The 72,089-nt window shown below is 34.7% G+C and overlaps 1 protein-coding gene across 1 annotated transcript; it reads left to right on the forward strand.

The window, feature by feature from the left end:
* Positions 1 to 40,311: 40,311 nt before the first annotated feature.
* Positions 40,312 to 41,747, forward strand: LOC149265244 (uncharacterized). The gene is made up of 3 exons (XM_089392466.1): positions 40,312 to 40,560; positions 40,667 to 40,796; positions 40,937 to 41,747. The coding sequence occupies exons 1-3, from the start codon at positions 40,428 to 40,430 to the stop codon at positions 41,745 to 41,747; spliced, it is 1,074 nt and encodes a 357-aa protein (XP_089248592.1). The 5' UTR covers positions 40,312 to 40,427.
* The last annotated feature ends 30,342 nt before the right edge of the window (positions 41,748 to 72,089 follow it).

The following is a 72,089-nucleotide window of genomic DNA, read 5'->3' on the forward strand; positions in this document are numbered from 1 at the left end:
ATGTAATTTGGTCTTCTCAAACTGATCCAACTCTTCATTCATTTCTTTAATCCAATGTTGATCTTCTCTAGCCTCATTGAAGCTTTTGAGCTATATTTGAGACAATATTGCAAAATGTGCTTGATTAAAGCTATCCAACAAATTCCTCCTTGTTTGCACTCCAAGCTCTTTGCTTCCAATAATTTGACTTTTTGGGTGCTTCTTTTGGATGTGACTTAGTGGTTCCTTCTTTATAGTAGAGGTATTTATCTCTTCTTCCTCTTCTTCATCTTTGTAGGATATTTCTTGGTCCTCATATTCTATGAAATCATGGTCAGTTGCAACATCTTCCAAATCATTAGATTTAGCAAAATATTCATCAAAGACAATATCAATGCCTTCAATTACCTTTTTGTTTCTCTTGTTTTAGCATTTGTATCCTTTCTCTTAAAGGAATAGCCAAGGGATATTCCCTCATCAACTCTTGGTTCGAATTTTCCAAGATTTTCTTCAGTCCTCTTGATCTAGCACTTGCTCCCAAATATTTTGAAGTGGTCAACTTTTGTTGGTATTCATTTCCATAACTCATATGGATTTTTATCACTACTAGGACTAATAAGAAATCAATTAGCCAAATATATTGTTGTTTGAGTTTCTTCTCCCCAAAAGGCATATGACACACCAACTTCATCTAACATAACTCACACCATATCTTGAACCAATATGTTTTTCCTCTCCTCTCCACTACACCATTTTATTGTGGTGTTCTAGTTATGGATTATTACCTCTTCATCCCATGATACTCACAAAAATCATAAAATTCCTTGGATATGAACGTACATCCTCTATCAAATCTAAGACTCTTTATCTTCAAATGAACTTCTTGTTCAACAAGTGCCTTAAAGTACTTAAATTTTCTGAAATCTTTGGGATTTTATTTCATAAGCATAATCCACGTGGCTCTAGTAAAGTCATCAACAAATAATATGAAAAATATGTCACTTCTTGGACTTCGCTTCATTGTAGAACCACGCACATCTTTATGCACTAGCTCCAATGGTCTACTTGTAGTGAACTCCTTGTATTTGAAATGCACTCTTGTTTGTTTCCCAAATTGGCATGACTTTCATATTGTGCCATCTGGTTTAGCCACCCTTGGTAATCCTCTAGCTGCTCCAATCTTGCTAATTTTGATTAGATTATCAAAATTAACATGACCCAATATTCTATTCCATAGCAAGGATTATTCTATTTTTCTCATGCAACAATTGTTTCTAGTGTCATAAAAAATATACATGTTGTTGTCACTTCTAATGGCCTTTGCAACCAACTTTCCTGATTTTGCATTTTTGATCTCACACTTTTTGGACATGAAATTCACATCATGCCCATTATTGCACATCTTACTCACACTAAGGAGATTTTGCTTCAATCCATCAATATAAAACGCACTATGAGATTTTGTATTCTTGTCCATCCTAATTGTCCCTTTCCCTTTGATGGGAATTGCTGCATTATTTCCAAAACTAACATTTCCTTTTTCGTACTCTTTTAGCTGCAAATTTTTTCTCTTATCACCGGTCATGTGCTTGGATGATCCACTATCAATCAACCATTGCTCATGCTGATCATGAGCTATCAAAGCAAGCTCACAATTTTATGAATTTTGGGCCTTCTTCTGCCATGTTCTCACAACTTTCTGCTTATTAGATTTCTCTTGTCTATTCCAAATGAAGGAGTTTGAAAATATAGATCTGCACTCACTAGATTTGTGACCAAAGTTGTTGAATCTTAAACAATCGATCTCATTCATTAGTGGAGCAAAAGAATTATTTGCATTAAAATGAAAAATATTTAGTACTTTAGAAACCCTTTATCTATCAAAATTTCTTCTACGAAACATCTTCAACCTACAATTTATGGCCTTCTTGTAGAAATTTTGAATAATATGACACTTATTCATAGAGATTATCTCGATTATACACTATTGCAGAATACATGCATAATACATAACCTCCTCTACGTTGATCATCAATTTAGCAGCATCCAAAACAATGAAACATCAATAGCATGCACACATTAACATAGTATGTAACCCGGGGAAAGCTTACGGCTGAAAACCCCACACTATCTGTATATTAATGATTGAGAACATGTAACAATACATAGTACAATACTCCTCACAAGTACTTAGTACTATCTCCACCTGTTACACACAAAACTAGCTCAGATCCGAACAAGTCACAGGTTCAAAGCTCCTCCGCTGCTTTGCCTACCTCTATTGCACAATACCAAGTGAAAATCACGTGAGCACAGGCTATTTCATTGGGAATATACTGCACAATCCTCATGGGCATACTCAATCCATTGATTGTGCAAGATCTCATCCACAACTATAGTCACATCTGATAGCAATCTCAACCTCTAACACCTGTCTCCACTGAACTGTACATGGACTGAGTTAACTCATGTATTCTTCAGTTGCATTATGAGTTAATAATTAGTGAATTAATTTAATCAATTAATTCACATCACTCATTACTAGTCTATTTGCAGTTAGACTAATTACAACTAGTTTAACCAAGTCAAACTGAACACAACTCCATCAACTCCACCAAACTCAACCACATGAGTTCTAACTGAAGTCCTGCATGCAATAGCTCAACTGACCCACAAGAAAAGCGTATTTCCTTCTGACATCTATATGTGCCACATCTGTAGCTCAAACTGAAGTGCTCCAAGAGGATAAGATAATGTTTATAGTCTAAATATTATTATGAGACAATAATATTTGACTTTTCTATTTTTGAACTGGCAGTCTAAAAATAGACTCTGATCACTCCACTTTGAACCAGAAATAGAAGTCCATCTATTTTTTCCCAACATGACCAATCATCCATAAACAGCATCCTGCAACTCATAGACCATGATCCATATGTCTAAAAATAGACATAGTCTAAAAATAGACTTTGTGCCAAAAATACCCTGTGGGCCCACTTAGTGAAGGCGACTTATTTCCACTAAACTCCATCATCTTGTTGCATTCTCAACACTTCTATCCAAAATTATTACATGCAAAACAATAACCATAAAATAGAGTAGGATACTTGAGTTTTTTCTGCCATGATGGAGGAGTGAAATTTGAGGATCTTGCTTGCTTCACTTGCTGATTTTTTGCTGATTTGATTTAAGGTTCATTATTTTTCACATTCTTGTTAGTTTTTGCAATATTTGATTTATCTTCCTTTTCTTTCCAAGCATATGCATAACTGGTACTTGGTTGATCTTTGACATTTTTTGGAAGATGCTTGAACCCCAATGTAGTTTTTTCCTCTCGTGACCTTTTCATTTTGAGAATATTTTGCAAGGTTTCAAATCTGTTGAAAAATTTCTAATTTAGACAAGCTTTAGTTTCTACTTTTGATAGATTGGCCCTTAATGCAAAAATTTCTTCCTCAAGTTTTTGACAATTTTCTTTCCATTATTCTAGGTGATTGGTGAGCAAGTTTTCTTTCAATTTTTCCTCTTCCATTTCTCTCTTTAAGAAAATGATCTCCTCCTCATGGGTGCATGCAATTGGAGCTCCACCAATATTCCGCTTCAAATAATCATTTTCTCTTTCCAACTTGGCTATATTATTTTGTTGAATCACAATTCGTTGCAACAAATTTTATTTGAATTTCTCAAGCTCATGCCACTGGGTCTTTGAAGAACTACCAACCAAATGGGGCTTATTGTCCTTTAGCTTGCGTATTTTTTCCTTAAGTAGCTTGTTTTTATTTCTAGCCTTGATTATCTTATTAAGTGCATTAATGAGCTCACCTTTAGAACCAATATTTCCATCCTCAAGATCATATTCATATGTAGACTCAAAATCCATAAGAACATTCATTGTGCTCTTCTTCTTTAGATGAATATTTCTCACTACTTTCTTTTGAGGTGCAAATTTCTTCTTTGGAATAGTATCTCCTTCTGTTTTGGGCTTTACCTTTTCGAAATTTCTGATTTTCATCCTTGCTCTTCATCTCCTTCTTCTTCTCCTCCTTTTCACTTCTTTTATGTGGACACTTTGGAGCAAGATGTCCAACTTCTCCACATTCAAAACACTTCAATGGAATCTTTCCTTTTTACTTTCCAAAACCTCTCTTTAATTTATTGGAAAATTGAGAATCTTCTTCATCAGATTCACTGCTAGAATACTCTTCCTCTTCCTTGATTTCTTTAGAAGTTTCTTGAGCTTTTTGGTAAGATCATTGTCATTCTTGGAGGCCTTGAATGCAACCTCACTAGACTCAAATTTCTCTTCTACAATGCACATATCATAAGCTGTAAGAATTCCAAACAAATTCTCCATAGTAAGAGTGCTCAAGTTAGACATCTCGTCAATATCAAAAACCTTGGGGTTAAATCTTGCTAGTAAAGGCCTCAAGATTCTGAATAATGATCTTATCTTCAATGTTTTAATCTATGCTATTGATCAGGTTTGTCATAGTTTCAACTCTTCAGAAATACTCTATAATAGTTTCATATTCCTTCATTTTCAAGCACTTGAATCTCATCCTATAGGCTTGGAGCTTTTCTTCCTTCACCTTTTTATCACCTTCATATCTATTCTCAAGTTTATCCCAAACTTCTTTGCTTGATTTAGAATGCATGACTTTTATCATCTCATTCTCACTAAGTGCTGCAATAATATCATTTATGGATTTGGAATTGTTTTGAAACCTATTCTTTTCATTAGTGTCTGATGGAAAAATATCAAGAACAATATACCTTGACACCACAGTAGAAAAAACATCAACAATGAGATGCCCCTCCATTCTCATCTTCCATAGAATGTAGTTCTTATCGCAAAAAATAGGAACCTTCACATCATGACTCGCCATTGTACCTTCTCAAAATTTCCCTTCAACAGTCAAGCTACAAAAAAGAAGCCAACTCTAATACTAATTATTAGATAAAAGTAATACTAAGGGGGGGGGGGGGGGGGGGGGGTGTTGCGGGTTGGGGTGAATCAGTATTACAAATTTTTTTAACAATTAATTATGAAAATAAAACTTATTCAGAAATTTGCTTCGGAAATAAATAACAAGATCATGCACATCCAAAACATTAACAATCATTACATGTAGACACTTGGATTTTAGATGGAAAACCTCGCCAAGGAAAAAAACTATCGACATGTTTGTTTCTTCTTCTTATTATTGATTGCTTCAATATATTCTGATTTACATTACATCACCTAGCCACCAGTAGTAATGGAGCACCCACCCCTTCATTGAAATGAGAAATGTTGACCACAACCAACTTGGAGCACCCGCTCCTACAATAGACAATCAACATGCACTTATCTTGATGCCCCTACTCCAAGTACAAACAATTCGGCTACAAGAAAATGTGATTCATGACTGAAAACACTATTGCATAAATAAAACTAGCAACAAATAAGCACACTCATGTAACCACAATTTCACACTCCAATTGAGATAACAAATCTCTCCACACAGACTCTCCAATCTGATCTTTAATCTCTGCCCAAAATTCTTAAACATTGATGATGATTAAATATTGAAACACGCTGCAATATTGAACCTCTGAACTCACTTCTATACTCACTGGTTGTGCACTTGCACTTCATTCACACTCACTCACTCACATAGCTAGAGAAACAACCAAATGAGCAACTTTTCTTCTCATATTTATAAAATATTGAAATGGTTAAGTCACTAAATTATTTAGATGATGGAGCTCACCCAAAACCTTTCCACATGCTTTGGATTTGATTGAGATAGGATTATTGACCAAATCAAACCACTTACTCCACTAGCCTTTTGTTATTTTCAATTTTGATCAACTTCTAGAGGCCCCACGACTTGTCTCGAACATTTTTATGGAAAATTCCAACCATAAGCTTCAACAAAAAAAAAAAAAAACTTTTTAATTGTGCATGTGAAATTCAGAGTAATTTTTTTGTTTTCTTTCATTCGCCCAAATAATACTGTGAAATTTCAATTGGTCTCAATGCTAACACTAACGTCCAACGATTGAGGCCTTACGGTCACACGCATAGCCCATCATCCATTCGTATGGGGCATAACATAATCTAAAACAAGAATTCTTTCCCTCAAACTTACATCAGAGCTTTAGAGGTTCATATCAAACTACAAAGTATCCTTCCAAGCCCATCAGGACATCAAGAAACCAACTACAGGACTCAAAACAACGCCACACACATCATCAACTAAACCTCTAGAAAAATTGTAGTTGAGCTTTAGATGAGGCCTTATTAACTCATGAAACCTATTCTATAGACCTTCTGAGACTATGACACCATTTTACATCAGCATGACAACCCTCAACAAGTATACAACAGACTAAAGATGATACATAGAGACTTATGAGTACGTAACTTCAACAGGTGGCATTAACAGAAACACAAACATGCCAACAATAATGACATTGAATGTCATCGTAGTGTAACATGACATCTTAGTAGAATCATCATGCTATGAGCCACTACTAGTTTTTGTTGTGGGAGGAGTTCAACCATATAAAAAAAATTTGGATATAAAGATACTTTGTACATTTATAGAAGAAATGAAATACACATGAAGAGGTTTATCACAAAATTTCTACAATATCCATCTCTCCAAACACTAGCAAGGTAAAATAATGAAAACCCTAGCCACCATCAAATATCCATAATAAGCTAGCATCAACACTAATAATTCATCCCTTGGCTTCAAAAATATTTTATCACATATGCTCTTCAGACGAGCATTGTTTTCTTCCTTAGGGTTTACGAACCCTTGATAGGTTGCTTCACACAAGTGCATGGAAAGGTAACTATAGTCCTTGTCTCCATATATAATTGTCAAACCTAAGGTTTATGTACTCAAATCCTTCACCTTCAACTCTTACATCAACATAAACAACAACACCTCCATGGAACATATAATACCCAACATGTCTTCTAACAAAGACATCACACCATGTTCAAGACTCATCAATTTCATCTCATGATGATATTTCTCTAGCCTCACATCCCATAAGAATAATGCTTTAAAAGCAATAAAGGTGTTAGATCCATTTTCAATGTCTTCTACTAGGTTAAAAAATCTACTAGTAGAACAATATCCATCATAGTCATCATCATGAACCGCACCAAGTCCATGTTAATATCTAAGGTCTACATGTATACCATAAACCATAGTGTCACATGTTTAAACCTAAATTCACACAAATGAAGTATCTCCATGAAATAAATAAGACATCTCTCTTCCCTTTTCTTTATGTAAGGTTTTCTCATGCACCCTAATGTCATACTACTAGGTTTTATTCATGAGCGTAACATCTTTCTACCTACAATACTTCTCTAATAAAATACAACAAAAAGAGTACAATGATGACAAAATACACAATGAATTTATCCTTCCTTATGTATACAATATGTGATGGAGGCTAACATAAGAAGGAAATAATTCCATACAAGTGAAACACCATCCAAGCATGATCCTCCTTGGATCAACAACCCTCCTCTAAGATATTGCACTATAGTCTATGTATTGCTTTTAACATTATCTTTGTGGTAGCTCTATCATGAATACTTTAATATGGTATATTTGGTACTAGGCTAGGGACCTAAAGGACTTCTTTCATGGGGGACCACCAAAAATTTTCTTTAAGCCCTACTAAATACTTTTTCTTAGGATTGTGTATCATCTCGCTAATCGATGAGGTTAACTTTCTTGTCATGTCCTTCAACAGATAGCCTCGGTATAACTCTTCTACTCCTTACCTATCTATAACAAGGTATTATGTATACTAATTCTACACGTCTACCATAAATACATAGGCATTTCAATATATATATATATATATATATATATATATATATATATATATATATATATATATATATATATATATATATATATATATATAGATATATATATAAATTTCATGTTTTATCAAAAACATTGTCTACTTTAACAGTGAACTCGATGTTTTCAAAACAAATGTATGTAAATTGCTTATTTCCTAGCATTATTCTACCTTAGCAACGTGTTCTTATTTATGTCCATACCCATTTTTTCATTGGTTTCCAAGGTTGGTCCCTGGTTAGGTTTCCTATTGAAAACCTTAGACAAAGCCTTCTATCACCATGCCTCTACCTTTCCTATAACAAATTAGTCCAAATCCACATACATATACAAACAAAAAATTTCATTACAGGAAATTTAGCAATATTCATCCATCCCCTTACTCAAGAAAATATAGGAAATAAGAAGAGTTACTATAGAATTTCCTACTTAGAACCTCTCATAGTTCTCAACTGCAAAATGAATATAGTTAACACAATTTTATTTCTTGGAAATCATATATACTTATCTATAAATCCCTAAAAATAAATTAAAGGCTTCCAAGTTACTCACAACCATGATCTAATCCTCCAAATAGTTCTCTCCAAGCTCTACTACTCCTTGTAAGGAAAACAATCACATGAATATTCTTTTTTTTCACCTACTTAACCCTTAGCAGTGGCCTACTAATTTATGGGTTTCGGTCCAACCTTTATCTCCCATTGAACTATATTTTAAAGCTAACTACCTTGATTTCCCACAACCCCTCTTACACAAGTTCAACCCATGACATTTATCTCTCGTCATGAAAATCTCCAGGGGTTAGTCTTTTCCAACATCTTTTCCTTGAATAGAAAAAAATGGGGATTTTGCTTCTTCTATTCCTGGCCCTTCTTAGTTGTGACTATTTCCAACTATTTTCCTGACAATTAGGAATTTCATCTCACATGATAGCCTTTAACTAATATTCACAAAAAATAACACACAAAAATAGTTTCTCTTTTTATTAGTCAAAATAAATATTTACATTATCACATTATCTTGCTTGTCCCACTTGAATTTTCAACCACAAATTTAATATAAAGTCATAAAAAATAAATTTACCAAGGGTATTATATCTCCCCTCTCCATAAAATGAAATGCTTCCCTCAGTGTTTTCAGGGTTCCATTTTCCTTGGAACAACATAGGAAATGCTTCTTCTAACTCATATTGCATCTCCCAAGTGGCCTCCTTACTCCCAAAGTGCTTCCATTACACATTAACCATGAAGATGGCTCAATTCTAGAGTGTATTTTCCCTCCTATCGAAAATTTGTAGAAGCTCGACCTAGAAATTGCAATTTGTTTCAACTTGTATAACATTCCAACTAGTTATATCAGTAGGATCATGAATATCCATTTTTGAAAGAGACACATGAAATAAATTATGAATTATGATGAGGGATAGTAGTGCTAGATGATAAGCCATTGGCCCTACCCTGGCTAGAATCTCAAATTTCCCACAATATAGAGGGGATAGTTTAAAACAATTCCCTAATTTTAAGGAACCATTTTTCGGTCACACTGTCATATGTACATGTTCACCCACTTGAAATTCTTTATGACCTCTTTAATTCTGCATATCTTTCTGGCCTTTCCTACGCTACATTCAAGTTTTGTTTAATATTTTTCACCATTTGTTCCATTTCCTATAATAGATATATCTCTAACATAAGCTTATATCTAGGTTGAATCCAACTTAAGGGAATATGACACTTCCTTCCATATAAGCCTCGAAAGGGCTCATATTGAAGGGAAGATGATACCTGTTGTTATAGGAAAACTCTACTAAATGGAGATAGTCCTCCCATTTTAGGGATGGTTCATTACCTATGTTAGGGTCAATAGGTTTATATTTGTTAAATGTGTACAAATTACTTAATGGTTAGCCTGAATAAATCGAACTTAATGCTGCTATCATTGTTTTAAGTTCGAATGTTATAGTCCAAAACATCACCATAGGTGTGGTAATCAAGAGGTCTGGCTGAAAACATGAAGTTGTTGTGAGTTATTGGGAAAATTTTGAAAGTCTGGAATAATCAAGTCATGAGCGTAAATAGTGGGTTTGTCATGAGATTTACATGAGTCAGACATAGTTGAAAATACCACTGCTCAAAGAAAGATAGTTGTTGAAAACATCACCTTTATTTTCCCCTTCTAGTCTATTCATTCTTTCCCAAAAGCACTATAACTTACATCCTATATTTTCCCATTTCCCATCATTCATGTATTAAACCCCCTACCCTACTCCCTTGCACATCTAATCATTCTTCACTCCTAAACATTAAATTATCACAACTCCATTTTTCATTTTCACCTTCAAGAGCTATGATTGCGCATTAAAAATAGCATTACCCATATAATCCTCCCACCACTCCAAATCCTATGCTAAATCAAATATGCTAATGATTATAAAGCCCAAATTATCATGTTTTGCAAAGGGAGGCGTTGTATGACATCACACGACAGGACAAAACAGTAACAATTTGAAATTAAACGGACAGACCACCATTTTTCTTCACACAAGTTGCCTACAACGTTGATTATCAGTGTAGTTGATTGAATGAAGTTTCAATTGCAAAGTTTTTGAGCTAGGAGTTGAAGGATACAATACACAAAGGTTTTTTTTTGCTAGAGTGGGTTGATACATAGAGTGTTGCACATAGGATGCTACACAAACTGTTGAACAACTTATTTCCAAAACCATCCAACGTCGTCATAACTCGTCCTTGGTTTTCAAAAGGTACGGTTATGCAACTCAGCATTTAGAACCCTTTTATTTTCTTTCTTGAATGTGGAGTTGTGTTTTTATTTTAATTTAAGCTTGTTCTGCATACTCTGTGCCATGCAGACCCTATTTTCCTTTTAAAAATATGAGTAAGGGTAATAGGTAAATAACAACTGCTATTGAACCCTGAGTTGGCCTAGGGTTGAAAATTGTGAAGTCTTGAAACTCATTAGTCACCTTTCAAGCTGTCAACTTACCATGTATTCATTGCACAACGTGTTGGCCTTATAAACCTATTTTTATTGCTATTAAAAAGTGCACTTGTTATTGCAGTTATAAGAGCCCATGTGTCTGCCAAAAACCTAGAAGTTTGCCTTGTGTATAAAAGTGACCAATGAATCCTACTATAAATAGAAAAGGAAAGGAAATTGTGTATACATAACCCAAAAATTTGGCTCTCATAAACTCTAGTCCAACAGTTAGAGTTGATTTCAAAAATGTTGGGTGCATCCCCTTCTGTGAAAAGATACAATCAATAGGTCATCATGTTCAGTTAGCTAGTATTTTTTCCTTGAGTTTCAAAGATGGAAAGGTAATGTTGGGAAATTTGGAGATAGCCATCACAAAATAACTCATTTATGATGCCACAACAATTCCTTCAGATGGGGAAAAAAGGTTTAAAGGATATGATCTAAATGCTTCATTTTTCAAGGAATTTGTGAAACCACAATTTAGAAATCAGTTGGACAAAACCTTCCCAAATGCATACCTCCAAGATCACTATAGCCAACTCTTGAAGGTCATACAAAGTTACTTTACTTGTGAGGGTAGATACAGTCGAGTTTATTAGTAGCACCCCAAGCTTTTGGTTCATTTTACATTCAAGAAAACCATGAACCTACCTTACTATCTGCTTAAGAGTTTGGGAAGGATGTCTGAGAAGGTAGAGCTCAAGAGAGACAACCACATGTCAAGTTTGTTTCATTTTTCTTTGATTAAAATTCTGGTTATGTTTGAAATCGAGAAAAGAAATGTTTCTTGGCCTAATTTTTTGACCTCAAGTAGATTCTTCACCAATGAAATTGTGTGATGAAAAAGAAGAGAAACATGATGAACTAGGACAAAAATAGTGGAAGCAATAAATGAAGATGAGCATATTAATAAGAAACCAAGAAATAAATCTAGCAAAAGGTTAAGCAAGAAGAAAAGTGAAAGAGGAAAGAAGAAGGACCAGGTGCCAGAGGTTTATGTAGCAGATTTTCATGTAGCAGAGGCCCATGAAGCAGAGCTCTAAGAAACCAAGGTTCAGTTGATAGCAGAGGAGACAGTGAAGGACAAAAATTTCTTGTTGAAGCCTAGAACTAGGTCAAAGGTGAAGAAGATGGTTGAGGAGTCAATTCCTCGAGCAGTTGTTGTTACCCCAGAGAACAAGCAAGAAGAAATTGTGAAAGAAACTGAAACATCCCAAGCAAAGGAAGATGATCCAAAGATAACTCAGATGAAATATGCATTGGCTAAGTCACAACTGGAAATAACATTTTTGAAAAGACAAAACCAAGAGCTTAGAGAGGCAGCTACAAGAGCAGCTCAGCAAAGCCCAAAAACTATTGTACAGGCTAAGGGGAAGTAGGTGGTGAAGGATTCATTTCTGAAATCAAGGGATGAAAATAGTGTAGGTTTTAGCCCTGTACAGAAATTACCTGCATACGAATTCTAAAACATAGAAAATAAACAATGCGAGAGCATAACACATAAAACACATATACACAGAGATTTCCCCTGGATCCCAAAACCAGGACTACCAACTTGATTTTTTTCATTATATTCCTTTCAATGTTACAATACATATTTATACATGCCGAAGCATCCAATACCATGGACCAAAAACCATCGCGTCCAAAACCATGGACTAACAACCATCGCGTCCAAAACCATGTGCAAAAATCATGCACAAAACCATAGGTAGGTCCACCCAACCTAATATAGGGTCCAAAAAATTTTTTCCCAGGGCGCTGCGCCAAACCCCATAGAGGGGGGCTACCCGCGCCCCTCAAACCCCCCAGACAGGGGGGGCGACCGCCCCCCCAATGACCCCCTCGCTACATAATCGATGCAACGAAGGGCGGGACTCTGCCCCCCCTCTAACCCCCAGTGCACTACATGGGCTAGTCGTGGAAAGAATATAACACAACCCAACATTCTCCCACTTGTTGTTTTCTTTCCACAGGGGGCCACAGGAGAGCTTACTCATTTATCCAACACTGAAACTCCCATTGTTTCTCTACAGCAAGAGAACTTCTCAGAGATCACAGATTTTGTCAATGCGTCTGAATTATTCTTCAAAGTGTCCACCTTTACCAGCAACACCTTTTTGTCTTCTATCATATCGCTCACAAAGTGATACTGAACATCAATGTGCTTTGTCTTTGAATGATAAGCAGGGTTCTTTGCCAAGAAAATTTCACTTTGGCTATCACCGTCTATCCTTATAGCTCCCTATACTAACCCCATACTTGAGCACAATCTCTGCAACCAAACTACTTCCTTGCTTGCATGAGTGGCTGCCATGTATTCTGCCTCTGTAGTTGATAGTGCCACTACAGATTGTTTCTTACTCATCCAACAAACTGCACCTCCAAATAGGTTAAACACATACCCACTTGTAGATCTTATCTGATCCAGATCTCAGCCCAGTCCGCATCAACAAAGCCACAAATATCCAACATTGTGTCCAATCCTAGTCTTCCTTGGTAGCACAAACCATAATCATTAGTGCCATGCAAATACCTGAAAACCTGCTTCACTGTTGTCCAGTGCTCCTTCCCTAGTTTTGACATAAACTTGCTCAATACTCCCACTACATGTGTAATTTCTAGTCTAGTACATACCATCGCATACATCAGGCTACTGACTGCACTTGCATATGGAACACGGGACATGCCCTCTTCCTCTTCTTGTGTCTTGGGCACTGTTCAATAGATAACTTTACACCTACATGAATAGGAACCTTCACTGGTTTACTATCCTGCCTATTAAACCTCTGCAATATTGTCTCGACATACTTCCTCTGATTTAACCAGAGCTTCCTTTTTGTTCGATCTCTTTTAATTTCCATCCCCAAAATATAGTTTGTAGCACCAAGATCTTTCATGTTGAATTTGGAGGACAAATGGGTCTTCAAATCCTAGATAATTTCTTTATCATTTCCAACCAGCAACATATCATCCACATATAAGACCAGATAAATAACACGGTCACCAATTAATTTAAAATACACACAGTGATCTGCTTTGCTTCTGTTGAAGCCAAGTCCCCGTATAAATGTATCAAATTTCTGATACCACATCCTTGGTGATTGTTTTAACCCATACAGGGACTTCTTTAACTTGCATACCAGTTCTTTCTTAGCCTTCACCGCAAATCCTTTAGGTTGCTTCATGTAGATCTCCTCTTCCAGGTCTCTGTGAAGAAATGTTGTCTTCACATACATCTATTCTTCCTTAAAATCAAAAGCAGCATCAACAGATAAAAGTAATCTAATAGAAGCTACCTTGGAAACAGGAGAAAAAAATATCGCCAAAATCAATTCCAGCACCTGGGAATAACCATTTTCTACCAACCCAGCTTTGTATTTCTCCACCTTTCCTTCTGCATTTGCCTTTTTCTTGAACACCCATTTGTTGCCAATGGGTTTCCTTCCAGCCAGCAACTCCACTAGATCCCAAGCCTCATTTTTGTGCAAAGATGCCATTTCATCAACCATGGTCTCTTTCCAGAGTTTTCCATCCTCGGAATCTACTTCTTCCTTTACAGTTCTAGGATCATCATCAGTAATAGATAAAGAAAATTTTGAACAGAAAGCAAATGGACTATACCTTTCTGGCTACCTTCTTTCTCAAACTGATCTTCTCACACCCGGAGTTTGTGGCTCTTCATCTTCTGATTCCTCCTCTGTTGTAGAGTCTGATTCTTCCTCCTTTAGCTCAAACTATATCTTCTCAGGTTCCTTTGGTTGGACTTCATGTTTAATAACATATTTCACCTCTCTGAACACCACATCTCGGTTGTACACAACCTTCCTTGTTACTAGGTTCCAAAGCTTATAACCCTTTAAACCATCCTTATACCCATAAAGATGCACTTTTCAGATTTTCTATCCAACTTGGTTCGTTTCTCCTTTGGAACATGTACATATGCATCACATCCAAATACTCTCAGATGTGAAAGAAAGGGTTTCTTACCAGTCCATACCTCTTGTGGAGTCTTATCCTCCAACACTAATGAAGGTGATCTGTTGACCAGGTAACATGTTGTCTTCACCGCCTCTGCCCAGAATTCTTGTCCTAACTTGTCACTAATGAGTATGCTTCTTGCCCTTTCCATCAACGTCTTGTTCATTCTTTCTGCAACTCCATTTTGCTGAGGTGTATATGAGGTAGTCTTCTGCCATGCTATACCACACTTCTTACAAAATTCTTCAATTCCTTACTGCAAAACTCTCCACCATTTTCTGTCCTCGGTACCTTTATCTTCTTCTTTGTCTGGTTTTCCACCAGAGCCTTAAATTATGTAAACCTGTCAAAGACTTGAGATTTCTTCTTAAGGAAATATATCCATGTATTCCTTGAGAAGTCATCTATAAATGATACATAGTACACAGACTTACCCAGTGATGGAACCTTCACAGGTCCAAACACATCACTGTGCACAAGCTCTAATATCTGTTTCACCCTCTTACCACCAGTGGGGAAACTCACCCAATTCTGCTTCTCATATACACAATTTTCACAGAAATCAAAATCCAGAGAGCTATTACTCATACCTTTACCATGAAGTATTCGAAGGCCCTTCTCTCCAATATGTCCAAGCCTTTGATGCCACAACATGGTCTTCTCTCCAGAGACCACTATATTTTCTGCTCCACTTTCAGGAACCATAGAACAGTTGCACCCATCAACAACAGTGCTACCTTACAGCTTGTACATAGTTCCAATCTGAACTCCCCGCATCAATTCCAGTGATCCCCAAACCATCTTGCAGGTATCCTTCTCGAACATTGTTTTTACACCTGCATCATCCAACTTGCATACAAAAATCAGATTTCTAGCCAATGCAGGAATATGTAGAACACCTAGAAGTGTTCTAACCCTTCCACCTTGCAATTTCAACTTTACTTTTCTGCAACCAACAATTCTAGCCTTCCTATCATCCCCTAAGAAGACATCACAACCATCATATTTCTCATACTCGCAGAACCACTCTCTATGGGGAGTGAAGTGAAAGGATGCACCTGAGTCAATAAATCTTGCCTCATGATCTACATGTGTACTTGAAGAAGCCAGGTACACATACCCACCTTCATCTAAGGTGGCTTTCGCTTCTGCAAAAGGAGCATCATCAGATCCATTTCCTTTGCCAGGAGCTTTAGATTTACAATCCCTTTTGTAGTGCCCTTCTTTTCCACATTTCTAGCACACCACCTTTGCAGGTTTTGCCTGGAGATTTAGATCTGCCTCTAGATTTAGATTTCCCACTCGATGACTTATTTTTGTTTCTGTTTTAGGACCGTCCTCGTACAGACAAGGCATCACCATTCTGGCTCTCAAAATTTTTCTGTCTCATCTCCTCCGTCAGCAAGGATGAAACTATTTCATTAAACTGCAAGGCAATTGCATTGCTACCTATTGCAATATCCAGACTATCCCAAAAATCTGGTAGAGAATACAACAAACTAATGCACTTATCTTCATCTGAAATTTTGATATCAACAGATGATAACTGACTTACCACAGTGTTAAACACATTCATATGCTCTGTCACTGAGTCTCCATTTTTCATCCTCAAGTTAAACATCTTTTTCCGCAGGAACAGTTTATTCACTAGAGACTTAGATTGGTACAAAGTCCCTAACTTGTCCCACAAAGCCTTCACTGTAGCTTCCCCTCATACATTAAGCAATAATGAATCTGAGACACACAATCGTATTGTGCTCTTTGCCTTCTGATCCAACTTCTTCCATTCTTCATCGGTCACTCCCGTTGGTTTAGTACCCAGATCTACCGCAATCCACTGATCTTTATCCACCAACAGATCCTCCATCTTGAGTTTCCACAACTCAAAACTCTGACCATTAAATTTATCGATCTCTATCTTTCCACTACTCGCCATCTTCTTTTACCACTAGAATCAATCTCACAGATCTCCCATTGAACAGGGTCTACCACAAGCTCGGGCAAAACCCCTCAGCAACAAAGGCATCCCAGTGAAGCCAAAAATAGCTTTGATACAAAATGTAGGTTTTAACCTCGTAAAGAAATTACATGCATACGAATTCTAAAACACAGAAAATAAACAATGCGAGAGCATAACACATAAAACACATATACACAAAGATTTTCCCCTGGATCCCAAAACCGGGACTACCAGCTTGATTTTTTCATTATATTCCTTTCAATGTTATAATACATATTTATACATGCCGAAGCATCCAAAACCATGGACCGAAAACCATCGCGTCCAAAACTATGGACCGAAAACCATCGCATCCAAAACCATGTGCGAAAATCATGCACAAAACCATAGGTAGGTCCGCCAAACCTAATATAGGGTCCAAAAAAAAAAATTCTCGGGGCGCTGCTCGGACCCCGTAGAGGGGGGCTACCCGCCCCCCTCAAACCCCCCCTGTGCAATCGACACAACAAAGCGGGGACTCCGCCCCCCTTCTAACCCCCTGGTTCACTATGTCGGCTAGTCGTGGAAAGAATATAACACAAATCAATACTAAGTTTGTGTCAAGACCTAGAACCAAGTCAAATTCCAAACAAAGTATTAGGAAAGTAGTGGAAGTTGATGATGTCTTAGAAAACAAACAAGAACAAAATTTCAAGGAAGAAATAGATTTTCAAATGAAGGAAGTAGATGATGAGGTTGACAGGTTGAATGATGCCCTCACAAAAGTACAACTGAAGATGGATTTTATAAAGAATCGAGATAAAGAGTTTCAATATATTGTTGCATAGTCAACTAAGGTAAAAGAAAAACCAAAGAAACCTCTTAATCCCATTACGCTAGATAAAGGAAAGCAAGTGATTGATGTAGAGAAAGAGGAGGAGCCAAAGTTAAAACCTAGAAGACCCTTTACTAGAGCATCAAGAATCAAGTAAGGATGGGTGTAAAAGATGAAAAAAATAGCTCAATCTCCTGATAAAGTAGACTTTGATCAGTGGAGAGAATATCACAGGTACCTAGAAGAGCTTGAGGAATGCCAGATGCAGGGGTTGCAAATTTCATAGGACAATGAGGGATTTAAGAAGGATGTTAATCAGTAGATTATAGATGCTGACAAGGAAGTGCTTCAAGCCAGTAAAGCACTTGATAGAGCAAAATATTTTGTTAAATGGACAATTCCTATGAGAAAGAAATTCAAACAGTATTATATAAGAAATATGGTTCTGAAGCAAAGGGTAAGGATAATGAAGAAAAAGTTATCAAAGGCATGGATATTGATTAAGAAATACAAGGAAGCTTTTGGAGTACCTCCACCTGGCAATGTTCCTAAACCAAGGGCTAAAGCTCAACCACAGTCAAAGCCTTCTCAACCAGTATCAGTTGAAGAAAAATATCCTTCACTCAAAAGCACTGGAGTCAAAGCATCCACTAGAAAACCTTCATCCAATAAAAGAAAGAGGAGGTAACATGTTGTTCGTTAAGTTTTGAAATTTTGATGATGGCTAAAGACGACTAGTGTTGCGTTGCAGAGATTCTTTTTGTTTTGTAGAAGTTATGAATATCAAGCTATTGATCCTGGTATTTTGAAAGCATTCGTACATGGCCAGTTTATTGTATAAAGTTCTAACGGCGAGAAAGAGGCATAGTAGTGGGTTTAAAAGTCAGTTTAAACAAACGCTACGCATATGTTGCATAAAGGTTTTTGTGTCTTATTCCAATGATGTTATGTATAGGTTCAACATGTTTATGAGTCAGAGGATGAATCACCATTGAGTCATTAGCTAGGTGTTCAATTATGCTTAAATTTATGCCAACAAGACATGCTACCTAGATTGTTGTGCAGTGCTGATATGAAGGCTTTATGATGTTTCTTATTTTTATGTTGAAAAGTATGGTTCGATGTTTCAAAGAACTGTTAAGAATTTAGATAGATTTTATTATAAGATAATGTGATAGTATTTTATCAAGTTTTTCTATCAAACAAAAAGACTGCAAAATATGTTAAAGTTTCCTATTTTGTCTTTAATCTGATCCACTTCATGGATAAGAGATGCTCTACATCTAGACATGGCACTTGAAATGTTGTATGGCTATTTAATGCCAAAGGCTTGAAGAAAGAAAGGGTTGGAAAGTATTGTGAACTAGTTTTCAGAGACTTGTATTATGATTTAGCTTTTCATGAATAAAGGTGTCTTATGCTCAGTGTTCTAGTGGATATTCACAAAGATACTTGTGGTACTGTGCTTCAGATTCGTTCCTTCTTGTGATAATTATATTTTTATATTTCTTTTACAATATTTCATCTTATGGGGATGTTGATGCAGCTGTGTTAGAATTCTGTCTTACATTGCTCTAATTAAGTTGTGTCAAATATTTCAATTGCAAATGGAATATAGTATACCTTTGTTTTCTGTCCTTTCCTGTTAATACTTAGTCTCAAATATGCAACATCAGAGCTTAAGATTTTTCTGTTATGTGTGAATGAGTATTTTTCATGTTCATCTTCCAATATACGATAATTTGTTTCATTTAGCTCAATTATATGCCAGACAAGCCTATGTGTGTGTTATTGGTTGTTAAATGCATAAACATCTTTGGACAACAGCATTCAGATCAGATATTTTTACTTCTTTGTAATCTTCGTTTACTTCCAGCAAGCATTTTTTCACAAAATCCTTTCAGATCTGGTCTTTGTCTCTCATGTGTTGTCAAAATCTCCATTTTTAGGTTTTTTTGAGTGAGGAATCCCCCTCTGGTTAGAAAAGACCAGTTTCTAGCCAAAAGTGGTATGTGGTTACCTCCACAGTCCTTTTCCTTCAGCCTAAAAGGATTCATAGAGTGCTAACAACCTACATGGATACCATGTATTCAAGGACCATGTATTCATAAAGTGTTAACCCTTTCTATTTTCCCACCTTTTTGGATGGTACACGGTGCTAAAGATTAACTTCATACCCATTCCAATACACAATACCTTCGAGAAGTTGGAATTAAATTTTGTGTCTTCGTATGATATAATAGCCTTGGGTATTTTATGAAGTGTCAAGATTCCTTTCATGAAGAATTATGCCACCATTTCAATGATGTAAGGGGATTGAATAGATATGAAATGAGTATTTTCAGATAGATTGTCTATCACAACCATACTAAAATCATGTTGTCTTCAAGTCCTAGGTAATTTGGTAATAAAGCCTAATGAAATCACCTCCCATTTTGATTTTGATATAAGCAAGGGGTTCAATAATATTGTTTGGTGTTCATGTTCCACTTTCACCTACTAAAATTCTTTCCATATTTATAAGCATTCAACTATTTCCTTCTTCATGCTAAGAGAGAAAAAATATTTTTCTTAGCGGTAATCATTTTTTGATACCCCAAGTAAGTTGAGAAGGGTATTTTGTGATATTCATCTCGTATGAATAGTTTAATTTTGGTAATATCTGGAACATAAATTTTGTTTTTATATTTTCACAAACCCCTTTCATTTATTGCATAATCTGGTTGTTTATATTGATCAACTTTAATTTTATATTTTCACAAATATGATTATAATTGTTATCTTCTAATGTTTCCATTTTGATCTATTCCATGAAATATGTTTCAACTTTATTTAATATCACTTTGCAAATCTACATTAGAATTTGACATAGTGCATCCTCTACCTTGTTCCTTTTCATTTTATGTTCTTAATGTCGAAGTCGTATTCACTTAGGAAGGTCATCCATCTAGCTTGTCTAGCATTCAGGTCAGTTTGGTCAAAAAAGTATTTTAAACTCGCATGATTTGTAACTAGGGTAAACCTTATACCAATTACACAATGTCTCCAAATTTTAAGTGTGTGGATGATTTCTGCTAACTCAAGTATGTAAATTGCATAGTTTCTTTCATGTTCCTTTATTTTATGGGATTCATAACCCATCACATGATCTTCTTACATGAGCACACCTCCTAGACCTTCCAAACAAGATTTAGCACAATATGAAATTCTTATCAGGGTCTCTTACTTTTAGGAAAGGTGAAAAAGTAAGTAAATGCTTTAATTTCTGAAAACATTCCTGAAAATTTTGCGTCCAATTGAACTTTACTTCTTTATTTTGCATAGATATTATGGGATATGCTAATTTAAAAAATCCCTCTACGAATATTTGATAGTATCTGATGATACCCCTAAATCACCTCACATTTTCCACATCCTTGGGAACTACCCAATCAAGAATGGCCTTTACCTTCTTTGGATCTATTGTTATCCCATCTTTACATATCACATGTCATAGGTATTGTATCTTGTCTTTGTAAAATTTTCATTGCTAAAATTAGCATATAGATGATGTTCATGTAAAGTTTCCATCATTATTTCTAAATGTTGTTTGTGTTCTTCTTGAGTCTTTGAATAAATCAAGATGTCATCTATGAAGATGAGTACAAAATTGTCCAAAAATTTACTAATTTAAGACAATATTCATTAAGCACATAAATGTAGCAAGTGCATTCATAAGCCCAAAATGAAGCACTATAAATTCATAGTTTCCATAACAAGTTTGAAAAGAAGTCTTTGGAATGTCTACTTCTTTAATCCTTAGTTGGTGATAACTAGATCTAAGATATATTTTAGAAAACATAGTTGCCCCTCTTACTTGCTTGAATAAATCTTCAATTCTTGGCAAAGTATACTTATTTTTAATTGTCAATTTATTTAAATGTTGGTAGTAAATACACAATTTGAATGTTACATCCTTCTTTTTGACAAATAGGACGGGTGCACCCCATGGAGAAACACTGATTTTGATGTCCATTTTATTTAGCAATTCATGTAACTGCATTTTTAGATCCATTAGTTTCAATACACTCATCTAATAAGGGGATTTCGATATCGATGTTGCTCCTAGTATTAGTTTTATATAAAATTATATCTCTCTCTTAGGTGATAAATTAGGAATCTTATTAGGAAATACATCTTGATAAAATCGTAAAAATTCTAAATCATTCAAATATTTGGTCAAATTATCCTATGAGTGGTCCTCCACTGGATGGATAACAACTTGCATCGCTTCCTTACAGTCTTCTTTAACTACAAAGAAAATATTTGATTCACAAATATGGGCCTATTTCTGTTTTTAATAAGTTTCTCCTTTTTGTAAAGTACAAGTAACCATTTTATCAAGGAAATTAACAATTTCTCCATGCCCCTCCGACTAGTCCATCATAACTAAAACATCATATAAACTCACTGGAAGAATGTTTAATTTCATGGTGGTATGATTTCCATTTAATATTAGTGGGAAAGTCTGCACCTAATTGGTAATCTTTATTTTTGTTCTAGTAAATAACTTAACCAACTATGAATCTTTGTATTTTTCATACTTTAATTTACATTTTTCTATAATCTTAGAACTAACGTAGGTCAAAATAGCATTAGGATATATCAATATAGGAACAAATTTGTTAAAAATAAACCTTCTATCTATATCATGGTGGATTAATGCTCTTCCTCGTGCTCTTCGAAGGATGCATTGATACATGCAATACTTCATGCAACATCATCAACAATTGAGGCATCTTGAATGTTTTGCAAGTTTTGTACATATCTAGTATTGTATGGATAATTTTGTGAAAGATGGGATTATACACATCTCCATTTTTTTTTTTCTAAATATGACTAAATCTATTAATGAAACAAAAAATAATAATACATGGAGGCACTGTCCTCTGCAGATCCTGTCTCAGATTTTACCATGTTTAAACCAACAGTAACTGAAAATGACTGCCCTCAAAGGGGAAACCAGTCCAAAATTCGAGGATTGAGCTGCCCACGCAGGGGAACCAGCCTTTAATAACATTGTAGTAGAGTTTTTTGACCAAAACAACAAAATTGACATCAAATTTAACAAAACTTCAAAACGGACCAGAAAAAGACCTTAGCCTGCTAGGTGTCAGTAGGTGGCAGAGGTTCCTCCACAATGAGACACCTGTAGGCATCCATATCTTCTTCATCGTGTTGTTGCCCACTCGTCGTGGCTTCCATCTTCGCATTGCCGCCTGGAGTGTTGTGTACCTGAGCTGCGTCCGTCTGGTTCAGAGCTTCACTATGAGTTCTGCGAGTCCCTGAGCTGCTACCAAGAGTTTTCCATTTGCTAGTGCTGGTCCTTTCCTGAATGATGCATTCCGGGATGACAGAGCTTTGTGGCTCCTCTCTGAAGGCAATAGAAATGGTAGCTATAATGCACGGGCGCTCCAACGTACAACAAAACTGGAACTGGGTAGAATGGCAGGGATGCATCGTCGGGTCAGAGTCATCAGGAGGTTGCTGGGCATCCGCAGCATGCCTATAGCCGGCCGTCTGGGCACGCCCCCTACCACTGCGGGTGGTGGGATACCGACCCGTGAAGTGAGCAGCTGTCGAGGGCGAGGAGGAATCCGCAGGAGTGGAAGCAGAGAGGGACAACGAGGGAGGCCGAGGTGCTCTGCCTCTGCTGCTACCCCTTCTACATCTCATCCTGTGCCACAAACGAGGCATAGTGGTCTGGTTGGAATTGGTTCGACGGGTGCTTGGAGGAGCAAGATGAGGGATGGAATGGCCAGTGGAGGCAGGAGAATGGGGAATTCGATTATCAGAAGCAGAATTCAAGGCCAAAGCAACAGTTCTGAAACAACAAATCAGGTTATGCGAGAAGTGGGCACCTTCAACCATTTCAATGCAACAGAGGATCTGGCACCTTCTCCCCATAGTCGTGCAAGAGCTTGGCTCTGCAGCAGCGGGGAGGCAGTTACAGGCCAAAGGAGGCAGGACGGGGGAAGGCGATCCGAAATTGCCATCTTATGGATCAGTGTGAGGTATCCTGCCTTCACACAACATTAATTTTTTTTGGCTTTCACACAGCATTAAAACACCATTAATTATGGTGGTGGGCTTCTGGGTGGAAGTGTGGGTGGCCATGTGGCCACACCACTTGCCAACATGGATTAGTTGCACTATACCAGCGTGGTTAATCACCCGCATCCCAGAATTATACACACCTCCATTACTTAAAGGGATCTTTATCATTTCCATTAAATCCATTGTTATTGAGTTTTTCCATGTGACACCCCTATGCTTTTCTTTTCGTAACATGTCTATTTTTATATTATTGAATTATTATTGAACCCAATGGCTTTGGGGGCTAAGATTGGAACTATTTGGTTAGGTTTTTAACTTTTATTTAATTAAATTAATAAATGAGTTGATTAGGAATATTTAGGAAAGATCACTTGAGTATTAAAGATTTCTTTCCATTTTATAAAAATATGTTTGTGGTTAAGCCACAAGGTGGACATTCCTAACATTTCTCCTAAAAATCCCAAGGAGGAATATAGAGAAAGATTGTTCTAAACACTTAGGTGGACATCAATGATAATTTGGGTGAAAAGTAAAATAAAGCATATGGGAGAGAAAGGCATGCTTTAAAGAAAAAGAAATACCTTTCTTAATTTAAAATAAAAATCCTAGGTAAATAAGGGATGTAGACCCTTGAAGAAGGACGTTGCTAAGGAATAATCTACTGGAAAAAATTTATAACAAAATCACTCAAGAACACAAGAAGGTTTTGATTCCCAGGGGAAGAAGTTCTGAGCTTGGGGAATTGTTGGAGACAATTCATGGTTGGGAGGAATGTCCTCAATTTTTCAATATTCCCTGAGCGATTGGTTATCATTAGATGTATGCTATTTTTCTTCTTACATATTGGTTTATATGATAGCTTAATTTCCTTACTAAAATGAGTTAGATTAAATGATAAATGGAAAAGTAAACTATAGAAGTGCTCAACTATGCATGCGTAGATAAAGTATTTTCATAAAATTTATCTACTTTATGTATATTGTTTAATATAGATGAGATTAATAAATTCAATATTTTTACCTCCCTCAATATTACTATAAGATAAAAACCATATCATTCCGTAGATTGGATGATAAGAATAACATACTTCTATAGTCGTATAAAGATGGGAAAATTATTCTTATGTATTAACTAATAGTAATTTTTTCTAAATACCATAGAAAAATAATATTTAAACTATATTCCAGATAGAATATTGTATAGGTGGATATATAATAAATATAAATTATACTAATCCTACAATTTAAAGAGTAATATATTTTGTTTGGAGTTTATCAAGAATTTTATTTAGAGGTCGTAGGAATTTCCTGTATATAGGGATTTAATGTACTCTTTATGTTATGGATATATTATTAAGACAAGGGACTATATTTATGATTATATAAGAAATCCTAAAACGTAATATACAAATAGCCATAGACAATTATTGATGGAAGCTGGAAGAAATACTTTGTGTATATGAATAACAATTAAAAGGATTGGTCACTAAGGGATTTTGACATGGAAAGAGGATACATGTAAGTATCTTTGGATAATCTATAAGGTTTCGCCGTAAATATAGAATAAAGTAGTGAAAGGTTCATCGCTAAAAAATTATTAGAGCAATATTACGTTATGAAAGAAAATCATAACATCCTCAATTATAACATATTGTTATGTAGCGAAAGGTTCATCGCTAAAAAATTATTAGAGCAATATTACTTTATGAAAGAAAATCATAACATCCTCAATTATAACATATTGTTATATAGATCATTCTGAATTAGTAAATAAATTATGTGATACTGGGTAGTATGAAAGTAGTTCGAAATAGATTGTATATACTTTATGAGATGGGATACGACCCATTGTTATAATAATATGAACTCATTATAAAGAAAGTTTACTATATAGTCTAAAAGTCTAGAGAAAAATCAAGAATTTCATGCAAACAGATACTATATATTTTAATACTCAATTTGTCTTAACAAGCCCTAAAGAATAAAATGAGAGAGAAAAGCATTACTATATATATGAAAACCATCAAATAAGGCTAGCCACAGAAATGGAGAATTCCACTTAATCAAAATAAGTAAATACAATTTCATACGCAAGTATAAGAGAGAACAATTACATTTAGGTGTAGAGTTCAGAGTCTACGAGAAAATAAATGAAATATTTTATATAGTCTACAAGCCCGAGGCCAGACCTCCATTATTTACATTGGACTATGACTATATTACAAAACCCTAACCCATGTAGGGTTATAAAAATAGTAAACAAATCTTACTTGGGTTCAATTATTAAAATAAAACATTCAGAAATAGAATCCATAGAATCTGATCAACTTGAGAGTAGCTGACTTGTGGTAAGAGGAAACAAATTCATTTTAGTCCTTGTGACCCTAGTTCGCTCTATAGTAGGTCCCAAATTAGAGGAATTTTCTCCTTGAGCCATACCAACAAAGGAAGCACAAATAAAAACTAAGTGAGAAATTGAAGGAGAAAGAATGAAAGGACGTTTTAGAAATTATTAAAGGGATCAAGAGATATACTTTTAAGGATTTGTGTGCCACTCTAACTTAAACCTACAGAAACCCAAATGTAAACAATGATTAAATACTAGGTTGCAATTCAAAATAAATAGTTCTTAGAAAAATAACTAGAAAACTTAACAATTGTGTTATAGTGATAGAAATTACCAAAACAAGTAGTTACACTAGGGTTTATTGACTATAATCCTAGGCACGAAAACTACTGGAAGAATGTATGAAGGAGAATTTCCTCAAAAGAGAATTTATACATGGAAGGAGGATACATGTATGAATAAAGTAACAAAATGTTCCTCACTAAAAACCTATTAGAGCGTTATTACTTTATGAAAGAAAAGCATAAATATCCTTAATTATAACATACTATTATATACATTGTTCATAGTTATTGAAAATATTATGTGATACTTGGTAGTATCCAAGTAGTTCGAAACCTATTGTGTATACTTTATGAGATGGGATAAGATCCATTGTTATAATAATACAAATTCAATATAAATAAATTATTATATAGCCTAAAAGTCTATAAAAAAATCCAAGAATCTCATGCAACCAAATAATATATATTTTAATCCTCAAATTTTCTTTAGAAGCCTTAAAGAATAAAATGAGAATGAAAAGCATTAATGTATATATATACGAATAAAAACCTGAGAATGAAAAGCATTAATGTATATATACGAATAAAAACCATTAAATAAGGCTAGTCATAGAAATGGAGAACTCTACTTAATCAAAATAAGATTAAGTAATATATTTTCATATGTAAGCATAAGAGAGAACAATTACATTAGATAAGACATAACTTAGGTGTAGAGTTCAGAGAATATGAGAATATAAACAAAGTATTTGATATAGTCTACAAGCCTAAGGCCAACCGTCCATTATTTATATTGGATTGCAATCAAATTACAAAAAACTAACTTTTTTAGGGTAATAAAAATAGTAAATAAATTTTACTTAGATTTAATAAATAAAAAACGACACTTAAAACTAGAATCTATAGATTCAGACAAATTTAAATGTATTCGACCTATGGCAAGAGGGGAAAAATTAATTTTAGTCCTTGGAACACTAACTCGCTCTGTAGTATGTCCCAAATCAAAGGAAGTGTCTTCTTGAGCCATACCTATAGGGTAAACACAAACAAAAAATAAATGAGAAATTGAAGTAGAAAAAATTAAAAGAAGTGTTAGAAATGAGTAATGAAATCAAGAGATTTACCTTTAATAATTTGTGTGCCACTCCAACTTCAACCTACAGAAACCCAAATGTAAGTAATGATTAAATATCAGGTTATGAACCAAAGCAATTAGTTCCTAGAAAAATAACCAAAAAAAATAACAATTGTGCTACAGTGAAAGAAATTACCAAAACTGGTAGATACATTAGGGTTTACTAACTTAGGTACAAAAATACTACAAGAATATATGAAGGAGAATTTTCTCAAATAAGAATTTATACTTTAAAAAATTGATAACAAACCCAATGATGGTATTACAAATCTTTGAGCAAAGGTCTTCATATCTTCGCTGAAAATAAAAATATTTTGCATGTTAATGCAAATAATTCTTTTTCTCCACTAATGAATGAGATCGATTTTTTCAGATGCAATAACTTTGGTCACAAAGCTAGTGAGTGCAGATCTATATTTTCAAAATCCTTCATTTGGAACAGACAAGAGAAATCTAATCAACAGAAAGTTATGAGAACGTGGAAGAAGAGGGCCCAAACTCAGAAAATTGTGAGCTTGCTTTGATAGCTCATGATCAACATGAGCAATGGTTGATTGATATTGGATGCTCCAAGCACATGATCGGTGATAAGAGAAAAGAATTGCAGCTAAAAGAGTACGAAAAAGAAAATATTAGTTTTGGAAATGATGCAGTAGTTCCCATCAAAGGGAAAGGAACAATTAAGATGGACAAGAATACCAAAGCTCATAATGTGTTTTATATTGATGGATTGAAGTGCAATCTCCTCAATGTGAGTAAGATGTGCAATAATAAGCATGAGGTGACTTTCATATGTAAAGAGTGTGAGATTGGAAATGAAAAATCAGGAAAGTTGGTTGCAAAGGCCATTAGAAGTGACAACAAAATGTATATTTTTTATGACACTAGAAACAATTGTTGCATGAGAAAAATAGAATAATCCTTGCTATGGAATAGAATATTAGGTGATGTTAATTTTGATAATCTAATCAAAATTAGCAATATTGGAGCAGCTAGAGGATTACCAAGGGTGTCTAAACCAGATAGCACAATATGAAAGTCATGCCAATTTGGGAAACAAACAAGAGTGCACTTCAAATCCAAGGAGTTCACTACAAGTAGACCATTGGAGCTAGTGCATAAATATGTGTGCGGTTCTACAAGGAAGCGAAGTCCAAGAAGTGACATATTTTTCATATTATTTGTTGATGACTTTACTAGAGCCACGTGGATTATGATTTTGAAAGAAAAATCCAAAGCTTTCAACAAATTTAAGTACTTTAAGGCACTTGTTGAAAATGAAGTTCATTTGAAGATAAAGAGTCTTAGATTTGATAAAGGAGGTGAGTTCATGTCCAAGGAATTTGATCATTTTTGTGAGGATCATGGGATGAAGAGGTGTAATACTCCATAGCTAGAACACCACAACAAAATGGTGTGAGTGGAGAGGAAAAATAGATTGGTCCAAGATATGGTGTGAGTTATGTTAGATGAAGTTGGTGTGTCATATACTTTTTATGGAGAAGCAACTCAAACAATAATATGTTTGGCCAATAGAGTTCTTCTTAGGCTTAATAGTGATAAAACTCCATATGAGTTGTGGAAATGAAGACCAACAAAAGTTGACCACTTCAAAATATTTGGGAGCAAGTGCAACATCAAGGGGACTGAAGAAAATCTTGGAAAATTCTAACCAAGAGTTGATGAGGGCATATTCCTTGGTTATTCCTTTAAGAGAAAGGGATACAAATGCTACAAAAGAGAAACAAAAAGGTAATTGAAGGTATTGATATTGTTTTTGATGAATATTTTCCTAAATCTAATGATTTGAAAGATGTTGCAGTTGATCATGATTTCATAGAATATGAGGACCAGGAAATTTCTGACAAGGATGAATATGAGGAAGAAGAGAGAAATACCTCCACTACAAAGAAGGCTCCACTAAGTCACATCCAAAGAAGTACCCAAAAAGTCAAATTATTGGAAGCAAAGAGTTTGGAGTGCAAACAAGGATGAAGTCGTTGGATAGCTTTAATCAAGCACATTTTGCACTATTGTCTCAAATGGAGCTCAAAAGCTTCAATGAGGCTAGAGAAGATCAACGTTGGGTTAAAGAAATGAAGAGTTGGATCAGGTTGAGAAGACCAATACACGGGAGCTTGTGCCAAGGCCAAAGGACAAAAAAATCACTGGAACCAAGTGGGTGTTCAAGAACAAGATAGATGAAGAAAGCAAAGTGGTAAGGAAAAAAGCAAGACTTGTGTGAAAGTTGTATACTCAAGTAGAAGGTATTGATTTTGATGAAGCTTTTGCACCTATAGCTAGATTATATGCAATAAGAATGTGTTTGGCCTTTTCATCCTACAAGAAAATTAAAGTTTATTAAATGGATGTAAAATCAGCTTTCTTGAATGGTGATCTAGAAGAGGAAGTTTATATAGAAAAACCTGAAGCTTTTTTATTGGGTGATGATGAGAATCAAGTGTGTAGGTTGAAAAGGGCCCTTTATGGCTTGAAGCAAGCTCCAAGGGCATGGTATGAAAATCTATACAAACATCTACAACATCAAGGCTTCGAAAAAGGATACACAAACAATTATTTATATATCAAATTTGAAGGTGATCATTTTCTAATAATTTCTATGTATGTAGATGATATTATCTTTGGGAGCGATTTGGAGGAGATGGACCAAAACTTCGCACAAGAAATGCAAAAATAATTTGAGATGTAAATATTTGGAGAGCTTGCATTCTTCCATGGTTTGCAAGTTATTCAAGATGATAAAGGAATTTTCATTTCTCAATCAAAGTATCTTAGAGAGAAATTAAAACAATTTAGCATGGAAGATTGCAAACTGGTATGCACTCCTACGGTGCTGGTTGTAAATTGAGTAAATATGATGAGTCACCAGACGTAAATCAGTCTATGTATTGTTGCATTATTGGCAGGTTATTGTATCTAATCACTTCTAGGCCTGATATTATGCAAGTTGTAGGATTGGTCTCAATATTTCAAGCTAATCCTAAGGAGACTCATCTTAATGTTGTAAAGAGGATATTCAAGTACCTTCAAGGCACTCTTGACTATGGATTATGGTATCCCAAAGGTAAACACTTCGATTTGATTACTTTTACTGATGCTGATTGGGCTAGTAGTATTGATGGTAGGAAAAGTACTTCAGGAGCAACCCACTTTTTGGGAGATTGTTTGGTCTCTTGGGCTAGCAAGAAAAAAAGTTCTATCTCTTTGTCCACTGTTGAAGCTGAATATATAGTAGCAACCACTTGTTGTACACACATTTTATGGATGAAGCAAACTCTTCAAGACATGCATGTTGAGTATGAAGAGCCTCTTACCATCATGGTAGGCAACAAAAGTGCAATAAGCATCTCAAAAAATCTAGTTCTTCATTCAAAGACCAAACACATACCAATCAAATATCATTTTCTAGGAGAACAAGTGGTCAACAAAGTTGTGAAGTTGGCATATATTTCTTCAAATGAACAAATTGCAAACATCTTAACTAAGCCACTTTCGAGGGAGAAATTTGAATATCTTAGAGAGAATATGAGTGTTGTCCCTTTTTGAAGCCATTAAGGAGATTTTCATGGAGTTAGTTGTTGTCATATGGCTGCCATCATGAGCACTTTCAGCTGCAAAATTTGGATAATGGGTGGTGATTGCTTGTTTGCATGATTTTCAAAGAATTATGAATTGTTCACTTACTTCTTCTTTCTTCATCTCGCGATGGATTTCTTATTCATGTGCATTGATTCTTCAATATGGTGTGGTGTCAAATATATTCAAGGGGAGAATGTTTAACAACTTAGGGGGAGTATTTTTTATAGCTCTTCAAGGGGAGTACTTCATCTTTGGCCATGTATTACATTGTTTCTATGTATTTCACTTTTCCATGTAAACCCCTTTCCATTGATGTCAAGGGGGGAGAGTGAGTGAGTTATTTATGTGCTCAGCTTCAAATTATTGTATGTAAATGTAGTATTTATTTTCAAAAGCTACAGGTTTACGTCATTGGAAAAAGGGGATATTGGTGGCATGTTTGTGTTTTCATTGATGTCACCGGTTGAAGTTACGTACTAATAATCCTATATGTATCACCTTGAGTTTGTTTTATACTCGTTGAGATTTTTCATTCTAATGTAAAATTTTGTCATAGTCTTAGAAGGTTTGTAGAAGAGGTGTCATGAGGTAATAAAGACTCGTCTAAAGTTGAGCTAAAATTATGCTAGAGGTCTAGTAGATTATGCCCCTGCCCCATTCCCATCAATAACGGGCTACACATGCGACTAAGGGGCCTCAATCGCTGGCTGTCAGTGTTATGCATGAGACTAGTCAAAATTTCATAGGTTCGTGCATGGGACCGAAAGAAAACACAAAAATTACTCCGCATTTCGCATCCAAAATTGAAATAAAAAAATTTTTGGCGAAGCTTATGGTCGACATTTTCCAGAAAAGGGTGGAGACAAGTTGTGGGGCCTCTAGACGTTGATCAAAGTTGAAAATATCAAGAAACTAGTGGAGTAAGTGGTTCAATTTGGTCAAGAATCCTATCTCAATCAAATCTAAAGGATGTGAAAAGGCTTTGGGTAAGCTCCATCATCTGAAGAATTTAGTGACTTAACCATTTCAATATTTTATAAATATGAGAATAAAAGTTTCTCATTTGGTTGGTTCTCTAGACATGTCAGTGAGTGAGTGTGCATAAAGTGCCAGTTCACAACAAATGAATGTAGCAATGAGTTGAGAGCTTCAAAATTGCAATGTGTTTCAGGATTTATTCAACAATAGTGTTTCACAATTTTGTGTAGAGATTGAAGATCAAATTGGAGAGTGTGTGTGGAGAGATTTGTTCTATCAAATAGAGTGTGAAATTGTGGTTGCGTGAGTGTGCTTATTTTTTTCTATTTTTGTTTATGTGGCAATGTTTTCAATTCTGAATCATGTTTTCTTATAGAAAAATTGTTTATACTTGGAGTGGGGGCTTCAAGCTAAGTGCATGTTGATTTTCTATTATAGGAGTGGGTGCTCCAAGTTGGTTGTGGCCAACATTTCTCATTTCAGTGAAGGGGTGGGTGCTCCATTTCTAGTGGTGGCTAGTTGATGTAATGTAAATGAGAATATTTTGAAGTAAATAAGAAGAAGCAACAAATAGTTCGGTGGTTTTTCGCCCTAAAGGGGGACTTTTCCACCTAAAATCAAAGTGTCTACATGCGATGATTGTTCCTGTTTTTCATGTGCATGATCTTGTTATATATTTTTGAAGTAAATTTCTAAATAAGTTTTATTTGCAGAATTAATTCTTAAATTTCCATAATACCGATTCACCCTTCCCCCACCACCCTCCCACACACCCCCTCTTCTCTCTTAGTATTACTTTTGTCTAACAACTATTACCATCTAGGTTCACAAAATGTTAACTATTACTTGAGGATGTTGGGCACGATGGTTATGCCTTAGTCTAGGTCGAAAAGGACCTAGTGCTAAGTTGTGCCTAACATTTTGTCTATTTCTTCCAAACCTACAAACTATTGCCTAAAATTATTCCATGTCAATATATTTGACATAGAGTCCTAGCTAAGAATATTTGAATAAATTACTCAGGAAATAGAGAGGCACCCTCCTATTATTACAGATCCAATTGTCTCGAAATGGTTGGTAAGTGCACCAGTCCATAAAAATGTGTTATTTGTTGACTAGTGAATGTTCATCATTTCTTTGGTGAAAAACAAAGACAACAAATATTTTTTAGTATTGTTGAGGTCTTGGATCCTTATTTAGACCATCTATAGTGTTCATATGTTCTATCCCTGTAATCAGAAAAAATGGTTAACTGGATGTGGGCATTGTAGATGGATGGCACACTAGGTTTAATGAACTTGCAAAAAATAATTGTGATGATACTTTATTAGATATCATGTTTCAGTGACCTCAATGTAGCCAAGGATGCATTAATTTCAACATTTAGATTTCTTGGCCCTTGGTTCAAGTTTCATAATTCTAAATTTTGGTTTAGTAATGGTTGGTTTGACCTCTGATTAGGTTCCACATTAAGAATTTTCCCTATAACTCAATATAGTGATTGTGTTTAAGGTGCCATTTTGTGTATTTTTTCCACTATTAAATCAAACTTTTTGAAGAACCAAAAAAATAAAAAAGCATGAGAATGCTTGCATTGACTCTAAAGAGGATGTATGGTGTTTATTTTCTAGTCGATATTGTTCAAGAATTTATTTTTTTTCTCAATATCTCCAAAAAATGTGTCATGCAGCCCCACAATGGTAAAAAATGGGGTCACGGGTGCATAAAATAGAAATATCATCAGGAATGCATGTGGGTTCCTAAGAATGCATGAATATTTGTTATCCATGTTGAGTTGGCAACTTGGCTACAATCTTGGTTAGCATCTTGGGTCTTTGCAAGCAAAGTCATGCATGAGCACATGAATGCTTATGTAGACACATTTTCATGATAGCCCCATTGCCACTTTTGGATCATCATCTTGTTGTGATCACCCATCAAAAAACTATTTATCTCAGTTATGGAAATGTTGACACTTTTTCACTTACATAACACTTTTAAAACCCAACCTTTCATGTTCAATTTTATTTCTTTGAATTAGTATTAGAAATGTGAAACATAATTCGTAATAATGGGTTTCAAATTAAACTAAGAAGAAACTAGATTATTGTAAATAATCAATACCTTAGTTGGGTTTGATTCTAGAATTAAATCATTATCTATTTAAACATCTACAAATGTATGACTTGATTTTGAGTCCAAAAATATATTAGAAATCCTGTAATTAATATTACAAGATACAATGATTGGTTATGTAAAAGAGACTTAAAATTCTTTAGGCCAAGTACTGTTGCCCCTAGAATAAAAGGTGACATAGGGAAGTGTTGGAATTTTTTCCAAAAGGTTATTATTTTGATCAAATATATTACATTAAGCTTTATAGAAAATAATTTTATGATCTTGGATGGATTACATACTTTGAAATAAAATTGAAATGACCCAACTAATTGCCAAAAATTGCAAATTCATTTAAAACAAGAAAAAAGCATCAAAATTGACAAATGTAACAATTGCATGATAGGTTGATATTATGATTAAAATGTTACGAAACTTGGAAAATCAAATACATTAGCAACAAAAAATCTTTTTCTCGAATCTAAAACAATGAAAACTAACACTATTTTAAATGTACTCCACCATGTTGTGATTATTTGTAAGTTATAATTATCTTTTCTCTAGTTAAGGTAAACTTGGGAATAATAACCACAATATGATTCTAATATTCTCACCATTTGAAATTGACTCAAAAATTAGTGCCACACATAATCTTTATGTTGTAAACAAATTTGGGAAAGACTAGTGGAAGGATCTCTTACTATTTTAGGTATATTTGTATAAAGTGAAAATGGGTGTATATAGAAGCTACATTTTTAGGGAGGGTGTAATGGGTTCAATGAAAATTATAACAAATATTGCAATGGGGTGAGAAAAAAATCATTAGAATGTGCATTTAAAAGCTAAGCTACACCCATAATTTTTTATCAATACCCCACCAAAAAAATATATACTTGTAAGTCACCATTTCCATCTGTGTTTTTTACTTCTTTTAATCTATCATTGAGCTCATTGGTATATGTTCCACTCTTGATGAATTGAAATGAGGCAGAATTGCATTACTGGATTCTAATAAGGGTAGTTAGAGAATGTGTGTTTTGATCAATACATAAGGAACCCCAAAAATATGTCGTTTGAAATCACCATTTCCATGGATGGCTTGTACTTCTTTGAACTCATTGGAATCTATCTCATTCCTTGTCAATCAAGATGAGGTGGAATTGCATCGTTGGATTACAATAAGTGTACCTAGAGAATGTGTAATTTGATCAATACACGGACAACATGAAAGGTGATTGACAAAGGGGATGTGTTGTCAAAAACACTGTAATCAATAGTCAATGTTGGAATAAATTTACTCGACAAAGTAAGATATGCTATAAAAAATAGGGCTACTAAGGAAATTTAGTCATTCACAAACCACATACATGACGTTATTTATCTAATCCCTCTAGGACTAAATAAATAAGCACACTCATGTTGATGAACAAATAAAAATTAAGGGTGAAACTCATGAATGTTAACATAGAGATGTAGCTTGTAGTCATTCAAAATTTCGAAAGAACTAATTTAACTAGATAAAATAAACAACCAATATTTTATTTTTTATTTATTAATTTATAGAGACATTATTGATGCATTTTTTTTAAGTTATATTTTAATGAAATATTAAATTTCATGTATACATTACAATTAAATAATTTAAATTAAAAATTGTATATCACGAAAAACAATAATTTTAATTATTTTTTTTTTAATTTGTGAGATCAGATATAAATAGTAAAATCCATTCAAACACTTACCTAATTATTAAACTTTATAATTCAATAATCTAAATAAACAAAAAATTATTTTTTAGTAAGTGATTACGCAATTAAACTTTATACACTCCTAGCAAATATTATTTCAAATATCGAAATGATAGATTACTTATTTAAAATGAAACATTTAAATGGCATGTTTCAAACAAGTTTGAAAGCTACTAACCTTCTAAACACCAAAGTTTACAACTATAAAGGACTTTAAACATAAACCCCACAAACCCTTTCACTCCCAGGTTGACTCGCAACCATATTACATGCAGGCAACAAAAAATTTCTATTTGGAGCATCCACTCATATTCTGGAAACCTTCTCACAGATAAAAAAAGACATAGAAGGGGAGGCATTTGGATACTTTAGCGAAATCTATCGTTCAAGGGTCGATGTCCCATTCAACAAACAGTTGGAACAATGTGAATTCTTCACAACATCAACTGATGCGGAGGCCTTTGAGCACATGGAACGTCTTGTGCATATCTTTGTGCAGAACCAACCAGAAATTAATATCCAAAACCATAGCCAACTGGCTTAAAATTTTCCTGTCCACGTACATCACTGCCGAACAATTTGGTTTCTTAAAACAACGCCAGATCCATGACGTTGTTTCTATAGCCCAAGAATGCATCCATTCCATTAAAACCCATAATCTGGATGCCTTCCTCATGAAGATCGATTTTCTTAAAGCCTTTGACCCCGTAGATTGGGAACTCTTATGGATGACCCTGTGAAAGATTAGCTTCGACTCCTCCATTATTCACTCGATTCAATCCTCATCACGGGATGTTTGATTGCAGACAGTGTCCGTATAAAACACTTACTTTTTGTGCATGATCTGTTGACTATGGGGAAGTTCGACCCTCATGAATGGCCCCGGAAACTCGAAATTGTACAGGATTTTGTGCTTGCTTATGGTCTTTGCATGAATCAGACCAAATCCATATTAATATTCAGCGACTAGAAAGTAGTTTTGACATTAGAAATTGCAAATTGGTTTGGTGTTTCAGTTGAGAATTTGGACATGGGATTCTCATAGCTTGGTTTTACCTTGAAGCTGCTTGGATACAAGAACAAGGATTGGGACTGGCTTATCGACAAAGTTTAAAAGAAACTCTCCCATTGGTCCCAAGTAGATATTTTTGGATGGACGTTTGATTCTTATCAAATATGTTCTCAACGATATTCTGATTTACTGGATGCACATTTATAAATTTCCCAAGGGTGTTACCCGCAAAATTAACACCATTGTAACTGGGTCCCTATGGGCTAGCCCGAATGCTACTCGAAAATTCCACTTGGCCAACTTGGATATGCTTTCCCCTCCTGTCAAAATTGGTGGCTAGAATCTTAAAGACACTGCCTCCTTCAACACGGCTCTGCTGTTAAAAATGTTTTGGAGGGTTGTCTGTCATGAGGGCTTAAGGCAGTGCATCATCTCAGTTGGCTTCGATCTGGTGCATTGGAACCTTCACAAATCTCCTTTTCCTGGCGCAGTCTTCTCACAACTAAGAATTGGTACTTTGGATACCTACGCTGGATCGTTGCCTCGGTATCTTTCCCTAAGATCGGATTGAATTATATTGTTGGTATGACAGGTTCACATCTCTTATCCCCTGCTCTCATTACATCATTGCATTATAGAGGTTTACATGTGCTCAAATATATTCCAGATGCAGAATATTCCTCACCTTTCTACACTCACCCTAATCCCAGAATGGAAAAATTACATCATTAATTTGAAGCTATCTGGGATTGTACTCTCATCAAGCTGAAGACGGCTTTGTATGGGTTAGAGGATCACAATTGGACAAAGCTATAGTGAAAGAGGCTTACCACCTTATTTCTCTGCCTCCTAGATTGAACCTGCTTCACTCTTGGTTTGCTAGGTCCTGGAAATGGAACTTCCCTCTCAAGTTGAAATGTTTTTCTTGGATGGCGGTTCACAATCATATCCTGACTTGGGAGAACTTTGTTAAGAGGGGATTCCGGAGACCGAGACGTCACTGGCTATGCAACTCCCATGGTGAGGACATTAACCACTTTTTCATCAACTGTCTTTTGGCTACTTCAGTTTGTACCCGGGTTCTACACTTGATTGATAATCCCTCTTCGTGGGATCATTATGACATTGTTTCCTGTCTTGGCAGCTAGATCGTGAAAAACCTACACAAAAGGACATTGGTTTTCTTCATCATCTGGAGCATTTTTTGTGCCCCTTCATCTCCCATCTATAAGCCTCCTCCACCTCGTTGTAACATCTAGGAGTCATTTCCTGTTGGTTTTTTTGATGGGCTTCTTCCTTCAACCTATGTGGATATGGCATAACAATCTACATTGAGGTTCCACATTCGTACCGTTTCCATTGGCATGGTGGGTCTAGAACCAACACTCGCGCTGAGCTCCTTGCCCTATGTGGCATTCTTTGTTATGCTATCTAGCTCGGACTATGGGATATTACCATTTTTGAAGATTTCAAAGTTGTAACTGATTGGGCTTACCAATTTTGGAGATTTCAAAGTCGTTGCCATGCGAGGCTCGTTGCACTCTCCATCCCTAGCTAACTGGAAATTCAACACTAAATCCTTGATTAAAAAGTTTCGTTCCATCTCCATTGCCCACATCTACAGTTGTCCAAATAGTGTTGTTGATCATCTATCTAAGGATGGCAGCTATTTGGATCCCAACCGAATCTACTTCCAATCTTTTCTGCATAACAGTCTACAGGAGTCGGGTCATCTCGACCTCTAAACAAATTTTCAGTGGGATTGTTGGCTCTCATGAAACTCTCCTCCACATTCTCACAGGACTCTTTTCCGACCATTTCATCTGATCCATTCTGCATCCAATATAGTAAGAATCCAATTCTGGTCACTCTGTCAGAAGTCACGAAATTTCTGATCCACAACCGAAGGAAGGTCTCATGTTCTGCACACTCCGTTTTCGTATTTGATTCTACATGTTATTGATTGTCTGAGATATCCTCTGTTTGGTGCCCACAAGAGGATGTCTAAAATTTTACAGGTCTCTAGCATATGTTTTCTCCACATTCTCTTGAATCCTGCTCTATCTTCATGAGGATGGACTCTTGTACTGCTTTCGCCAATTTTGCTCCTCAATTGCAACATCCTGTGAGCGTTCGAATACTTAATGATCTTGTTGAATGTTTTAAATTTCATCTACTGTAATGTCTCAAATGTTATTTTGAATCCACCTCATTCAAGTGATCAATGTATTTCCTTTACAGCAAAGTAATAGAAACGTTTTTTTTACTGATTGGAAAAAAATGCTGGTGTCCAGAGTCACCCTAACGGGGAGTTATATTTGAAACATAATACACTCCTTTTCAATCTTGGGAACCTTAGTTTGCAATGATCACATGAAGGTCCTTGAGCAGGACAATTTTTGGAGGTAACATAACCAAAAGAACTGTCGGGGTGCCTTCACAATATATTCCGGGGTCCCGCATCGTCTTATCAAAGGTATCATCTTAAACGGTATAAATTCCAGCATATTATTCAAGTTGGATACTCGATGATCAGTACTTTGCGACCTAAATTAGAAATATATCACCCGGTGTATCCATTTCTTGACGTGAAAACCAATAATGGCTGGCACACTTTGGTTTCTTTCCAGTCTCGAACTGATCAGAGGCATCGTCTTAATTGAGCGGTATAAATTTCAGCATATTATAAAAATTGGATACTGCATTATCCGTACTTTCCCCTCCATATTACAAATATGTCCCGGCTACCGCGTTACTTTTTCTGGCGAGACGATATCACTCTTCCGTTGTATCCATTTCTTGACGTGAAAAGCGATGGTGGGAGACCGCATAGTCTTTTATTTCCAATCTCCAACTATTACATCTTTGTCCCTAATGCCTGCAAGCTTCATGTTCGGCACTGTCAATTATTTCCAATCTCCGACTATTGCATCTTTGTCTCTAATGCCTGCAGGGTGCAGGCTTCATCTACCATTGGCCGTAAGACCAAGCACTACCCACCCATCAGTCTCAACACTATTAACCATGCACATTCGTTATCATTATTACTTGAAACTCGGGAGAGAGTGCAGTGCAGACTTTGCAGGCGCGCATTGTCCATTGAAACAAACTTTAATTGACTCTGCTCTGTTCACTGTAGCTAATTAGATTAGCCACTGTTAATCACCATCCAAGCTGTGAATCATTGATGCCCAGAAAAGCATAAATCTTATGCATACAATGCGTTATTTTTCAACGGGCCCACTTTCTGAGCGGACATCAGGAACATGGTTAAATACAATTTGATAGCCCTTAAATTTCGACCATTGAAAATCTGCATCAATATTCTTGAGGTCACATGTTTTTCATCAGTAACCAAATATTTACACAGTAACTAATTTGAGAAGGGATAATCAATTTTTTTCTATATATACTCAACGTTTGCAAAGGAGAAAAACAAGGTCTGTGCGCAGCAAGAAAATATCATCAGCCGTTGAGTTACTGACGAAGAGTATCCAAGATGGGTAGATCTCCTTGCTGCTCGAAAGAAGGGCTCAACCGCGGGGCGTGGACTTCCAAGGAGGATGTGATTTTGTCCGAGTACATTCGAATTCATGGCGATGGTGGATGGACAAATCTCCCCAAAAAAGCAGGTGAATCTCAGCAAATCTCTGAAAGTAGTAATGTATCAATAGTAAATACAGATACAAATGTTTACTGGGAAGCTAGATAAATTAGTGGAGAGAATTTGTTTTGCAGGACTTATTCGGTGTGGAAAGAGTTGCAGACTACGTTGGCTCAACTATCTTCGTCCCGACATTAAACGCGGAAACATTTCCCCTGATGAGGAGGACCTCATTATTCGCCTGCATCGTCTCCTCGGCAACCGGTAAGTTGAGATTGACTTAACATTTATTCACTCGACAGAATTCATCCAGTCCCCATATTGGAGTTAGGAATTATTAATGTCATAGTAAGAAGTTCATGCGATATACGTTAGATGTATGTTATTTTTATGTGTGCATGCAGGTGGTCGCTGATAGCAGGACGACTGCCTGGGCGAACAGACAATGAAATCAAGAACTACTGGAACAGTCATCTCTACAAGAAGATGCTATCAGTGACACAATCTCACCATAACAGTAGGAAAAATGAAAATCCGAAGACCGTGTCAAAATCTCCTCGCCCAAAAAGTCCTGTGTTCAAAACCATTCCCACAAGAATAAAACCGGTGGTGAGAAAGCCGGAAATAGAAAGATTAAAAGGATCCTACGGTCATAGCTGCAGTTATCTTAGTCCAGATAGAGCCCTTAAATCATGTAATGTTATAAAAACTATGAACTCTACCAAGTCATGTTGCGACCGACTAGTGAACGACTTCATCATAGTCGATGATTCGGACAACATTGTATTTGCAGCAGCTGATAAGCTGGTTGAAACAAATGCCAGAACCTGCACCTTTTCCTTGTCCAGTATAGCGTCTGAGAGATCCCCACATTCCGATTATTTTGCAGGATTGCCTGACAATTTATTGAGCTTGAACGGTCTATCTTCTCCTGACTGTAATGTGCTCTCGTGCCCATCAGATTCTGTATCAGAAGAGTTTTGCAGGGAACCAGCTACATTGGAGGTGGGGACGAATGAATTTGAAGTTGTGTATTTTGATCAAAGCAGTTTGCAGGGCATTGACAGTTTTACCGATGCTGCCCATCAAGGAAGTGAATATTTATTCAATAACGCACTACAGGTGGACTGGATTCATGAACTTCATTTACACAAGGGAAGCCCACCATTGCTCGGCTTGCTGCTGTCCGAATCCGAGGAGGAATGGAAGGGGTGAAATACAAGCCAGTTTGTGTTGGCAGGCCATAGATAGATCCCATAAGAAACGTAATGGATTTCATAATATTTCTTAAGAAATGTAATGCTTTAATTTACATATTGTTAATATTTGGTTGAAAGATTTCAATTATAGTCTATCTTATCATCACCAAACTGGAAATTCAATCCTCACACAATTTAAGCGATGCCTGATATGTTGGGTATTTTTAATTGGAGAAAATACCAAAAACCAAATAAATTCAAACACACAGAGGCAATGTTCTGTTTTACCTCCACAGGATCTTCTTGTGCACAGACAGCTTAATTTTTTTTTCTGAGGAACAGAGTATTTCACCATAAAAGATTTCTATTCATTAAAACAAAAAAAAATTCACTCTGTCTTCATATAAGAATTTACACTGTTGGAAAATTCCCAATAACTTTTACTGTTGTAAAACCTCCATTCACATTTACTGGTGTAAAACACTTTTACATACTGCTGTAAAAACAAAACTTACAGAGTTACAAAAAAGGAACACGCACCACCATTTTCTGTATGCACTGCTTGTGCAAAAACCACACATGGTTTTCTTACACTTTTGTTTTACAATACCTAACAAGAGCATTACAATCTGTTCCTTATGATTGTGCATACAACTCTCTGTTCTATTTCGCTGCTGCGAACACACACACACATTTTCTTCCCGTGTTTCATACATAGAAAAAATTAACACATAAAAACATGCCTATTAAAACATACAACTAACACACATAAAAAAAAAACTTTACGTGCCGTAAAAAAAAAAAAATATGAAACGTATACCATATGGGACATATGCCCATAATCAAAATTAAAGCCTCCACCTAATATCTACGAAGACACATTAAAGACCATTGATTCCACTACGGCGGTCAACGGAAAAATCATTCACTCCACGCAACAATCGATTTGACATGGGCCCGTGCACCTTCCGGAGATCAACGGCGGAGATTTCGTGCCCAGATCACTTGGCTGATCCAACGAGGTTCGCACACCAACCTCGGGCAAAACAAACGAACTTTACTGTCCGGGGAAAATGGTTTTGGGGGGTTCGTACAAGAGACGCGTGGCGGCAGGTGAGAGTGTTCGGAGGGCTCCAAGGAAAAACAGCCTTTGCCAAAAGGCGGTGCGAACAAGATAGGTGGTTTTGTTTGGTGGTTTTCGGCTGCGTTGAAATTACACATTTAACACTCCCCTTTAATTTCAACAGCTAGGCATTCTGTCATACCCAGACACTTCCTCAAAAATTCGAAACTCTTCTGAACCAGTGGCTTTGTCAAGATGTCTGCAACCTGTTCCTGGGTCCTGCAATGTTCTAAGACAATTTCTCCATTGCTCACCAATTCTCTGATGTAGTGAAACCTTGTATCAATGTGTTTCGTTCTCTTATGAAACACTGAATTCTTTGACAATGCAATAGCTGAGCTATTGTCACAAAAGACCACTGTCGCTTTTGCCTGCTCTTGGCCTAAGCTTCTCAACATCCTTCTCATCCATACTGCCTGACATGCTGCTGCTGTCGCTGCCACATATTCTGCCTCTGCTGTAGATAATGCTACAATGGATTGCTTCTTAGAAGCCCATGAGATGGCTCCTGAACCCATGTTAAAAACATAACCGGAAGTGCTTTTCCGATCATCTACACTTCCAGCCCAATCGTTATCTGTGTACCCAACCAAATCTGAATGTTCTGAGGCATGATATAAGATTCCAAACATTTTGGTGCCTTTGACATACCTCAAAATTCTCTTTGCTGCCTGCCAATGTGCCTCCTTTGGCCTCTCCATAAATCTGGAAATTAAGCTAACAGCATACATTAAATCAGGCCTAGTTGCTGTTAAATACATAAGGCTGCCCACAATGCTTTTATACAAGCTAGGATCAAAATCCTTGCTGCTGTCCTCTCTGCTGAGCTTTAATCCCATCACTGTGGGAGTGATTGCTGCCTTGCATTCTTCCATCTTAAATCTGCCCAAAACTTGATTTACATATCTTGCTTGAGATATAAAAATTCCTTTTTCATTTTGATCTACTTCTATGCCTAAGAAGTATCTCAACAAACCCATGTCAGTCATTTCAAATTCATTCTTCATGACTGATTTAAAATTTTCAATAAGATAATTATCATTTCCAGTGAAAATAACATCATCTACATACAAGACAACAATTAAAATTTTACCATCCTTTTCCTTGATGTAGACTGTGGGTTCTCCTTCACATTTGTCAAATTCATTATCCAAGAGATATGAATCTATCCTGCTGTACCATGCTCTTGGCGCTTGCTTCAGCCCATAAAGAGCTTTCTTCAATTTGCACACTTTGTGCTCTTCACCTTTCTTCTCATATCCGAGAGGCTGTTCCACATAGACCTCTTCCTTTAACACTCCATTTAGGAATGCTGATTTCACATCCATTTGGTAGACTTTCCATTTGTTTTGAGCTGCTATGGACAACACTGCTCTCACGGTTTCCATTCTTGCAACCGGGGCGAAAGTCTCCTCATAATCTCTCCCATACTGCTGCTTGTAGCCTTTGACAACCAGCCTTGCTTTATGCCTTTCAATCTTGCCTTCAGCATTGCTCTTGGTCTTGTAGATCCATTTCACACCAATGACTTCTTTGCCTTTTGGTAACTCAACCAAATCCCATGTTTTGTTTCTCCCTATGGCATTCATCTCCTCATCCATAGCTTCTATCCATTTTCTATCTTTAATAGCTTCTTCAAAATGAATAGGATCATCAACATGACAAAACAAGGCAAATAAGGAATTCATTCCTTCTTCATAAATTTCACTTAGATTTCTAAACTTCTTACCTCTTTCATTTGGTGTGCAAGTGCTTGAAGATGCACTTGAATTTCCTCCTTGTGGTGTGCTTGGAGAAGCACTTTCATTTATCCTCAATGGTGTACCTTGCTGTTCTTGTATTGGTGCTGCTGTTTGGGGATTCATTTCAGCCACCTCCTCTTCATCTTCATCATGAGACAAACAACTTTTAATGTTCACTGTTTTCTCTATGCTTCCATCCCAAGCTTCCTCTTCAATGAATTGAACATCTCTGCTAACAAAGAACTTCTTGGTAGATGGGATGTACAGCCTGTAGGCTTTGGATTCATCACTGTATCCAATGAAGATGCATTTCTCCCCTTTGCTGTCCATCTTCCTCCTTAGCTGATCTGGAATGTGTGCATAAGCCACACATCCAAAAACTCTCATGTGGGTGACTCCTTGCTTTCTCCCACTCCATGCCTCTTCTGGCACTTTGTTCATGACTGCCTTTGTAGGACACCTATTCAAAATATAAACTGCACAATGTACAGCTTCAGCCCAATACTCATTTGGCAAATGCTTTGCCTTCAACATGCTCCTTGCCATCTCCATGATGGTCCTGTTCTTCCTCTCAACAACTCCATTTTGCTGTGGGGTGTACCGAGTTGTAAACTGTTTATGAATTCCATTTTCTCTACAAAACTTTAGGAATTCATTGGAGATATACTCACCTCCTCTATCAGTTCTCAATACTTTTATGTGCAGCCCGCTTTGGTTCTCCACTAGTGCTTTGAAGTTTTGGAATTTCTCAAAGACTTCACTTTTGTTCTTGAGGAAATATATCCAAGTCTTTCTTGTAAAATCATCAATGAATGTCAAGAAATATAGGCTGCCAGCTAATGATGGAGCTTGCATTGGTCCACACAAATCTGAGTGGATAATCTCTAAGGGTGCCTTTGCCCTTATGCTTTTCCCTGATGGAAAACTCTCTCTATGTTGTTTTCCCAATATACATCCTTCACAAAGGCTGTTCGGCTTCTCTATCAATGGTAATCCCTTTACCATTCCTTTTCTGCTCAACAAATTTAGACCTCCAAAATTTAGATGCCCGAATCTCAAGTGCCATAACCAGTTCTCATCCTTTGGCACGCTTTGGAAGGCCTCTTGGGTGACTGCTGCCATTTCCCTTTTGTTCTTCATGTCTGCCCTGATCCGGAGAGGGAACATCCTGTTCCTTGTCATCTTCACTTCAGCAATGCATCTTTTGCTGGGTGGTATATCCATGATGGTGCACACATCATTTACAAAATAAACATTGTAACCCTTTTGGATAAGCTGTCCAACACTCAATAGGTTACATCTCATTCCGGGGACATAGTATACATCTGCTATGGTTTTCCTTTCTCCTTGTTTTGTAAATATTTTTACCTCCCCTTTTCCCATAACAGACACTTTACAATCAGTTCCTAGTGTGACCTCTGATTTCAAATTCTGATTTAAGGCTGAAAAGAGGGCTACATTCCCTGTCATATGGTTGCTGCAACCTGAGTCTAAAAACCATATGTCTTGACTATGTGTTTCAGCCATGTTACAAGCTAACAGGACATTTTCTTGGCTGCTGTTTTCTCTTGTAACATTTGCATTTTGTCTGCTGTTCATATCATGCAGTTTCTTTCTACAATCACTAGCATAATGTCCATACTTTTTGCAATAATAGCATTGAACATTAGATTTATCATACCTTTGTCCTTGAGCCTGATACTGTTCTCTTTGTTGGTTGCTGCCTTGACTTTGGTTCTGATTTGGATTGCTGCCTCTTCCTTGTGCATTTGCCGGGCTGTTCCTTCCACCTCTGTTCTGGCTTCTGCCTCTTCCTCTTCGGTTTCCTCTTCCTTGACCTCTTCCTCTTCCAAAGGACATCTGGGTCTTGAAGGCTTGCTCAAGGGATGAGTTTTCATTCCTACTCAACCTCTGCTCATGAGTTATCAGTGATGCATGTAGCTCATCAACTGAATATTTTGAGAGATCCTTTGTCTCTTCAATGGTGGTGACTATGGCATCGAACCTTGAGGGTAAGACCCTCAATATTTTCTCCACTATTCTTCTATCTTCAATTGTTTCTCCATGAGTTCTCATTTGTGTGATTACACCAATCACATGAGTGAAGAATGAGTCAATGTTATCTGACTCCTTCATGTTCAAGTTTTCAAAATCCTTTCTCAGCATTTGCAATTTTGCTGTCTTCACTCTCTCCATGCCTTGATAGGCTGTCTTGAGAGTTTGCCATGCTTCATGTGATGTTGTAGCTGCTGCTATCCTTGGGAATATACTCTGGTCCACTGCTTGATACAACAAGACAATGGCCTTTGCATCCTTCTTCCTATTGAGCTTCAGTTGATCCTTCTCTCCCTGAGTTAATGCATTGAACTCAGTTTCATCTGCTGGTTCCTCAAACCCATATTCTACTAGTTCCCATATATCTTGAGAGATGAACAAAGCTCTCATGGTTATAGACCAATAGTCATAGTTCTTCCCATTAAAGTGTGGGAGCTGGGTGTTGAACATACCCATGCTTGTGCTTGCCATTCCTTGCATCTTGAACTATGGTTTTAAATCCTTGACTGTGATTTTTTTTAAAAACTGACTGTCTTCTACAATAACAAGAGAAATGCTTTTGGGGAATACCTGAATCCTTCGCTGTCTGAGTCTTCTAACTGCCTGAGAGGTTTTGCTGCAGCAACAACCTTCTCCTTTCAGCTTCTTTGTCTCCTACAAAGAGCCTAAGCCTTGCTCTGATACCACTGTTGGGTATTTTTAATTGGAGAAAATACCAAAAACCAAATAAATTCAAACACACAGAGGCAATGCTCTGTTTTTCCTCCACAGGATCTTCTTGTGCACAGACAGCTTAATTTTTTTGAGGAACAGAGTATTTCACCATAAAAGATTTCTATTCATTAAAACAAAAAAAATTCACTCTGTCTTCATATAAGAATTTACACTGTTGGAAAATTCCCAATAACTTTTACTGCTGTAAAACCTCCATTCACATTTACTGGTGTAAAACACTTTTACATACTGCTGTAAAAACAAAACTTACAGAGTTACAAAAAAGGAACACGCACCACCATTTTCTGTATGCACTGCTTGTGCAAAAACCACACATGGTTTTCTTACACTTTTGTTTTACAATACCTAACAAGAGCATTACAATCTGTTCCTTATGATTGTGCATACAACTCTCTGTTCTATTTCGCTGCTGCGAACACACACACACATTTTCTTCCCGTGTTTCATACATAGAAAAAATTAACACATAAAAACATGCCTATTAAAACATACAACTAACACACATAAAAAAAAACTTTACGTGCCGTAAAAAAAAAAAAAAATATGAAACGTATACCATATGGGACATATGCCCATAATCAAAATTAAAGCCTCCACCTAATATCTACGAAGACACATTAAAGACCATTGATTCCACTACGGCGGTCAACGGAAAAATCATTCACTCCACGCAACAATCGATTTGACATGGGCCCGTGCACCTTCCGGAGATCAACGGCGGAGATTTCGTGCCCAGATCACTTGGCTGATCCAACGAGGTTCGCACACCAACCTCGGGCAAAACAAACGAACTTTACTGTCCGGGGAAAATGGTTTTGGGGGGTTCGTACAAGACACGCGTGGCGGCAGGTGAGAGTGTTCGGAGGGCTCCAAGGAAAAACAGCCTTTGCCAAAAGGCGGTGCGAACAAGATAGGTGGTTTTGATTGGTGGTTTTCGGCTGCGTTGAAATTACGCATTTAACATGATAGATTTCTTCGATAACACACAACAAGTAGAATGGATTCATGAACTCGATTAAAGAAAAGGAAGCCCACAGTTGATACAAGCGAGTTTGGGATCGACGGCCGTAGAGAAATCCCATAAGAAACATAATCGATCGATCGACTCATAATATTTCTTCATAAAACTAATGGTCTAAATTTACACAGTGCAGATGCATTGTAAAGGATTTCAGTTATGGCGTTGTCTACAGAGTCAGACAATTTCGTTCCCAAGTAAATTTTTTTCAGTAGAAATGGAATTATTTGAGTGTTTCAATTGTTTTTGCGAAGGATTTCAGTTATGTCGTTGTCTACAGAGTCGGACAATTTCGTTCCCAAGTATTTTTTTCAGTAGAAATGGAATTATTTGATTGTTTCCATTGTTTTTAAACAGTAGAAATGAATTTATCACCATTAAAAACATATAAGATACTAAAATTCCAAACTTCAAATTTCCGTTCAATTTTATCAAAATCCAGCAAAATTTTCCATTATTTTCTAATTTCAAATAGCCTCCTATCACTAGGCGTTCAATTATAGTATTTTTATTATCATTAAATTAGAATTAGAATTATTATGACACTGGAATTTTAGTTTCAAACAAAAATAGATTTTTTTGCAAATATTCCAAACACCAAAAATTAAAATAGAAGCCCTTTTTTATTGCTGGTTTCTTCCAACACTACTGCCATATTTCTATTTGATATCGAATTACTCGTACATCAAATTGGAATTATTATCCGATTGGAATTTCAGTCTCCGTGGAATCTACGCGATAAATGATCTTCTTTGTATTTGATATCGAATTACTCGTACGATAATGGAGGAAACAATTGAATAGAGTTTTGGAAGGGAATCGTCGTATATAGTCAGAAAACGCCTTCGAAGTCGTCTTGTCCTGGCCGTCTGATGACTTTGTGGGCAATGATGTAAGGAAATTCCTATTTCTACCTCCATAGGAAAGTTAATGCACCCTGACATGTAAGGGGAATAGTGGGTGCCTTGCTGTTAACATGCCAAAGTTAACTTTGGCAGAAATATAAATGCAAGGCACCCACTATGCTGCTAACATGCCAAAATCAACTTTGGCAGAAATATAAATGCAAGGCACCCACTATTCCCCTTACATGTCAGGGTGCATTAACTTTCTTATAGAAATGGAAATAGGAGTTTCCATGATGTAACATGATGATGTGGCATTAGTCAATTGTGTGGATGTGACATATACACAAAGCCCGGAGGGTATAAATTTGATGCATACTCTTATATGTGAAATAAAATATATATAGCTTTTTAATGAAAAGTTAGTTTACATTTTTTTTCCCGCATTATGTATTTGCATTATTAGATCGATAACGAAAATAGATTTTAACGCAAAACACATATTATAAGCCGTTTGAGATTCATATATTTATATTGGAGATTAATAATAGTTTGATATTCATATATTTATTTTGAAGAGATTAATTTTTAATTTTTTAAATGGTATTTGTCTTTTTTCTTCTTTTTCTTTTCCTTTTTTTTTGGTGTTTTTTAAATATTAGGTATTATAAATAAGAAAAATTAGTGAGTGTTTTAGATAGAGTAAGAATGGCCCATGTGTGAGGGCATGTTATCTGAGTTTAAGCCTTTAAATTTAGTCAATTAACATTCATGATTCATGTTTTAAGTGTGTACGATATAGGATATAAGATTACATAATATGTCTCAAGATTAAGATTAGATTTTTCAGATAAGTTCAAAGATCACTATGGAGGACTTTATGCTTAGTTTGATGTTTAATCTAAAAGTTTTAGTATTATGGGTGTTGCATAGTACATATCTGGGATTCTCAACCAATATAATCACTAACTTCTTTTGTTTTCTATAAGTTTATTTCAAGTTATAGGCACATACAAAGAAATTTTAAGTCACTTATCAAATTGGCAAAAAATTAACGAAATTTTAAGTCACTTATCCAATTGGCAAAAAAATTAGCTAAGATTTAAAAATGGTCAATATTTTAATCTAATATGAGTTGTTACTTAGTAATTTGCATTGATTCAATTGATTGAAGCTACATGACTAAAATACGCTAATTGATTGATTCATAATGTGAAGAATAGATATGCCAATATTAGCTCACACATGCACAACTAACACTTCTTAAATTTAGACTCTAGCATAAGTGACACTTCCCAAACTTAATCTATATGGAAACAAAAAAAAACTAAAATCTCAAATTCATTGAATGTAATTGGGAGCAATTATCTCCAAGATTTTTTTTTAGTAAGATGCTAAATCCTTCAAAACATTATCTCATGAGTAATAATGGATTTCATAAATTTACCTTCGATTTCTTTTAAATACTACACTATTGAAAGGTAAATGGGTTTCATTTATTTGCTTACACTTTATTATAATTGAGACTTCCCAAATCTAAATGATATAGAAAGAGAAAAACTAAAATCTCAAACTCACTGAATGTAATTGGGAGTAATTATATCCAAAAACTTTTAGTAAGATGTTAAATGGTTCAAAACATTATCACATGGATGATTATGGATTTCATAAATGTACTTTTGAGTACTTCTAAATACTACAATATTGAAAGCAAAATGGGTTTCATCTATTTGCATTCTGCTTGTTTTGTTGTTGGGAGTGATATTTTTAAGACATAATTTAGAAATAGGATTTGATTTTTAGTATTGGCTTATTTCAAAATTTATAGGAAAGCTAATTTTTTTATATGAGCATTTTATCATTAAATTAAAGTTGAGTTTTCTCTCCTATTATGTTTTCTATTACAAATATTGTGTTTATTTGTGAAGATGTAGGTTTTATGTACCTATTATTTGATATCTTATTTTAATTATTTCATAAATTTTATGAAATCTATTTATTATTAATCTTATATGAAATCTATGAAAACAAATAAAACAACAAATTGAGATTTCATAATATTGTAACACCTAGTATCATAGGGGAAGAAAAAAATGATTATTAGAATAGTGTACTTAAGAAAATGGGGTATTCTACAATGGAAGATAAGTACCATTATTTCTACAATTGTAGTAGCATTTATTTTAAAATTTTATTGTAGTACAATTGTAGTACCATTTATTAATGATAGAGCTACAACAAAGCTAATGTTAAAAACAATACATAGACTATAGTGCACCATATTAGAGGAGGGTTGCACCATATTAGAGGAGGGTTGTTGATCCAAGGAGGATCGTGCTTGGATAGTCTTTCACTTGTATGGAATTATTTCCTTCTTATGTTAGCCTCCCTCACATATTGTATACATAAGGAAGGATAAATTGGTTGTGTATTTGGTCATTATTGTACTCTTTTTGTTGTATTTTCTTAGAGAAGGCTTGTAGGTAGAAAGATGTTATGATCATGAGTAAACCATAGTAGTATGACATTAGGGTGCATGAGAAAACCCGATATAAAGAAAAGGGGAGAGCGATGTCCTATTTTTTTCATGAAGATATTTGATTTGTGTGAATTTTAGGTTTGCTCATGTGACATTATGGTTTATAATATACATGTAGACCTCAGAGATGAACATGGATTTGGTGTGATTCATGATGATGAGTATGATGGATCTTGTTCTACTACTAGATTTTTTAACCTAGTAGAATACATTGACAATGGAGCTAACACCTTGAATGCTTTTAAAACCTGATTCTTATGGGACGTGAGGCTAGCGAAAGACCATCATGAGATGAAATTAATGAGTCTTAAACATGGTGTGATGCCTTTGTTAGATGGCTTGTTGGTTATTATATGTTCCATGGAGGTGTTGTTGTTTATGTTCATGTAAGAGTTGAAGGTGAAGGATTTGAGTACCAAAACCTTAGGGTGGACAAGTATATATGGAGACAAGGACTATAGTTAACTTTCCATGCACTTGTGTGAAGCAACATGTCAAGGGTTCATAAACCCTAAGGAATAAAAAAATGCTAGTATGGAGAACATATGTGAGAAAATATTTTGGAAGCCAAGGGATGAATTGTTGGTGTTGATGCTAGTTTATTGTGGGTCTTTGATGGTGGCTATGGTTTTCATTATTTTATCTTTCTAGTAGTTGAAGAGATGAATATTGTAGAAATTTTGCCATAAACGTGTTCACATGTATTTCATCTCTTCTATAAATGTACAAGTATCTTTATATTCAAAATTCTTTCAGATAGTCCAACTCCTCCCACAATAAAAACTAGTAGTGGGTCATAGCATGAAAATGCTACCAACATGTCATGTTACACTAGGATGACATTCAATGTGGCTATTACCATCTAGGTTCCCATAATTCTAATCGTTACTCGAGGATGTTTGGCACGATTGTTATGCCTTAATCTAGGTGGACAAGGACCTAGTGCTAAGTTGTGCCCAACATTTTGTCTATCTTGTGCAGAACTGCAAACCACTGCCTAAAATTCTTCCACGTCAATATAGTTGACATAGAGTCCTAGCTAAGAATCTTTGAATAAATTAATCAAGAAATAGAGAGGTGCCTTCCTATTATTATGGGTAGGTTTATTCAATTGTCTCAAAATGGTTGGTAAGTGCACCAATCCATACACGTGTTCTTTGTTGACTGGTAAATGTTCATCATTTATTTAGTAAAAAATAAAGACAACAAATATTTTTTTAGTAATGTTGAGGTCTTGGATCCTTATTTAGATCATGTTTATAGTGTTCATATGCTCTAGCCCTATAATTGGAAAAATTGGTTAACTAGATGTGGGCATTGGAGATGGATTATACATCTGAGTTTAATGAACTTGCATTAAACAATCGCGATGGTTCTCTTTTGCTTTAGAGATCCTATTTCAATGACCTCAATGTAGCCAATGATGCATCAATTTCAGCATTGAGATTTCTTGATCCCAAGTTTAGATTTTGTCATTCTAAATTTTGGTTTAGTAATGGTTGGTTTGGACTCCGATTAGGTCCCATATTAACCAATTTCCCTGTAATTCAATATAGTGATTGTGTTAAAGGTATCGTTTTGTATATTTTTCCAATATTAAACTGATTTTTAAAAGAATAAAAAAACAAATAAAACAAGAGAATGCTTACCTGACTCTAAAGATGATGTATGGTGTTGATTTTCTAGTTGAGATTGTTCAAGAGTTAAAAAAAATTCTCAATATCTCCAAAAAATGTGTCATGCAATCCCACTATGGTAAAAAATGGGGTCACGGGTGCATAAAATAGAAATCTCATCAGCAATTCATGTGGGTTCCTAAGAATGCATGCATATTCCTTATCCATGTGGAGATGGCAACTTGGATGCCATCCTGGTTAGCAACTCGAGACTTTAAAAGCAAAGTCATGCATGAGCACATGAATGCTTATGTAGGAACATTTTCATGATAGCCCAATTGCCACTTTTGGGTCGTCATCTTCTTGTGAGCACCTATCAAAAAACTATTTATCTCAACTATGTAAATGTTGACACCTTCTCACCTACATAACGCTTTTAAAACCTCACCTTCAATGTTCAATTTTGTTTCTTTGAATTAATATTATTAATGTGAAACATAATTCATAATGATCGGTTTCAAATTAAACTAAGAAGAAACTAGACTATTGTAAATAATCGATGCCTTAGTTGGGCTAGAATTAAATCATTATCTATTTAAACATCTAAAAATGTATGACTCGATTTTGAATCCAAAAATATATTGGAAATCCTGTAAATAATATTATAAGATACAATGATTGGTTATATAAAAGAGACTTAAAATTCTTTAGGCCAAGTATTCGTTGACTCTAGAATAAAAGGTGATAGGGGAAGTGTTATAATTTTTTCCAAAAGATTCTTATTTTGATCAAATATATTAGATTGAGCATTCTAGAAAAATATTTTATGATCTTGGATGGATTACATACTTTGAAATAAAATTCGAATGACCTGTCTAATTGCCAAAAATTTCAAAGTCATTCAAAACAAGATAAAAGCATAAAACTTGACAAATGTAGCAATTACATGATAGGTTCATATTATGATTGAAATGTTATGAAACTTGGAAAATCAATGAAATTACCAACTCAAAACCTTTTTCTAGAATACAAAAAATGGAAACTAACATTATTTTAGATATCTTCCATAATGTCGTCATTATTTGTAAGTTGTAATTAATTTTTCTCTAGTTAAGGTAAGCTTGGGAACAATAATCACAATATGATTCTAATACTGTGATCATTCAAAATTGGCTAAAAAATTAGTGCCACACATAATCTTTATGTTTTAAGCCAATTTGGGAAAGAATAGTGGAAGGTTCTCTTACTATTGTAGATATATTTATATAATGTGAAAATGGGTGAATATAGAAGTTACATTTTTTGCTCAATATTAAAATTCACATTTAAAAGCTAAGCTACAACCAAATTTTTTGATCAATACCCCATCCCAAAAATATGTCCTTGTAAGCCACCATTTCCATTAGTGTTTTTTACTTCTTTTAATCTATCTTTGAGCTCATTTTTATCTGTTTCATTCTTGATGAATTGAAATGAGTTGGAATTGCATCATTGGATTCTAATAAGGGTAGCTAAAGAATGTGTGTTTTGATCAATACACAGGCAACCCAAAAAATATGTCCTTCTAAATCACCATTTCCATGGGTGGCTTGTACTTCTTTGAATCTATCTTTGAACTCATTGGGATCTCCCTCATTCCTTATCAATCAAAATGAGACAAAATTGCATCATTGGATTCCAATAAGGGTACCTAGAGAATGTGTATTTTGATCAATACACAGACAACATGAAAGGTGATTGACAAAGGGGATGTGTTGTCAAAAACACTGTAATGAGTAGTCAATGTTGGAATAAATTTACTTGATAAAGTAGGATATGCTATAAAAAATAATGCTCTACTAAAAAAAGTTAGTCATTGAAAAACCACATACATGACATGCTTAATGTAATCCCCATGACACTAAATAAATAAACACACTCATATTCATCTACCATACAAAACTTAAGCATGAAGCTTATAGTCATTCAAAATTTCAAAGAGAGTAATTTAGTTAAATAAAATAAACAACCAATATTTTATTTCTTGTTCATTAAATTATAGAGAACAATATTGATAAAAACATTCTATTATATTTTAATAAAATATTAAATTTCATCTATACATTAAAATTACATAATTTGAATTAAAAATTTTATATTAAAAAATAATAATTTTGATTATTTTTCTGATGTGTGAGATTAGATATAAATAATAAAATCTATTCCAACACTTACCTAATTATTAAACTTTATAATTCAATAATCTAAATAAACAAAAATAATTAATTTTTTTGCAAGTGATTACGCAAACAAACTTATACACTCCTTGCAAATATTATTTCAAATATCGAAATGATAGATTACTTATTTAAAAAGAAACACTTAAATGGCATGTTTCAAACCAGCTTGAAAGATACAAACCTTCTAAAATCCAAAGTTTACAACTATAAAGGACTTTAAACATAAACCCTTTCACTCCCACGTTGTTTAAACCCTTCCACTCCCATGTTTGACCACCAAAAACCTTTTAAAAGTGCTTTTGAAAGGTACAAACCTTACACGCTAAACACATTTATAACAAATACATAACATGAAACCTTATATGATAGATTACCATTTAAAATATCATAATTTCGTCGATGTTTTCTTCAAGTATATTTGATGCATAAAACTTGCCATAATTCCATTAAATATTTATCACAATTATATTTAAAATTTTATATTAATAGGAAAAATATTTATATGGCATATGTTTATTTAATTTTTTAAATTATATTGGTTTTTTAGGCTCGAAACCAGATTAAAAATAATAGTTAGAAAATTTAATACAAAATTTTCAAAATTAACAAGCCATGCTTAGTGTGACAAATGTCTTAATACAAAAATTTAGCTTGACAATCATAGAAATAACAACAACGAAACCATGAAAACCCATGGAACTAGATAACTAGGAAAGATCTTGCAAAAATAAAACGTGGCTACTAAGTGCAACATTCATGCTAAAGACATTAAGACAAGTTGGTAGGTGTAGCAGACATGCTAAAGACATCAAGGAAAGCTGGTAGGTGTAGGGCACTTCGGATTTCGTAGGGTGGGTGGCAATGTGGTGCGAAGAATAGCTATCTCCATGCATTTCATAAGCTGGTGCATAAGTTGATAGTGAAAATGCAACTCTTCGTTGTTTTCATTTTGTTTAAATATAAAATTTCCCAAAAGATTATTGATGTGCCCATAGATATAAATGGTGTGAAGGTATAAATTTTTCCAACCTCGAGCATTACCGAGGGACCTAATTCGAGACTGAAACCATGACATTTGAATCATAAACATCGTCTCTAGAATGAGTTTGGGCACTATGGAGAGAGTTACGACTAATGGGTAAGGTGGTAGGGAAAAATAACAAAAAATTTTGGAGGTAACATAACAAAAATAACTATCGGGGTGCATTCACAAAATATTCTGAGAGTCCTACACCGTTTTATCGGAGGCTTCATCTTTAATTGAACAGTATAAATTCCAGCCCATTATTCAAGTTGGATACTGGATGATCAGTATTTTGCCATCAAAATTAGAAATATGTCTCGCTTTACATTTTTTTTGGAGAGATAATAACACCCGGTGTATCCATTTCTTGACGTGAAAACCAATAATGGTCGGCCACACTTTGGCTTCTTTCCAATCTCGAACTGATAAGAGGCATCATCTTAATTGAGCAGTATAAATTTCAGCATATTATAAAAAATGGATATTGCGTGATCTGTACTTTCCCATCCATATTACAAATATGTCCCGACTACCACGTTACTTTTTCTGGCCAGATGATATCAATCTTCCATTGTATCCTGACATGAAAAGAAATGGTGGTCGGCCGCATATTCTTTTATTTCCAATCTCCAACTATTACATCTTTGTCCTTAATGACGACAGGCTTCATGTTCGACAGTCTTCTGTTTCCAATCTCCAACTATTGCCTCTTTGTCCCTAACGCCTGCAGGCTTCATCTACAGTTCATCGCAGACCACACCCGTCAATCTCAACACTATTAACGAATCATATTCTTTATGATTATTACTTGAAACTCGGGTGAGAGTGCAGTGCAGTGCAGACTTTGCAGACACGCATTGTATACCGATGCTCCAAATTAGCCTTGATGGGAGAAATTCTATAAAAATAATTTCAAAAAATCAGAACGTTGTAGTGTTTGAATCATTTTTTGATGGTAGAAATAGACTCAACACAATAAAGAATCCTGGACACTTAAAATTCTGAAGTTTGACAACTATAACTCAGATTTTCAAAAATTTCCGCTGGATTTTATCATAACCTTATCACAATTTCCATTATTTTCCAAGCTAATTTGTACATTCTTTACACTAGGCTAAATTAAATTCACTCTGCTTAGTTCACTGTAGCTAATTAGATGTTTAAGAACGGCCTGTTGGAAAGGTTGTGGAGCTAAAACATAAATTTCACACAAAAAACACACTAGTTACGGCTTTTTTATTGATCACACAAAAATTTAATGATTACAATGAACCTGGTGAAGGGCATTTAACCTTTATCATAACCTTGCCAGAATTTCCATTGTTTTCTGAGCTAATTTGTACATTCTTTACACTTATGCTCAGTTCGTTGTAGCTAATTAGATGTTTAAGAACGGCCTATTGGTAAGACGACCTTCTTTTCCAAATAGCAACTCGCTTAAAATAACTTGACATGCAACCACACACTATAAATTCGACTAACTCGACTTGACTCAATGCTCAATTAATTGACTCTCTAATTTTAGCCAACTCCTCATGTGGGAGTAATTAGCTTATTTTAACACTCCCCCTTACTTACGACTACTAAACTAGGACATGATTCATGACAACTCAAACATGCCTGTTGGTCTATGTCTTAGCTAGGCTTACAACACCCAAGTTTCTTCTATGAAACTCAAACACATATTTTGCTAATGACTTAGTAAATATATCAGCCAATTGATCACTAGATTTACAAGGCTTCAAGTGAACTTCTCCATTGCTCACAAGTTCTCTAATAAAGTGATATCTAGTATCAATATGCTTTCTCTTTTGATGAAACACACTATTCTTGGATAGTGCAATCGCTGAGGTGTTGTCACAATATATTGTTGTTGATCCTTGTTGTTTCTGCTTGAGTCCATCAAATACTCTTCTTAACTACACTGCTTGACATGTTGTTGATGTTGCTGCTAAATATTCTTCTTCTACTGATGAAAGTGTCACAATAGGCTACTTCTTAGATGCCCAAGAAATTGCACCTGAACCAATATGAAACATATAAACGGAAGCGTTCTTCCTATCATCCAAACTACTTGCAAAATCAATGTCTGTGTACCCAATCAAAGTCTTATTTTATGTGCTCACATACATTATGCCACAATCTCTAGTTCCTGCTACGTATCTCATAATTCTTTTTCCTGCACTCTAATGCGTGTCTTTTGGAGTCACCATAAATCTGGAAATCAATCTCACTCCTTGAATAATATCTGCTCTTGTAGCTGTGAGATACATGAGGCTTCAATCCAATCTTTTCAATAGACTTGGATTGGCATTTGATCCCTCATCATTCATGCTTAACTTTATATCTGTTGCAACTAGTGTAGGGAAAGGTTTGCAATTCTTCATCGTGAATCTTTTCAACAAATCTCTAGCATATTTATTTTGGCAAATAAAAATTCCTTTTCGAGATTGCTCAACTTCTATTCCAAGAAAATATTTCATGACACCAATATCTTTCATCTCAAATTCTTTCATCATGGCTTCTTTAAATTCATCTAATTCAAAATCAACTATATAAATCATGTCATCAACATAGAAGCAAACAATCAAAATATTTCCATGTTCATTCACCTTTGTCTACAAGGTCGGCCCAATGTTGCTTCTGCAAAAACCATTCTGGATCATGTAGTTGTCAATTCTATTATACCAAGCTCTAGGAGCTTGTTTGAGTACATAGAGCGCTTTCTCCAACCTGTAAACTCTATATTCTTTACCTTCAATTTCATATCCTGGAGGCTTTGCACTTATTCTGAGTTCGTGTGGCTAGAACAACTCTTATAGTATCTAACCTAGCTATTGGAGCAAACATTTCTCCAAAATATATCCTCGATTGCTGTGAGAACCCTTTTCCTACAAGTATTACTTTAAATCTGTCAATTTCAGCTTTCTCATTCAACTTTGTCTTGTACACCTATTTTACACCAATGAGATTTTTTTCCTTTGGAAAAAAAACCAAATCCCATGTATTATTATTTTCAATAGCTTCAATTTCTTCATCCATGGCTTGCACCCAATTTTCATCTTTGATTTCTTCTTCAAAACGAAGATGGTTGCAATGACAACAACGCAAAATTTTAACTAACATCCAAATCATCATAAACATATTTCAAAATTCTCATCTTTCTCTTACCAATGCTTGATTCGTCACCTGATTGATTGCTAGGAGAATCTCGATCTGTTGATCTGCTTGAAGATCCATGTTGCTCAGAAAATCTTGGAGTCCTTGTTGGTGTGTCTTTGTTTGGTGTCTTCTCCTATGATTCTTGTTGTTCATTTTCTGCTACATCATCTTCTTTTACAAGTGGCACTTGTGCATCAACGGTTTTGTCTATACTACCATTCCACGACTCTTGTTCTTTGAACACCACATCTCTGCTAATTATGGCCTTGTTGGTGATAGGGTTATACAATTTGTAAGCTTTTGATTGCTCACTATGACCAGTGAAAATGCGTTTTCACTTTTATCATCCAGTTTGCCTCAATGCTCTTTAGGAACATGTGCATAAGCTACACATCCGAACACTCTAAGATGAGATACGTTGCAAGACATACTCGACCATGCTTGTTCTGGTACATTGTTCATGACACTCTTTATAGGAGATCTTTTGATCACATAAATAGCACATGCACTTGCTTCTGCCCAATACTCATTATACAAGTTCCTTCCTTTCATCATGCTTCTTTCCATGTTCATAATGGTTATGTTCTTTCTCTTTGCTACACCATTCTCCTACGGTGTGTATCTAGCTGTAAAATGTCTTTTGATTCCATGTTGTTTGCAATAATCATGGAATGCCTTCGAATCATATTCACCACCATGATATAACCTCAACACCTTGATCTGTCGGTCATTTTGGTTCTCTGCTTTGATTTGTTAACTCATTGATTATTTTTAAAGCTTCTGCAGTTCCTTCCAATTTCATGTTCATGCTCTTCTTGGCCATCTCTCTGACTACCATGTCTTTCGAATCGTCCTCTACCTCTCGATCTACTTTTGTCTCGACCTCTGTCTCTTGAAATAGAAACCTGACTTTTGAAAGCAGTTTCTAAAGTGGAATCTTTATTTTTGCATATCCTCGCCTCATGTGATAGAAGTGATCCAACCAACTCATCAACGATCAGTGATGTCAAATCCTTGGCTTCTTCTATGGCTACTACCACAACATCAAATTTGGTAGACAAAGATCTGAATCTTTAATTTCTTCACCATAAATTTTTAACGTATTTACGACAGTGATGACCCGATTCATGAAGGAATCGATGTCCTATGTCTCCTTCATCTGCAGACTTTCAAAATCTCTCCTTGTATTCTGTAACTTAACAATATTGACTTTGGCCATAACTTTATAACTTGTCACCAAAGTATCCCATGCTTCCTTTGCTGAAGACGTGATGATAATCTTATGGAACACTGCCTAGTCCACTCCTTGCTGGATAAACTGCAACAATTGTGATTTTTTTTGTCTTTCTTCAATTGTTCTCCCTACATTAGTGAGAGCTCGTTCTTCTGCTTCATCTTTACGTTCTAAAAACCCAAACTGGACATAATCTCAAAAATCATAAGCCTGCAACGTGGTCGTCATCTTAATGACCCATACATCATAATCTTTCCTTGTAAACGATAAGAACTCGAATTAGAAATTTGAAAAAACCATCTTTCTTCCGACTTCTTTTAAAAAAAATCTAAATTTCTTTTTAAAAAACTCATTAAAAAAATCCTTATCAATAAACTCCTTTTAATAAAACCCTTATTATTTTTTTATATAAAAAGTATTTAAAAAATTATATATAAAAAAACTTTATATTAAATAACACACCTTTATAAAAATCTTAAAATATCCTTTAATAAACTCCACTCCACTCTGGTTAAAGTCCTTTAAAAAAATATTATTAAAAATAAAACACGGTATAAGATCTTTTAGGAGCCTCTTTACTTATAAGTATGGTTCCAAAAAGCAAACCCTCGTAATTGGTGTCTCAACTAGTGCAAACTTCCAAAAAGCGATAACCCAGGGGACAATTTGCTTTGGCTTTCGTATCGACTTACGAAATTTTAAATTTTACGTTAACGAAGTGTGAAATCTGCACACTTTTTAATTTTAGATTTACGGTAACAAAGTGTGAAATCTGCACACTTTTTAATTTTGAATTTACGCTAACGAAGTGTGAAAAAGTTATTGGTTTTTTCCTTTTGCCTTTTTTGTTTTTACTATCTTTGCAAGTACCACTGATCTTTCTCAGTTCTAATACCATGTTGAAAAGACATAGTAACTAAAACATAAATTCAACCACAGTATAATGCATTATTTTTTAACGGGCCCACTTTCTGAGCGGAGATCAGGAGCATGCCTAAATATAATTTGATACCCCTTAAATTTCGACCGTTGAGAATCTGCATCAATAATCTGCAAGGAAGTGACATGACGGGGATGATGTAGCATTAGTCAATTGTAGATCTGCCATATACATAGAGCAGGGGCCATATACATAGAGCAGGGAGCGTATAAAATTGATGCATACTCTTATCTGCGAAATATATTTTACTGAAAGGTTATTTTAATTTTTTTTCTTTTTCCACATTATGTATTGCTGTAGTTTAATTAATCAGAGGAATTGTCTAGAAAGTTATGGATATTCAATTCATATTTAGAGAAAATCTGGCAAAGATTTTTGTAAATCCAAGTTATAGTTGTTAAACTTCAAAATTTTAGGTGTCCCAAACATTTTTCATGGTGCTGAATCCATTTTCACCATCAAAAACAGATTCAAATACTCTCTTTACAAGATTTTTTGAAAATTTTTTACCCAAATTCCAACCACTTTTGGTCGTCGGGTAATTCCTCCACCTCGTTAGACGACTCCTTATGTATTTGTATTATTAGACCGATCTTGAATAATGAAAATAGATTTATGCAAAATCCATATTGTAAGATGTTTGAGATTCATATATTTATCTTGGAGATTAAAAATAGTTTGATATTCATATATTTATTTTGAAGAGATATTTTTTTTTCTTCATGATATTTGAATATTATTATTTTTGTTAAATTTTTTATTTTGAAAGTAGATTTTCTTTTTCTAATTAAAATTTACTTTATAAAAATGGGAATCTATCATTATTGTGCCAATATTAAAGAAACTATTTAGAATTTTCAAAATCAAATAAAAACAATTATTTCAATTACATAAACAAGAAAAATTAGTGATTGTTTTAGATAGAGCAAGAATGGCCCATGTGTGAGGGCATGTCATGTAAGTCTAAGCCTTTAAGTTTTGCCCATCAACGTTCATGCTTTAAGTGTGTATGATGTAAGATCACATGATGTGTCCCAAGATTGGGACTAGATTTTTCAAATAAGTTCAAAAATCACTATGGAGAACTCTGTGCTTACCATCTTAATATTATGGGTGTTGCATAGTACATACCTTGGATTTTCAACCAATATAATCACTAACTTTTTTTTCTTTCTATAAATATATTTCAAATTACACATATAACTAAATTTTAAGTCACTTATTAAATTGGCAATTAAAAAAAAATTGGTAAGATTTTAAAATGGTCAATATTGTATGGTAAAAGAAAGAAAATACAGGTAAACACCCTCAAATTTAACCCACTAAAAGAGATAACAACGCAATCACAAAATCTAATATGGGTTGTTGCTTAGAAATTTACATTGATTCAATTGATTGAAGCTAAATGACTAAAATACTAACTGATTGATTTATAATGAAGAATATATATGTCAATATTAGCTTACACATGAGTGACACTTCTTAAATTTAGACTCTAACATGAGAAACGTTTCCCAAACTTAATCTATATGGAAACAAATAAAACTAAAATCTAAAATTCATTAAATGTAATTGGAAGCAATTATCTCCAAGATTTTTTTAATAAACGCTAAATGGTTCAAAACATTATCACATTGATGATTTTGGATTTCATAAATTTACGTGAGTTCTTTTAAATACTACATTATTGAAAGGAAAATGGGCTTCAATTATTTGCATAAAATTTATTATAATGCATACTTCCTAAATTTAAATGGCATAGAAAGAGAAAAACTAAAATCTCAAACCCATTGAATGTAATTCAAGTAATTATTTCCAAATTTTCTTTTAGTAAAATGCTAAATGGTTCAAAACATTATCACATGGATAATTATGGATTTCAGAAATTTATTTTTGAGTACTTTTAAATGCTACATTATTGAAAGGAAAATGGGTTTCAGCTATTTGCATTTTGCTTGTTTTATAGTTGGGAGTGATATTTTGAAGATATAATAGAGAAATAGGATTTAATTTTTAGTATTGGCTTATGTCAAAATTTATAGGAAGGCTGATTTCTTTATATGAGCATTGTATCATTATATTAAAGCTGAGTTTTTTTTCATATTATGTTTTCTATGACAAATATTGTGTTTATTTGTGAAGATGTAGGTTTTATGTACTTATTGTTTGATATCTTATTTTAATTATTTCATAAATTTCATGAAATCTATTTATTATTAATCTTATATGAAATCTAGGAAAACAAATCAAACAACAAATTGAGATTTCATAATATTGTAATGCCTAATATTATATGAGAAGAAAAAAATGATTATTAGAATAAAGTAATTAAGAAAATGGGGTACTCTACAGTGGAAGATAATGACCATTATTTCTACAATTATAGTACCATTTATTTAGAAGTTTATTGTAGTACAATTGTAGTACCATTTATTAATGATAGAGCAACCACATAGCTAATGTTAAAAACAATACATATACTATAGTTTACAATCTTAGAGGAGGGTCGTTGATCCAAGGAGGACCGTGCTTGGATGGTGTTTCACTTGTATGAAATTATTTCCTTCTTATGTTAGCCCCCCTCACATATTGTATACATAAGGAAGGACAATTTGGTTGTGTATTTGGTCATCATTGTTCTCTTTTTGTTGTATTGTCTTAGAGAAGGCTTGTAGGTAGAAAGACGTTATGCTCATGAGTAAACCCTACTAGTATGACATTAGGGTGCATGAGAAAACCTGATATAAAGAAAAGGGGAGAGAAATGTCTTATTTGTTTCATGGAGATATTTTATTTGTGTGAATTTTAGGTTTGCTCATGCGACATTATGGTTTATGATATACATGTAGACCTTAGAGATGAACATGGATTTGGTGTGATTCATGATGATGACTATGATGGATCCTATTCTACTACTAGATTTTTTAACCTAGTAGAAGACATTGACAATGGAGCTAACACCTTGAATGCTTTTAAACCCTGATTCTGATGGGATGTGAGGCTAGGGAAATATCATCATGAAATGAAATTGATTAGTCTTGAACATGGTGTGATGCCTTTATTATATGACATTTTGGTCATTATATGTTCCATGGAGGTGTTGTTGTTTATGTTCATGTAAGAGTTGAAGGTGAAGGACTTGAGTTCATAAAACTTAGGGTGGACAAGTATATATGGAGACAAGGACTATAGATACCTTTCCATGCACTTGTGTGAAGCAACATGTCAAGGGTTCGTAAACCCTAAGGAAGAAAACAATGCTAGTATAAAGAGCATATGTGATAAAATATTTTAGAAGCCAAGGGATAACTTATTGGTGTTGATGCTAGATTATTGTGTATCTTTGATGGTGGCTAGGGTTTTCATTATTATACCTTTCTAGTGTTTGGAAAGATGGATATTGTAGAAATTTTGTGATAAACTTGTTCACATGTATTTCATTTCTTTCATAAATATATAAAGTATCTTTATATTCAAAATTCTTTCAGATGGTCCAACTCCTCCCAGAATAACAACTAGTAGTGTCTCATAACATGACGATGCTACCAAGATGTCATGTTACACTAAGATGACATTCAATGTGGCTATTACCATCTAGATTCCCATAATTCCAACCATTAATTGAGGATGTTGGGAACGATGGTTATGCCTTAGTCTAGGTGGAAAAGGACCTAGTGCTAAGTTGTGCCCAACATTTTGTCTATCTTTTGCAGAACTTCAAACCACTACCTAAAATTCTTCCACGTTAATATAGTTAACATAGAGTCCTAGTTAAGAATCTTTGAATAAATTACTCAAGAAATAGAGAGGTACCTTCCTATTATTACATGTAGGTTTATCCAATTGTCTCAAAATGGTTGGTAAGTGCACCAGTCCATACAAATATGTCATTTGTTGATTGGTAAATGTTCATCATTTCTTTCATAAAAAATAAATACAACAAATATTTTTTCGTAATGATGAGGTCTTGGATCGTTAATTAGACCATTTTTTAGTGTTCATATGTGCTAGCCCTGTAATCAAAAAAATTGGTTAACTGGATGTGGGCATCAGAGATGGATTATACAACTGAGTTTAATGAACTTGCAAAAAACAATCACAATGGTTCTTTATTTCTTACAGATCGTATTTCAGTGACCTCAATGTAGCCAAGGATGCATCAATTTCAACATTTATATTTCTTGGCCCCTAGTTTAGAGTTTGTCATTCTAAATTTTGGTTTAGTAATGGCTGGGTTGGACTCCGATTAGGTTCCATATTAACCAATTTCCCTATAAATCAATATAGTGATTGTGTTTAAGGTATCGTTTTGTATATTTTTTCCAATATTAAACCAATTTTTTAAAAGAATAAAAAAATAGAAAACATGAGAATGCTTACCATGACTCTAAATATGATGTATGGTGTTGATTTCCTAGTTGAGATTGTTGAAGAATTAAAAAAAAATCTTAATATCTCCAAAAAATGTGTCATGCAATCCAACTATGTTAAAACAATGGGGCCGCGGGTGCATAGAATAGAAATCTCGTCAGTAATGCATGTGGGTTCCTAAGAATGCATGCATATTCCTTATCCTTGTCGAGTTGACAACTTGGATGCCATCCTAGTTAGTAGCTCGGGCCTTGACAAGCAAAGTCATGCATGAGCACATGAATGCTTATGCAGGAACATTTTCATGATAGCCCAATTACCACTTTTGGGTGGTCATCTTCCTGTGAGTGCCCATCAAAAAACTATTTATATCAACTATGGGAATGTTGACACTTTCTCACTTACATGGCACTTTTAAAGCCCAACCTTCAATTTAAAATTTTATTTATATGAATTAATATTATTAATGTGAAACATAATTCATAATGATCAGTTTCAAATTAAACTAACCAGAAGCTAGACTATTGTAAATAATTGATACCTTAGTTGGGTTCGATTCTAGAATTAAATCATTATCTACTTAAACATCTAAAAATGTATGATTCGATTTTGAATCCAAAAATATATTGGAAATCCTGTAAATAATATTACAAGATACAATGGTTGCTTATGTAAAAGATACTTAAAATTCTTCAGGGCCAATATCGTTGCCCCTAGAATAAAAGGTGAGAGAGGGAAGTTTTTGGAATTTTTTCCAAAAGGTTCGTATTTTGATAAAATATATTAAATTTTCCATTCTAGAAAATGATTTTATGATATTGGATGGATTACATACTTTGAAATAAAATTCAAATGACGTGTCTAATTGCCAAAAATTGCAAAATCATTTAAAACAAGATAAAAACATCAAACTTCAAATGTAACAATTGCATGATAGGTCCATATTATGATTGAAAGGTTATGAAACTTGGAAAACCAATGACATTACTAACAAAAAAAAAATATTTTCCCTGAATCCTAAACAATGGAAACTAACACTATTTTAGATATCTTCCACAATGTTGTGATTATTTGTGAGTTATAATTAATTTTTCTCTAGTTAAGTTAAACTTGGGAACAATAATCACAATATGATTCTAATACTGCCACCATTCAAAATTGACTCAAAAATTAGTGTCACACATATTCTTTTTGTTGTAAATCAATTTGGGAAAGCCTAGTGGAAGGTTATCTTACTATTTTAGATATATTTATATAATGTGAAAATGGGTGAATATAGAAGTTACATTTTTAGCTCAATATTAAAATGCGCATTTAAAATCTAAGCTACAACGAATTTTTTAATGAATACTCCACCGCAAAAATATGTCCTTGTATGTGACCATTTCCATTTGTGTTTTTTTACTTCTTTTAATTTATCTTTGACCTCATTGGTATCTATTTCATTCTTGATCAATTGAAATTAGGTGGAATTGCATCATTGGATTCTAATAAGGGTTGCTAGAGAATGTCTGTTTTGATCAATACACAGGCAACCCCAAGAATATGTCCTTCTAAATCACCATTTCCATGGGTGGCTTGTACTTCTTTGAATATATCTTTGAACTCATTGGGATCTATCTCATTCCTTATCAATCAAAATGAGGTAGAATTGCATCATTGGATTCCAATATGGGTACCAAGAGAATATGTATTTTGATCAATACACATACAACATGAAAGGTGATTACAAAGGGGATGTGTTGTCAAAAATATTGTAACCAGTAGCCAATGTTGGAATAAATTTACTTTAAAAAGTAATATATGCTATAAAAAATAGTGCTCTACCAAGAAAAGTTAGTCATTCAAAAACCACATACTTGATATAATCTCTATGGCACTAAATAAATAAAGACACTCATGTTCATGTACCATACAAAAATTAAAGGTGAAGCTCATAAATGTTAACATAAAGACATAGCTCATAGTCATTCAAAATTTTAAAAGAACTAATTTAGCTAAATAAAATAAAAAACCAATATTTTATTTCTTGTTCATTAAATTGTGGAAATATTATTAACGTATTTTTTTCCAATTATATTTTAATGAAATATTAAATTTCATATATACAATAAAATTATATAATTTGAATTAAGGATTTTAAATTATGAAAAACAATCATTTTAATCAATTTTTTAATGTGTAAACAATTTAATTTTAGTAAATAATTACACAAATAAACTTTATACACTCCTTGCAAATATTATTTCAAACATCGAAATGATATATTTAAAATAAAAAATTTAAATGGCATGTTTCAAACAAGTTTGAATGCCAAACCTTCTAAAACCCCAAGTTTACAACTATAAGGACTTTAAACAAAAACCCTTTCACTCCCATGTTTCAATCAAGTTTGACAACCAAAAACCTTTTAAAGGTGCTTTTGTATGGCTCCTCGGAGAAATTGTCTTTCACATGCTCATAGTTGTCATCGGATTCGTCAAACTTCGCACAAACATCACATTTAATATCTCACGTATAAATACATAACATATGTTCAGTGGTAATCTTTTAAACGTCGTGTAGTACAAACCTTACACAATAAACAAATTTATAAAAAATACATAACATGGAAACTTATATGATAGATTTTTCACTTGAAACCATTTAAAATATCACAATTCCGTTGATGTTTTTTTCAGAAGTATATGTGATGCATAAAACTCGTCATAATTCCATCAAATATTTAGCAGAATTATATTTAAAATTTTATGTTAATAGAAAAATTATTTATATTGCATATATTTGTTTAATTTTTGAATTGACTTTTAAAGAGTGGAAACGAGATTAAAAACCATAGTTAAAAATTAAATACAAAATTTTCAAAACTAACATGACATGCTTTGTGTGACCGATGTCCCAATACAAAAACTTGGCTGGGCAATTATAGATATAACAACGACTAAACCATGAAACTAGATAACGATTCATTACATAATTAATTAGAATAGACTTGAGTCTCTGCAAATTAGACAATGCCTAAGACTAATTTGCTATGTTTATAGGAGTTATTCGACATTCAAACATGAATGGCAAGAAATACACAAAACTGAAAATTAAACCACACGTTAACACAAGGCGATTTTTATGTGGTAAAACTTTGACAGTGTGTCAAGGAAACATCCACAAGACAAGGAATTGGAAACTTATATTAATCAAGAATGAATCTCCATCATATAAGCCTCTCAGGCCATCCCAATTAATATGGGATTTTCCTCTGTTACATAACTCCTCGTTATGATTCCGGTTATAAAAACTAACTGACAGTAATTAACAAATTTTACTCATAATTACATTTTTTTGGTCATATTTCAACAAACTCCACCTTGACAACATTTTTCTTAATCCCTTGCCATGCCCATTCATCATCTCTTCTGCAAGCCAAGAGAATCCAAACACCATCGCAGCTTCTCTACTGTAACTGGCTTCGTGAAAATGTCTTCACAATTCTCCCGCGTATGGACCTTCTTGAGACCTACTTTTCCGCCATCAATCACGTCTCAGAAAATGATACCTTACATCAATGTGCTTGGTATTGTTGTGATAAGCTGGATTTGTAGCCAAGTGAATAGCACTCTGACTGTCACATAATACATTCACTCTCTCCCGCGTCCTTCCAATCTCATCAAGTAGACCCTTTAAACAGATTGCTTCTTTACTGGCATCAAAAGCATCTATATACTTTGCTTCGGTAGTGGACAACACAATTGTTTCTTAAAGCTTTGACATCCAGCTATTGCTCCACCTGTAAGAGTAAAGACATAACCTGTAGTAGATCTCCTTTTGTCCAAATCACCTGCATAATCAACATCCACATATCCCCAGTTTGATCCTTCACTACCATTAAAGATGATGCAATGGTCAATTGTGCCTCTTACATACCGAAGAACCCATTTCACTGCTTGCCAATGTTCTTCACCTAGATTTGCCATGAACCTATCGACAACTCCAACTACATGTGAAATGTCAGGTCTTGTAGATACCATCGCGCACATTAAGTTGCCTACAACATTAGCATATGGTACACAAGACATATATTTCTTTTCTTCATTAGTTCTAGGACTCAAAATAGAAGAAAACTTAAAATTGGAAGCGAATGAAACATTAACAGGTTTCACACTATTCATACCGAAATTTTCAAGTACTCTTTCCACATGCTTCTATTGTAATAACCAAAGCTTACCATTTTTCCTGTTTGTGTGTGTCTACATGCCCACGATATGTTTTGCTACTCCAAGATCCTTCATATCAAACGTCTTAGAGAGCTGAGCTTTTAACTTGTTGATCTCTTCCATGCTTTTGCTTGCAATAAGCATATCGTCAACATACAAAACTAAGATAATGAATATGCCACTGAAACTCTTGAAGTATACACAATGATCATACTCACTTCTAATAAAATTATGGCTCACGATGAAGGAGTCAAACTTCTTGTACCATTGCTTGAGAGACTGCCTCATGCGATACAATGATTTCTTGAGCTTACGAACTAATCTTCTGTTGCGACCTTGTACAAAACCTTATGGTTGTTCCATATATATCTCTTCATCCATATCACCATGTAGAAAACATGTTTTAACATCTAATTGTTCTAACTCAAGGTTAAGTAATGCAGTTAGTGCCAACACAATATGAATAGAAAAAAGTTTTACAACTGGTAAAAAAATCTCATGAAAGTCAATACCTTCAACCTAAGAATACCCTTTTGCTACTAGCCTCGCCTTATACCTTTCAATAATTCCATCAACTTTCTGTTTCAATTTGAAGATCCATTTGCATCCAACAACACTTCTCCCTTCAGGAAGTTCTACAAGATCTCAGGTATTGTTCTTGGCTAAGGAATCCATTTCTTCTTCCATAGTCATTTTCCATTTTTCGCTATCTATATCATCCACTGCTTCCTGATAACAATAAGGTTCCCCATCTTTAGTAATCAAAACAAAATATGAAGCGAAATCTTCATACCTTTTGGGAGCTTTTCTTTCCCTTGTAGACCTTCTTAGAGTGACTGATTGTTGAACTGGTTCAGAAACTTCAACAGTTTCCTTTGTATCTTCTTCACCTTTTCCTCCAAAAGTCTCTCTTTCCTTTCGACTTTCGGAAAAAGGTATAGCCTCCAACTGAATTTGTTGATTTGGCGATACCTGTTCATTTTCAATTCTATCAACATCTGATTTTAAAAGAGAAGATTCATCAAATGTTACATCTCTACTAATGACTATCTTCTGCGAAGTAGGATCCCACAACATGTATCCTTTCACCACATGGTCATACCCAACAAAAACATAACATTTCGATTTTGGATCTAATTTTGAACGCTGATTTTTAGGAATAAGAGCATAGGCATGAAAACCAAATATTCTTAAATGTGATAATAACAAGACTGACCCGACCAAACTTCTTCAGGAACTTTATAGTTAATTTCTACTGAAGGTGATTTGTTAACTAAATATCAAGCAGTGGATACTGCTTTTGCCCACAACTCCTTTTGCAGGTTAGCATTGTTAATCATGCTTCTGGCTCTTTCCATAAGAGTTTGATTCATACGTTCAACAACACCATTTTGCTAGAGTATAAACAACAGTTTTATGTCTAACAATTCATTCATCCTTATAGTATTGTTCAAATTCTAGAGAAGTAAATTCACCACCATTGTCAGTTCTTAAACATTTAGTTGATTTGCCTGTTTTTTTTCT

This window comes from Pinus tabuliformis, chromosome 6, assembly GCF_031772625.1.
Source record: "Pinus tabuliformis cultivar Carrire ecotype Pingquan chromosome 6, CPIR1, whole genome shotgun sequence".
Lineage (NCBI taxonomy): Eukaryota > Viridiplantae > Streptophyta > Pinopsida > Pinales > Pinaceae > Pinus > Pinus tabuliformis.

Coding starts and splice junctions, on each gene's coding strand:
- LOC149265244 (XM_089392466.1), top strand. CDS start 40,428: ATGGGTAGATCTCCTTGCTGCTCGAAAGAAGGGCTCAACCGCGGGGCG. Junction 40,561..40,666: donor AAATCTCCCCAAAAAAGCAG/GTGAATCTCAGC, acceptor TTTGTTTTGCAG/GACTTATTCGGTGTGGAAAG. Junction 40,797..40,936: donor CATCGTCTCCTCGGCAACCG/GTAAGTTGAGAT, acceptor GTGTGCATGCAG/GTGGTCGCTGATAGCAGGAC.